The 62,601-nt window shown below is 37.0% G+C and overlaps 2 protein-coding genes across 2 annotated transcripts; one reads left to right on the plus strand and one right to left on the minus strand.

Annotated features, from left to right (window-relative positions):
- Positions 1–10,862: 10,862 nt before the first annotated feature.
- On the plus strand, positions 10,863–25,922 carry csf2rb (colony stimulating factor 2 receptor subunit beta). The gene is made up of 13 exons (XM_056266612.1): positions 10,863–10,962; positions 17,140–17,284; positions 17,509–17,681; positions 17,769–17,917; positions 20,091–20,238; positions 20,346–20,472; positions 20,575–20,726; positions 20,819–20,955; positions 21,052–21,232; positions 21,876–21,972; positions 23,751–23,820; positions 24,666–24,760; positions 25,410–25,922. The coding sequence occupies exons 1-13, from the start codon at positions 10,863–10,865 to the stop codon at positions 25,879–25,881; spliced, it is 2,046 nt and encodes a 681-aa protein (XP_056122587.1). The 3' UTR covers positions 25,882–25,922.
- A 13,658-nt stretch (positions 25,923–39,580) lies between these two features.
- pdgfbb (platelet-derived growth factor beta polypeptide b) lies at positions 39,581–49,484 on the minus strand (the record flags this gene model as incomplete). Its single annotated transcript, XM_056266613.1, has 5 exons — positions 49,009–49,484; positions 43,764–43,860; positions 43,013–43,075; positions 41,832–42,025; positions 39,581–40,393 (listed from the first exon to the last, which is right to left on the minus strand). Coding segments are annotated over exons 1-5 (1,236 nt in total), but the record flags the coding sequence as incomplete, so codon positions are not given.
- Positions 49,485–62,601: the final 13,117 nt, after the last annotated feature.

Here is a 62,601-nt window from a genome sequence, read left to right on the forward strand (position 1 = left end):
CAAACCCTGAGGAAAATTATGTTTTGAGGTAAAGATGAAACACAAGGATTAATAAACTGGAACATGCACAAAAACACCAAAAGCTGCTGAGTGGGGAAGAATGACTAGCAAAAACGAGGGATGAAATCCCAGGAGGGGTACAGATAGTGGCATGAGTCCAAATTAATAGAATGACCTAAAGGCACATACACAATTATTTTATGGGGGGGGGGGGGGGGGGGGGGGGGGGGGGAGCATGAACAAGAGGTTGAATAGTATAGCACTTCAGACAAAACAGAAATAAATATAATTTGTCTTCAAGCATGTATATTCAGCATCACAGAAACCCATCCGCCTGTTGCTGTCCCATCACAATCCTGGAAACATGCTCCAGTGAGCCATGTATCACTCCATCTGGTCATATCACTATGTGTGCCACAGCACCTCTGGTTTTTCTCTCATTTTTCACTCAGAGTGGCAGCGGCATCTGTGTTAAATGCAACCCAAAATGAAGCCATATGATACCTTTGTGTGGGGAACAGGCTGGAATATTTTCTGTTTAATTTAAAGTTGCGATGAAACAGAAGTAGCGATAGATTGTGTCTTGTACATCCGAGTGAAACGAATTATGGAAAAATAAAAATATATATATAGGTAGGAAACTTGGTTCTGTCCATTAGTTGTTAATTGGATGAAGGCAGATCCGAATGCAGTCGATTTTAAGAAACGTTATTGCATATATATGTTATTGCAGATGAAATGACTGGAGAAGTCTGTACGTCACCATAGAGAAATCAAGATATTTTGATTACAAATTATGAGGTCAAAACAATTAAACATATGCATGGATGGAAAACGTTTTGATCAATAACATGCATTTATAAAACAGGGTGGATTTCCATTTTATGGCGACTTTAATATCATTTGCACTTCTGTATCATTAACTCAGTCTGTCACAATTGCTTGTGAAAACACAACAATGCTGTTTGGCTTCACTGACATCAATCCTGATACAATGCACGACGCATTACGATGATTTTACATTTATTCCCTGAATAAAAAAGCAACATTTTCAAAACATATTCATTTATCCAAAGCAATTTGAATGTGTGTGAATGGTGAAAGGGAAAACCTTCAGCAAATATGGATATTTCGGGTTGGTACGTGACTTCAGAAGACTTGGAATACAACGATATACTTTGACATAATCAGTGACTTTGATTGTCAAGTGCCTCAACCAAACACACGCGACGTTTGCTTGTTTTCTTCAGCGTTTTAGGGCATGCAGAGATTTGAGCTGGGCTACTGGGTTTCTTTGCTGTATATAAAAAGAACGCTTTTAGGCTGACGGCCAACATAGCTCCCAGATCAGCTAAACGCTAATGACGTTCAATATCACATCAGGCAACATGCTGCTCTGTAATCAACCTTCAAGGGAAGCACTAAAACTAGCCACATTACAGAATTACTCAAACCAGGGTTAAAGTTGACCTCAGCTGTTTGGTAATTCACAGACTGATTCACTGTTTACACAAACTGGTTTGGCAATTAGTGCGCAAGCATATATTACTCAGCTAGGCTGAAAATGACAGGAAACAAACTCATCTGAAAACTTAATCTGGTGTAAAAAGTTTCATACTGTCTCTGTGTGAGGGATGCATGTACACCACTTTTCTCCATGTGACTGATCCAGTGTACACGGGAGAGAGTTGATAGATTTACCAGAATAACATACTTATGCTTTATGAATAACATACATGCTTTCTCCTTTCCTTTGTTTTCTTTGGGATCCAAAAGGGAATTTGTTAATTTAATGTGCAGTAAGCGGATCCTTAAATCCATTTAGACATGGAATAAAAGAGCAAATTATAATAAGCTCATCTTTTATCCAGTGCTTCACGAAAGACTAAACTGTCACTATAGGGCAGTTTAAAGCCTTCAAAACATACACACACACACACACACACACACACAATGATCACATTTACTGCATCCGGATAGAAATTGCAGGGAAACTGGCTTTCAGGGAACGATTATAAGGTCACAATGTAGATGATTTCTGCAACAATCTCAACTCATTTCAGTTGAGTTTTAAGCACAGTATGGGGTCAACTCTTTTGACTTCATTGAGCAAAGACTGGTTGCTAGGCAAGTCTGTGGTACTTATTCTCCATTTAATTACTTTTATTCTTTTTTTTTTGTGTGTGTGTGTGTGTCTCCAGCCCATCCAACAGCTTTTACCTGGGTGGTGGTAGAGCATGCTTAGTCGTACATGCTGTAGAGTGAGCCGCAGTCCTGGGATCAGCCTGAGGTTGAGGTCTGAAGAGAAACGAGACATCAAACTGAACTTGTGAAAACCCAACAAACCATAATTGTGGCAGGGAGTTTTCCACCTGCAACAACACACAAATGTTATAGAGATTCAGGATTATCAATCATGTTTCTGTACATTATTAAATCAATCTATTGGAATTTGATGGTCTTCAACCGGCTGACTGGGATGAATATTAAAGTATAGAGAGGATGCAGTATCCTGTGGACATCCCATGGGAATTGTAGTCCATTTAAGCCTGCTGAAGAGTAAATTGTGCAGCCCTAGCATGAAGGACAAAGGCTGCATAATTCCCTCTGGATTACACACACACTAACGCTGCAACATCACAGCCCATTGCTTAAGTTTCTGAAGAACATTAAAGGACACACTGCAAAACAATATTGCACCACATTAGACCTCCATCAGCATTAATCGCTGTGAAATGGCCCTGGAACCTCTTGTAAGTGCTGCATGACTTTACACAACTTTTCGGGTATAAGAAAAAAAAGTCCCATTAAAGACGGTTTCCCCATCCCAAATGAGAAAGCGTCTCTCCTTATCAGGACAATATGCTAATACTGTAATAAAGAAGTTTCCTGGTAATATGCCTCAGCTTGGCTTGAATTAAAAAAACAAAGAAGGAAATCTGTGCTTACAGGAAGTAGACTCATGTCTGAAGAGAACAGTATTACATCATATAGAAACTGCAACTTCTAAGGAACTTCTTTTAACCAAGGAACTTTTGGGAAACAACTGTGTGTGTGTCTGTGTGTGTGTGTTCATTTGCATTATTAGTAGTTATTTTAAAGAATAAGAGAAAGAAACACACACTTTCACACAAAACACCTTCATTGTGTAATCTGCTGTTAAAATATGAATGGATATGTCAAGAAAAGAACTCTAGGTGGCACTATGGGGGCAAAGTTTCATTTGATCACCTTCAAGTCACTTATCACCAAGGTGATACAATACAAGGTACAAGGCACAAGGCACAGGAACATACAATACAAGGAGAAAGCTAGCATTCCCATGCAACATATAAATAATATTTCTTTATCTTATTGTGGACATTTTACCAGTGCTTATTGTTTTATGAGCTCTCCTTGTTTGATACTGCAACACAGTTTACAAAGACCCCCTGTTGTGTAAATGCAGTTTTTAATGTTGTAAATATGTCTATGTGGTGTTATGTGGTGTTTTTAATATGCTTTACGACAAACCATGTGCACATTCATAAGTCAACACCATTGCTGAGTATTTTCTCTTTAAACTTCAGTGATCTAAAGACAGTCTCGAAATCACTGGTGTTTCTGACGTCACAGACTATTTTGTAACCAATCACGCCAAAATACTTTAGCAAATCATTAACTATGCTGTGAAGCAGGGGAGTCTCAAGAGAAGCCAGGTTATCCCGGTATATTTTTCTGTTGATATAAAAAATCGGCAATATTTAGAAATATTACAGGTGAATTATGTATCTGATGTTATGATTAACTATATGCCTTTCTCCGCTGACGTTCTGAGTTGTTCAAAGCATTGTTAAGGATGCTGATTGTTAGTAGGCAGCTGCCTGACTCTGAGATGGCGAACGGGAACATGGTTTGTGTAACATTAGCAACACATTATTAGGTGTTTGATAACACAGTCAAGCAAAAGGCTAATCATATTAATTACCGTTATGTGTCCAACATTGTAAAGTGCGATACCATTGTGCAGCATTTACCTCAGTTAAAGTGTTAGTTCACCCAAAAATGAAAATTATGTCATAAATGACTCACCCTCATGTCGTCCCAAGCCCGTAAGACCTCCGTTCATCTTCGGAACACAGTTTAAGATATTTTAGATTTAGTCCGAGAGATTTCTTTCCCTCCATTGAAAATGTATACACGATATATTGTCCTTGAAAGCAAATAAAGACATCATCAAAGTAGTCCATGTGACATTCAAGCTATGTTTTTCACACGAAAAAACTTTTAAATATGTAATTTTGGTGATCAAATATGAGTTTTAAGGGATACAATTCTTGACTACAGGGGGACTTTAATACTATTCGCATTCTCATCAGGTCTTCAGAATGTTAAGGAAGAGCTTTCTTCCGGTATTATACACCTCCAGCTCGATTTATCTGGCATATAATGCTTTACTGCGTGTTTTTTTTGTTTTTGTTTTTGTTCTTAGGTGGGGTGTCCACAGAAAACACACTAAAAAAATCACTCCAAAAGCTATTCCTGTAAAACACTGAAGTGAAAGTAGTTTTTGGCCACAAAACCTTCCTACCTGTTCATGAGTCACCGTCTGGTTTTAGAGTAGAACAACTCAAAATAAACTATATGAAAACCAAACTAAAGGTTTAACAGTGGAAAAAGAGGTCCTGAAAACAATGAAAATGAGGAAGTTCTAAACGTATTGTGGCTTTTAAAGTTCACACTGACACTTGTCATCAGGAAGTCTTGAGAACACAAAAACTTCTAGAGACTTGTTTGAGAGAATCAAGCGCATGGGTGAAAATAGTTACTCACAGGACAGAGTTTTACAGAGTGACCTTGGGGAAAAAAGGGAATGAAAGGCCAATAAGAGACATTTATACTCAAGAAGAGCATGTGACTTTTAAATATTTCCTTCTTGACTGAGTCACAGCTTCAAATGTCATGTAGTGTCAGCAGCTAAATGACTAACAAGTGTTATAAAAACCTGCATGGCAAGACCTTGTGAATGAAAGACTTATTGAACTTGCTAAAAAGTACACTCAAACGTTTGCATCTTACACATGCTCAAATACAGAGAATTTTTTTTCTGTCAAAACACACACGCACAAGCAACGAAAGCACAAAGGTGTGAAATTCAACTGAGTTGAACTAACATCAAATTAGAAATAGGGGAATCCAGATATCAGTCAAGCATGAATATGCAAACTTTCACATACACGATTCTGAGAAGATAAAACTACTCTGTAAATGAATACAATCCATCACAAAACACATAAAAAAAATCCAGATAGATGCACACGACCACCCTCCTGCATGTGGCTAATGCTAACATTAAGTTAATGTGCAGCTAACCATTCAAATCTTTATCTTATGGAAACATAACCCAAACCCACAAACCCCAATCTTGCTCAGAAGACACGTACAATACAATTAGTCGCAAAACAAAAAAGAAAACATATACATACACTTGAACATAAACAAAAAATAAATAAATTGTCAGTTCCTTCATTATCCACTGGATATACTGCACATTCACAATTCAACTATTCGTACTACACAGTTTACCAGATTGAAAATAGTATGCCCAGATGGCATCCTATTTTTTTCATAGATTTTTGAAGCATGCATCTGTGTATGCGTATATTGCTTGAACCTTTTTGGTCACAAAGTTTGCAATGCTCAGTGATGAATTTAGCTACAGTGCATGTTTTCGCATAAAATGATGGCCACAGAGCATCCACAGCTCGTGTGATGCATATTACATGGAAAAAATCAAGGGTTGGCTATAAATAGCCTGTTGAAATTTTCCATAAATTCAGGATGGCCAGGGCTTTTTATTGTAGTCTGATGGACACAAAAGGATATTTAAAAGGCACCAAATTCATATAAATGAGTGCTTGTCTGCACTTAAAAGCAAATTAACTAATTGTGCATGAGCAAAACTGTATATTCTGCTGTTTTCTTTCTGTTAACTATTCGGCACTCATTATTTTCCAGACAGACAGAAATTCTCCACATCAAGACAGTCTACACATGGTTTCGTTTTCCCTGTCTTTTATAAAAGAGCTCTGCATAGAGCCAAGAGCAGACAATAATAGTGTCATCAGTGTTTATTTGCCCTCAACGTCATATAAATCAACCCCTAAATGAAGGTATATAGTTGTGTAGAATATCCTGGCCTACTGTTTTACTGCAGTGCATACTGTGCTTATATCCTTATCACCAGTGCAGCACATACTCTTCATACTTAGAAATATGCTGATCGAGATCCACGCAGAGGTCTATTCTGCATATAAAATGGAAGACAACAACAGAAACACATTTTTTTTCTGATATTAATTAAATATCATAAAACATGTTTTCTCTCATAACAACATTGTGATATACAGAGGATTGTTTTGCTCATCTGAAAAAAAAAACAGTTTGTCCTTTCCGCTACAACATGTCATATCTTCACACGATCTCTCTTTATCTCTCTTTGTTTTCTTCTTTCATTTTTTTCTTTTTAACATGTGGTCTGACTGACAGTCACGCTCCTGAGAAGTATAGCTACAAACAAAGACAGACTATAATTTGTCAAGTAATCATAAATCCTTGTTCTTGTTATATTGATGGCATCTATCTATCTATATCTACTATTTCTATATCTTGCTCTCTCTCTATATATATATATATATGCTGCCCACCCTGCGATATCCACAGAAGGCTTGGAGACTGACAACGCACTTTACCAAAGAACCAATAAACCAAATAATCACTGATAAACCAAAAAATTCCCCAACAATTCTCAAAATAAGGCATTGAAAAGGCTCTGTTGAAATGCGCTGATTAAATGTCGGTATGGCGTTTATGTAGATGCAAATTCACAAAGGCTGCCAGTTGTCATCCAACCTGAGCTCAAGCGTTCGCACACAAACTATTTTTGTGGCAGAGAGATCAGTATCTCATTTACGTCCTGTCTCCTGTGGTCAGGAAATATCGCAGTTTCACATCACTTTAATCTGAACTGATAATTCATAGATCATGGCCAACCGCACACATTCAGACATCAAAAATGAAGAGAGCATAAAGCCCAAAACATATTAGGCCATGAAATAAAAGCCTTCAGCTTTTTTATGTGAATCTTTATAGCTTAAATTTCATTCCTACTTCCATGATGGAACTGAAGTTTTAGCCATGTTATGCAGTGTAAGTATTCTTACACAGTTTTGAAATTAAAATGACATTCTCTGTGGTCGTGGCCTGGTTAGTACAAGCATTGATATTGGTTACTGGTTAGTAATGCATTCACTGTGTCCGTAATCGAATACTGTAGGTACTACATTTGGTTTGAAGCTTCCTTTGCCACTGTTAAAAAACAATGTTCTATATATAGTGTGTGTAATATTAATGAAATTTGGAGGTACTATATTCGCCGTGACCTATGGCATCAATTGCGTTGCTTCACTGCCAATCACATATTCTCTCCCGTGGCCTCATGGGAAAGTAAAGTGTCCATTGGGTGCGCAGAACGTCGCCGGAAGTTGTAGGTCATCTGGGTACTTTCGCCTACTGGTTTACTATGAATTTGGACATATATGACTTGCTCACATACTGTTTTTCGCCAACTATTGTATGGAAATGCTACTGTGGGTATTGGGTATTGTAGTTCGAAGCTGGCACGCAACATTTCTCAATACTTTTCTTCTCACTCTAACTTCTCCCCTCTATACCGAAAATACAATCAGTGTCACCTTCTAATTGAACAGAATTACTAGTATGGCACATATTTAGTATTAGAGATTTGAATAACCCTTGTGCAGCAACTTTCGCAGGGACAAGCCCATCCAGTGACAAAAAGTGTATTTTTAGTCATCCTGTCTTTGTTTAGGAACACTTATGTTCATTCATAATTCAGAGACACAGCAAAGTTACCAAGGGATTGCTTGTTGTTACTGGAAATATAAGAGAAACCGACTGGATGTTTAAACATGTTTAAAAAGTCAAATGGCTACACTTGAACACCTATGACCACTATGACTTCAAATAGAAGAGCCGAGTAACTCGTGCGTGCACACACACACACTATGCACAGAGAAAAAGAGGAAGAGAAAGAGAAAGAGTTAGAAATGATACTTTCAGGATCTCCTGCCTGTTACTGGAAAGCTCTCACTTCTGTTTGAATCTGCAAATGTGAGTTCATGGGTATACCTCAACATATTAGCAATTGAATGTGGAAGTATGAGTGTGTGAATGTGTTTTTGGGTGTAAAAAATTCATTCTCCATAAGAAGGTGGCGTTCATGCTGTAAAGGTGAATACAGTCAATATATTGATTAAGATATCATTATTTAGTTCTTGGTTCATATTCAGCTGCAGCATGTTAACCCAGTTCATGTGAAAAGACTGGTTTGATGACCAAACAACTATTGTTTTTACCCAACTGAGAAAAAAGGAACTTTTGGTTTTGAGCTATAGTTCAAGTAAATGATCTAATGTGCATATGCACTTCAGTTATGAGAACACAGCCTCAAAAAAGTCGATTGCAACAGACCAAGATAAGCACTCTTTAATCCAAGCACTGATGAATGGGAAGTTTACTAGCCTGCTTTTGATGACAGAAATACAGGTAAGGATTTTTTTAACCACGAATATACTTTTAGATGAGTATGAAATTGTGTAATAAGCTTTCAGCTTTTGCAATTCACAGACATATATATTTTATATTAAAATTAGCCAAATTCAAAAATCACCAGTGACAGAAGTGGAAAATATAGGCTATTTATATTTATTTAAGATAATTTGGGTGAATTCATGAAATAAAGCACTACTGTTTGAAAAAAAATCAAATTTTTCTATTATATTGAACTTGCAAAGACTGAAACCGCATTGATAATACGATATGATATAGGGAAAAATATAATTGATAAGTTATCATGAAGTGGTAATTTAACAATTTTCAAAAACCAACTTTGTTATAAGCGTCTCTGAAGACTTCCGAAACAAAAATGACCTTTATCCTGATTTTTATATGGATTTAAAGATCATCTCAATATAGAATAGACAGATAATCAGAAACCAAAAAGACTAGAGATAATTATATTCTCAACACGTTTTTATCCCTGAGATTCTTTGAGAAATAACATTTAACCTAAAAAATAAACATGAAGTTTCGGAATATGTTTCAAGAAAATCTGAACTAAAATTGTTTTGCTATTAGGCCTAAGCATAAATAGCTATAGCTACATTTAGTGCATTTATGCTTAAAACAAGAAAAACATAACACAAAAAATTTATTAGATTTATGAAAACAAGTTACCCTCTCAAGTAAATTTGTCTTGTTGCAGTACGTGTTTTACACTGTTAAACCGTTTTTTGTTGCTGTTGTTGTTGTTTTTTGCTTTGCTTATTGGAGTGCATTCACACGTGAAGGCCACCAAGAGTTGTTGCGGTGAAAACACATTTTAAGTCAGTGTAGGAACAAGGAGTGATGTAAAACATGTTTTTGTTTCTTTTGCCCTTTCAGCTCTCACCTACGTTCGCTCCTGTAATTCACCGCAGCTAAACATAGCAGCCGTACGGCAAGCAACCTCTAAATGAAAGCGTAAACTTAAAATTGGCAGAAAAACATAAGAAACTAAACTAACTTTTACAAACTACACACATTTTAAAGTCAATTTCCGACTGAACGTGTTTAGTTTGACCACATCTCTTTCCCCCAACGCCCCTCACACAAGCCTTTTAAGCTCAGGGAAATCCCTTTCTTAGCAGTTTCCTGGCAGTTGCGAGAACGGTGACAGAGTGCTGCGTCTGTGCTTTACGCCGCGTCGCTCCATTAGTGGGTTAAGGGTAGAGGTAGATGGTCAGGTTTACCGCAGAATCTTAGTTTTATGTACAGTTATTGTACAAAACGTGTGCCATGAAGATCTAGAGCGATTATCAAGATTTGCACCTGTTCCTTGAGGTGCTCCATTAATTAAAAGATGGATTTTGAATTCTCAATTTAAAGATGGATTTGGAGGTCACCATGCTTTTGTCTCAAACAGTAAGCAATTTTATATATACAACTTTGTGCTTTAAAAAAAAAAAAAAAAAAAAAAGAATTGTGTGCATCCTTCATTTTTAGATGCTTTGTTACGTTTTCAAAATAACTTTTAAAGTTAAGTTTGTCAGTTTCTATGTTTTAAACACGTCTAACTGTAGACTCAACCATGAGTTTTACTCAGGACAATCCGACTGTGTTGCACAATCTGTTTGCCGGACCAATGGTAGACGGGAGTAGTGTTCAGGAAAACAATCTTTATTTTTTACAATTCTGTTTCATTTGGTGGCGCAGAAATGACTTTAAAAACCATTAAGCTTTAAAGTTTGCTGTGTGGATGCACAATTTTTTAATGACAGGAAAAATGTACTGTAAGAAAAATGAAATTCTGTACTTAAAAGCAATAAGTGTTTCCCAGAAGCATGTTTGTGGTGTGTTTTTGTGTTTGCTTTTATAACAGCATAATGTCATTCCCCTCAAATGAAAATTCTGAAATTACCTCACCCTCATGTTTTGTTCCAAACTGTAGGACTTTTTTCCTTCTGTGGAACCCAAAATAAGATATTTTGAAGATTGCCTTGTTTTTTTTGTTTTTTTTTTAAAGTCGGAGAGGTTCAATGTTGTTTGTACCCCAAAGTTCTTCAAAACAAACAACTGCAGGGTGAATAAACAATGACAGAACTTTCTTTTTTGGGGGTGAATTGTCCCTTTAAATTGAATGGTTCTAACCACCAACACTGGTTTGTAAATATTCAGATATCTTGGAAGTAACCAGAAGAATCACCTGCTGTAAAAAAAAAAAAACCCAACCGCCTGGCCTCTGATCGTGCATCTCAGCTACAATGTTCTCCACATGGATTCTGCATATGGTTTCATTCACTCTGCTGATCAGACGGGGCATTGGCAACCAGTGTCTTTATTATGAAGTCACGCCTGGGAAAGGTGAGAGAGAAAGATAACACCTACAGACATTATTGCATTCAATTCTCTTTTGTAAAACCTGTGTAGTTCAGGCCTGTGTCCATCAGATAGACCTTATCGGTGGTCTCTATAATCTTATTGTGGCCTCCGTCCTGGACTCATACATATAAATTGTATTATCCCATCAAAAATAAACCCTTATCTTGGACCTAGCTAGACAGTCAATAGAGATTTTCCTTTGTAGACACTTTTTGCAGATTTGCAGTTCCAAAGAATTTTAGAAATTCACTTCTAAGTAATCTTGAGAGCCTTGCTGAATCTAATAATAGTATATAAAACTCCCTTTAAATTTAGCAATCCAATAAATGGCATCATCCAGAGCTTTGTCAGAAGTTCCTGTCTGTGGTCACACACGTCTGTGAGAAAGCGATGCTCTTGGAAACAAAGTTTGTCTTGTAATGTGACATCCTAAAGGCACCAAGAACAGTAAATATAAAGATAACTATAACAATATCTATATTAGCAGGATGGATTCTGATTGGCTGTCATTGTTTTTTATCTTTTATCCCCTTATTCAAGTGTGCTATTAGTATACTACTTTTAAAGTCCCCCTGTGGTGTAAATGCAGTTTTTACTGTTGTTTAAATGTCTATGTGGTGTTTTTAATATGCTTTAAGGCAAACCATGTCAACATTCACCATTGCTGGGTATTTTCTCTTTAAAACTTCAGTGATCTAAAGACAGTCTTAAAAACTAAGTTTGAAATCACTGGTGTTTCTGACGTCACAGACTACCTTGTAACCAATCACGCCAAAATACGGGTGGGCTTTAGCATATCATTAACTATGCTGTGAAGCTGCTGGGGAGTCTTAAGAGAAGCCATGCAGGTTATCCCGGTATATTTTTCTGTTAATATGAAAAAATCGCGTAGATTTAGCAATATAGCGGCGGGTGTACGATGCATTATGATGTTATGATGAACTATATGCCTTTCTAAGCTCAAAGCATTTCTAAGGATACTGATTGTTAAGCTCAATTTGTACTTCTGCGTCAAACTCACTCCATCTAGGCCTATGTCGTAGGCTGTGTAGCGCGTATCCTTCGGTGTACCCTGACTTGCACCTCTCCAAAAATGTAACAACGCATCAATTCCACAAGCGCTGTGATTGTCTGCTTCAACCCATCCTCGGTTTCACATACTTCCTCTGCTTGTGTAATTGCACGTCAACGCGGAAAACACTGCAGAAGTATAAATAAGCTTTTTCGACTTGAACCGGCGCTGCACAAACCGATCGGTGAATGACATAAAAATACTGCGAGAGCCAGGGCCGTCGCTAGTGGGCTGAAAGGTGGTGACAATTATAGGGGCCCCCGCTGCCCAGGGGGCCCCACAAAATCCAGCAGTTATACTATTTAGGCCCCTGTAGTATGAATAATTCTAATATTTATATTAGTTGTATGCCTGAGATTTAAATGAAAACCACAAAAACGTGCAATTTGGGTAAATATTTTTCCAAATATCTGCTTCTCTTACCTCCATAAAAATGGTTTAGTCCGACCTAAAGTATTTATTAATTATTCAGTCAGAGTCAGTGACAAACATCAGATGGACCCAATAAAATTGTAAGTCCCACCCCAGCTCGTGAACAGAACCAATCAGAGTTGAGGCGGCAGCCTGAAGTTAACGATGAACTTGGTGGAAGAGCAGGAGACTAACTGACTGAAAAATGTCGGGGAAAAGAAAACATAAATCAGGGAACCAGAAATGCCAGGAAAAGACGGAGAGGAAGGCAAGGAGAGTGGTTGTATCCCAGTCGATCAAGACGTTCTTAAAGACCGGTTATATATTGTTATTTCGCTGGGAATTAGAAAACTTCCGTCTACAGTCTGCCGTGTACAGTCATTTTTTATTATCGGTGCGCGCCACAATCGACCGAATGATTACGTGGTGTAAATTCCTGTCTTTTTACACTATTGTAAATAGAGTTTTAAAAAAATTCCACGAGTCACGACGCATTGCATAATGCATCTGACCTGCCGGCTGATGATATTTAAAACATCGAGAAAACACAAATACAACACACTGCACTTGGATGAATAAATGTATTCGCTTTATTTAATAATATTACCAGTTCCATATTATCTTTATTAAAAAATAAGACAATGAATGGTTTTATTTTTTTAATTAGACTGCATTCTTGTCAATTTCTAAATGTTTACTTTTTGATTTATGAATTATAACAGACTGATGGGGGGAAAAAATTATTACTTTTTAAAAATTGGTTTTATTATTATTTAACAATTTCTTGCTTTATTGTTAGCTTTTATTAGTTGTAATTTTTATATAAATATTTAACTTTTAAAATAAAGGTTTTACAACAACATCACCATCTTCTGTTATGTGGGCCTCCATGTTCATCTATTGTACAGTATATGATATTGGTGGAGGGTGGTGGGGGCCCACATCAATATTTTTTCAGGGGCCCCGAATCCTCTAGCTACGGCCCTGGCGAGAGCAGACGGCTCTGTGTGCTTTTCAATCGCTCTCGTGGTACTTTGATGTCATAAACCGATCGGTCTGTGCAGTGCCGGTTCAAGTCGGACAGGCCTAGTGAAAACCGACGCATAGCCTCACGCAGAAATAAATCAGCGTTTAGAAGGCAGCTGACTCTGAGATGGTGAAGGGGAACATTGTTTGTGTAGCCTAACATTAGCAACACAACTGTTTGATAACGTAGTCAAGCTAATCATATTACAGTTTTTCTCGATTGCTTAAACACATTTCTTGAAACTATGCCTCGTATTATCAAAACAGTAAACACAAACCCATAACGTCTCACCCAATTCCCCAAACATCCTATTTTCAGGTCAAAATGAAGCTCTACACTCAAAACCAGTCACTCTTGCTGAAAAACCAAACGTTGCCCTCAGACGGGACACACAAGCCCTCAAAAATACACACACTACAACATAGTCTTACACACTGGTGCTATAAATTCAAAACAACATTTCCAAAACTGGTAAGTCATGTTGCTTGCTTTTTTACTCTCTCCTACTCTTACGTAAGATGTGTGTGAGCATCATATGACAGTAAAAGAGCACACACAAACCTTATTCAAATATGGAATTGTATTGGAATGGTAAAGAGTGTTGGTACATGCCTCCACTCAAGGATACAATATGATGAACAAGTCTAAGAATGTTCCACATATGGTTGAAATACCATCATTGGCCTAGAAAGATAACATTCTGGGAGTCAAGACTATAAAGGAGAAAGGATGCCCTCCCTTCACTGTCACACTCTGCAGCCACTCTGTGTGACTGTACGACTGCTGGCCTTTTCTTGCAAGAACATAAACCTCATCAAAGACAATTGGAAATGTTTGTCTCTTATTCAGTGATAGAAATGTGTTTGCCACCACACCTTTCTGAAGGTTCTGATGATGGAGGCGACGGGGAAGCGACTCAAATTTGGCTGTACTCTTTGCCCAGCCTCCCTCATAGTCATACCATGGACAAGGACATGGCCAACCAAAGTGGCTTGAATTTCATCAGAGACTGCTTGTCTTCTTGCCCTTGCCCTTCCTCCTCCTCCTCCTTCTTCTTCTCCTCCTCCTCCTCCTCCTCTTCCTATTCCTCCTCCTCTTCCTCTAACTCCTCCTCCTCCTCATCCTCCTCGACCTATTGCTTAATTTCTCTGTGGATCCATTGTTCCAAAACTCAGTAAACTAATTTTTATCTTTTATAAAAGATTGTATAAGCTTTTATCTATCTATTGAAGGATTTGACTGATGTGTGTTCAATTTTGACTCTTAGTGTTTTCACCTGGGTAATTGTGTGCTAACTGAGCTGAAGCTGTGCTGACTTGAGTGAACAATTTTGAATGCTAGTGCTTTCTAAATGACCATGTGGTGTAGGCAATGAGAAATGAAGGGATTTGTGTGTAGAGTTTTGCTGTGACAGTTCAACAAATCTGACTAATGTGTCAAAACAGGGGAATAGTGTTCATAGTTCAGTGAAATGGGTGTGCTTTTTGATAAATGGCATTATGGTTTTGAAATTTTAGTTAAAAAGCCTGGTTATAGTGTTTAAGCAATCGAGAAAAACTGTAATTACTGTTATGTGTCCGACGTTGTAAAGAGCGATACTATTGTGCAGCGTTTACTTCAGTCCAGCGTTCCAGTCAACTTTTAGACACGCACTTGCGAACTTCCCTAAGCACTTCCCCTCGGGGGAATCCCTGCCACCATTTTGAAGTGCGTTCCACTTCGTGAAGTGGACGAGGGAAGTTTATGGACAGATAAATCCCTCGATTTTGACTGAGGGAGCGAGTCTCCTTCATATGTACACTTCAGGCAGCTCCATATACCACAATGTAACTCGATTGTGAATTTGTGACGTCACCGAAGATCTCGTCTAATCACCACCACCACAAACAACTCTGATATATTAATTATTTTATATTTTTTTAATTTACAACCCAAAAACACCTATGTACAATCATGCTGCATTAAGCAAATTCTTAAAGGGAAATAAAATAAATATAAAAAATCAACTCCATAGCTGATTCCAAGTGACGTTCCAATTAAATTTTAAGGGGGACTTTAAACTAAAAATAAGAAAGTATACTTTCAGTCTATATACTTTTTCATGTAGGCTACTTCTCAGAAATATAGGGGAGAGCGAGGCACAACCTAACAATAGTTGACTTTCTTAGTTTGTGTAAACCTATTTAGGGTTCAGAGTATTATTTTTTACCCGCATTAATTTCACACGTTTAGTACAATTATGTGGTTTTGTTCATTAATACAGTGTATACTTTTTTCTTTATTTACCCCAAAAGAATGGAATTGAAATGTGACAACATGCCCCATTGGTGGGGTACATTGTAACATATGAGGGACACAATGTAACATGTACATATAACAGCTTAAAATGTTATCTGATCTAATAAAAAAATATACAAGACAAACTAAAATATTTTCTCAATAAAATGGCCTACAATTATTAACTTTTTCATATAAAATCATGGCAACATGGCAATAAAAGTAGTTTGTCAACAAGCACACTGCAAAACAGAGCTATACAGCATAGTTCAAAACATAATAATAATAATAAATTAATAATTAATCATTTCTGAACATTAAATCTCAATATTTATTCACCTTTTTCTCATGGTATCTCAATAGAATCCATAAAAGTATGGAAGGCATAGTTCTAATAGGAGCACATTGTAACGCAGTGTTACAACATTCCCCGCCTGCGCAACTGGGATTTAAACCCTGCTAGTGTCTTCTCCTGGTTAGATCAGCATTAAAGAACTATCTCAACTGTTAAATAACAGATATAGGATTAAAATAATATCAGATTTGTCTAATTTTAAATAAACACAAAAACAGAGATGAAAAATAAATGTTCCAAAGATTTTTGAATTTTGCTGCAATTTTTTGGCAACTATTAAATACACAGTTTTGTCATGCTGGCATGTATTGAAACTTTTAAACCATGTGTGTTACAACCAGCCCTCTCAACCCTATACTTAAAATTGTACTTTTTGGCCTATATTTGCTCTAAAATTTTACTTTTTGGCCTATACTTGTATTCAGTCTTTTGATTGAGGATATACTTAAAATTATAATTAAGTATTCTAAGTATACTTGGCTTGTTTCCACCCCGGAATAAAAAAAATAAAAAAAACGTAAAAGATATAAACTCACAATTCTGACCTTTTTTCCCCCCAGAATTATGAGTTTAAATTTGCAATTCTGATCAAAAGTCGCCATTGCCTTTTTTATTTTTTAATCAGTGATGGAAACAAGCTTCCATAATTTAAAATGTGAACTAGAAAAACTTGGGGAAAAATAACTACTGACTGCAAAAAGTGTTTAAAAACTTAAAGACAGTTATAGCACCTGAAATATACATTTTATAAAAAATACAAATTGCAATTAAACATCTTGAGTTGATGTTGATAAACATTGATGGAAATTGTATGGGTCTCTTACCTATAAAAAGGATATCTGTGCCACTGTAATCAAATTAAGCCTGTTTTAAGTATTATTTGTCTGAAACCAAGAACATGTATTTGGCATGCTTTGGTGACCCTTATGTTGTAGCGTCTATTAAAATGTGCAACTCAGACATGAACTGATGTTACTGACTTTACCTTTAATATTTACCTCTGATCTCTTGATTTAGAATCTCCATTGATGGATTCCTTGCAGTGCTACAATGACTTCATGACACATGTACAATGCAGATGGGAGGTCGATCCGCATGTTCTTCCTCAGGCTACAGCAAACAAATCCATCTTTGAACTTCACTACTGGGACAAGAGTTTCAAGTAGGTAAAAGAAGGAAAGAAAGAAAGAAAGAAAGAACGAAAGAAAGAAAGAAAGAAAGAAAGAAAGAAAGAAAGAAAGAAAGAAAGAAAGAAAGAAAGAAAGAAAGAAAGAAAGAAAGACTACAATGGGGAAATTTTACTTTATCTCTCTATCTCTCTCTCTCTCTCTCTCTCTCTCTCTCTCTCTCTCTCTCTCTCTCTCTCTCTCTCTCTCTCCTTCTCAGTAGAGAAAAACGTTGTGACCCGCTCAGAACCAGTGTGCTTTTACCCAATGGGAAGATCTTTCACGAGTGTCGCTTTAACACTAGAAGGTTTTCTAGTAACACAAATCACATTCTATATTTCAAAGTACCCTGTAAGTACCCCGGAGCCACAACCCTCAAAGTTGCTCAGCATGGTGAGTGTGTGTTTTGTACATGCATTATATCCTTCTAAAGCAACTCTGGTGTGGAAAGGCATTTCACCATTATGTGTGTGATTTTAGGAAAAGTTAAGGCCCCTATTGACTTGAAGGAGATGGTGGCTGATGGCGGAGGTCATCTGCTGTCCTGGAAAAGCCCATATCCTGCATCCTCAAATATCACAAGAACTCTTACGTACCAGCTTCAGTATAGCGGTATGCAAGACTGGACTGTGAGTACACACTACAGTACATTGTCAGAAAAATATTTGCAAATACTTTCCTCTATCTACCCCTAAGGGGATTTTTAATTTAAGATAAGGTACTTAACATACTCCCTTAGGATTAGATTCAATAAACATGAAAAAAAAAAAAAATATATATATATTTATATGTGTGTGTGTGTGTGTGTGTGTGTGTGTGTGTGTGTGTGTGTGTGTGTGTGTGTGTGTGTGTGTGTGTGTGTGTGTGTGTTTGTAATAAATTGTCTTCAATACGTATATTTTTCTACAGTAAGAACACATTAAATTTATGAAAAATGACAATACATTTATAATGTTCCAAAAAAGATTTTGATTTCAAATAAATGCTGTTTTTTTTACTTTCTATAAATAAAAGAATGCTAAAAAAAGTAGCATGCTTGCTTTCCACCTAAATATTTATTAAATAAATATTAAAATATTCATCACAACTGTTTTCAACATTGATCTAATGAGCAGCAAATCATGACATTAGAATGATTTCTGAAGGATCATGTGACACTGAAGACTGGAGTAATGAAGCTGAAAATTCAGCTTTGATCACAGGAATAAATTACATTTGAAAATATATTCAAATAGAAAACAGTTATTTTAAACAGTAATAATATTTCACAGTATTACCTTTTTATTGAATTTTTGATCGAATAAATGCTACTTGGTGGCCCTTCTTTAAAAAGCATTCAAAACCTTTCTGACTCCAAACTTCTGAGAGATACTGTATCCTATATGAAATGAAATAAATCGTCTTAAATAAGGAAAAGGCATCAAAGTATAAACACCAAACCCTAAATGGCATTAAATCGCTCACATATTCAAAACATTATCTGATAGCAACATTATACCTTGTGGATATCCTGTCTACAACAATGTCTGTGCTGCAGCAGCTTTGTTTCACTGTAGGCAACTATCAAACAACACAATCTGACACTGTAAGGAAATGTCATAATAACCTCAAACTTTCCCACCTAAGATAAAGCCTCCACATGAAAGAGTGATACTAGCGGTTGAAACTGGAGATAGATCCACTGTCAAGATTGGGATATGTACATGGGTGAATGCTGAGTGCATTTATTTGTGTATTTATGCGATTGGTTAGCCTGACATGCACATGCACAGTGTGTTACTTATGTAATCAGTATATGCCAGTTGTGGAAAAATAAATGGTTATGTAGTTTCGCATGCTGCCAAAATACTTGTGTACTGTATACTGCATAAATATTACAACTTATATTTCCAGTGAATTAAGTAATGGATTATGTATATCCAGCCGGTTGCTATCCGCTTTGCGTTGGGGTCCTGATCCCTCTGTCCAGTTACCCGGATGTGTTATCAGTTTTTACCGGACGTTATCAGGAAATAACATACCGCTGGATGGTGCAATTGACCAATTAGAATTAGAAAGTATTCCACAGAGCCGTGTAATAATTATATATAACATAGGCTACAGCATGATTGCAAGTGTGAATATGTTTTACACAACAGTTCAATAAACAATGTGTTACTATTGAGTAACTTACACTTTAGACACAATACTGACAGTTGTTTGCTCCGCCAAGGACAATATTTCCAAAAGAAGCCACAGAACAACCGACTATTGCTTGTCTCTGTGAAACACACAGTGGTGTTTACTTCCTGAATTAATCAGTATATTTAAAAAAAAAAATCAGTTCAGTAAATGTCGAACACACTCTCAAACGCACTTGTTTCGTTCATGAATGAATCAGGGATTTTTTAGGCAAATCGGTTCAGTGAATGATTCAGTGACGCACTAACAAAGATTTTATTTACATTTTTAGATGCAAACGGCATAATCGAATTAAAAAAAAAACTAATTTGAAAATATGTATCTGTAATTATATATATACATATATATAGCTCACCACCCTTTTGGTTAAGTTTGTGTACAGCATTATGGGTAATGTAGCTTTTCATCATGAATTGAACTGATAAATGCTTTACTTTTGAATTTAAAAATAAGTAAAACAATAATAAAGCAGATGGCTTCAACAGGCATATACAATCAATTAACAGTCTCAGAACTCACAGTAGGTCTGTCTTTAAAGTTATTCATGATGTCAGATTTTATTGGTTGCATGTTATTGAAACATTACCTTTGCTAAGTTCTTATTCTGTTTTACTGGAACAGATTGTGGATAACATTAATGCGTCTGAGTATATGATTGACAAGGAGTCACTGTTGCCCGGCAACCATTATCAAGCCAGAGTGAGGGCGCGGGGTCCTGTAGGACTCTGGAGTGACTGGAGCCCCCTGGTGTCCTGGAATACTCACAATGGTGTTATTTTTGTTTATTTATTTATTTATGTTTGCTAACTATCTAATATATATTATCCTTATTATACTGCAAATACATGTTTTAATGAAGTTCATGGCCTCTTGCAGATGGAGTCTTTAACCTGCAGTGTGTGATTGTGGGAGAAAAAACTGTGACGTGTACCTGGCAAATGAAGACAGACCATTTTGAGTTGATGTCTTATCATCTCTGGTGCAGTGACAGTGATAACAATGAGTGAGTTCTCCATCCATCCCAAACTCATGTGATGTCCCTAATAATTGATCTACAGTGTGATGTCACATCCTGTACATTGACAACCCTTTCTCTATCCCCCAGATCCTCTGTTTGTTGTAAATATCCTCAGCTGCAGTCCCAGGACGTTGAGCTATCTGAGTTTATGTGTTCTGTGAATGTCTCTGACCCTTACCTGTTAACAGTGGAGCTAAAACCAGTGCTATACAGTAGGACGTTCAGAACTGGAGAACACAGTAAGTCTCTGTTGTTTAGTGGAGTCTTGAGTGCCAGTGCTGCCATCTGGAGTTTAGGAAGAACATTCATGTTTGTTCTTCTTCTCTTCAAGTTAAACTTTCACAACCTGACCAGATTCAGGTGATGGAAGAAGATGGCACCTACAACTTTAACTGGTCTGCAGCAGTTGTTCCATCAAAGGTGGAGATGCAGTACTCCACCCAGCTAAAAATCTCGACCAACATCTCGGTGCGTTAGCTACTTTCGGTATCCGTGATGCATTGACTAAATGATTCATTGTAGCTGTGACTGATCACATGCCTGGTTTTACTTTCTTTTTTGTAGGACTCAATGATCATTACCCTTCAAGATGGGGTCAACAATTTTGAGTTTCCTTCTGGGAATCTAAATGCTTCAACTATTTACCAGGCCCAGATCAGATTACTGCCTGTAAATGTACAAGACAACAAGTTTAAAGTTCAGCCATCTGATTGGTCGCAGCCAGCAGAGTTCACCACTAAGCCAGGTAACACTCTGCACTTCTGATCATACAACCCTATTTTATAATGTTGATATATTTCTTTCCTAATTTAATTTTAGACAAATTTGGATAATGTGTCAGTGCCCAGTTAACAATTGAGATGTGCTCACTTTTAAAGTGGTTTAAAATAATGAATTGCTGATTTCTTCCTTGTAAATTCAATGAAACGCAAAACAGAAACTACACACTAAATCATTTAATAAATAATGTTTGAAAAAAGTAAATGATTAATATTGACATATGCGTTGAATTTGGGTAGATTGGGTGAATTTTGAGATTACTATTAAAAAAGTGGCACAGAGCATTTAAAATCACCCTGCTGCATGTTTGTTTATGTATGCATTTATTTGTTTGTTCATTTATTCATTCAGGTATACTTATTGATTGTGTTGTATACTCTGTACTCTTGTATACTCTGTCCTGTGTGTGCATATGTGCTTTTGTGTTTTTTGCATTAAAAAAAAAATCAACTTTATACATGTGTACTTAATTCATAGAGAGATTCTTTTAAAATAACAAAGATGTAAGAAGTTCTGGGAACGTCTTTGTAAAATTATTTAAGCTTATAGGACAACATGAATTGATACCCACAAGACATATCTCAATACATGATGCTTTTTGTGTGTAGTTGTATTGCCCACCAGCTCTGTCATCTACATTTTGGTTCCTGTGTTTGTGGCGGTGCTTTTCGTCATCTTGTACAATGCCCTTCCTGCCTGTCACAGGTAAAACACACCACACTGTGGCATTTATGGATTTATGCATCTATCCAACATTTGATCAATTCATGCATTACCTGGAAATAAAACTCATTACACTGGTATTGCTAGCCCATGGTGAACATTTAAACAAAATTATAAACGCAACACTTTTGTTTTTACCCCCATTTTTCATGAGCTGAACTCAAAGATCTAAGACTTTTTCTATGTACACAAAAGGGCTATTTCTCTCAAATATTGTTCACAAATCTGTCTAAATCTGTCTTAGTGAGCACTTCTCCTTTGCCGAGATAATCCATCCACCTCACAGGTTTGGCATCAAGATGCTGATTAGACAGCATGATTATTGCACAGGTGTGCCTTAGGCTGTCCACAATTAAAGGCCACTCTAAAATGTGGAGTTTTACTGTATTAGGGGAGTCTGAAAACCAGTCAGTATCTGGTGTGACCACCATTTTCCTCACGCAGTGCAACACATCTCCTACGCATAGAGTTGATCAGGTTGTTGATTGTGGCCTGTGGAATGTTGGTCCACTTCTCTTCAATGGCTGTGCGAAGTTGCTGGATATTGGCAGGACCTGGAACACGCTGTCGTATATGCCGATCCAGAGCTTCCCAAACATGCTCAATGGGTGACATGTCCGGTGAGTATGCTGGCCATGCAAGAACTGGGATGTTTTCAGCTTCCAGGAATTGTGTACAGATCCTTGCAACATGGGCCCGTGCATTATCATGCTGCAACATGAGGTGATGGTCGTGGATAAATGGCACAACAATGGGCCTCGGGATCTCATCACGGTCTCTCTGTGCATTCAAAATGCCATCAATAAAATGCACCTGTGTTCGTTGTCCATAACATACGCCTGCCCATACCATAACCCCACCGCCACCATGGGCCACTCGATCCACAACGTTGACATCAAAAAACCGTTAACCCACACGACGCCATACACGCTGTCTGCCATCTGCCCTGTACAGTGAAAACCGGGATTCATCCTCTTCAAAGTGCCAGACGCCATCGAATCTGAGCATTTGCCCTCTCAAGTCGGTTACGACGACGAACTGCAGTCAGGTCGAGACCCCGATGAGGACGACGAGCATGCAGATGAGCTTCCCTGAGACGGTTTCTGACAGTTTGTGCAGAAATTGTTTGGTTATGCAAACCGATTGTTGCAGCAGCTGTCCGGGTGGCTGGTCTCAGATGATCTTGGAGGTGAAGATGCCGGATGTGGAGGTCCTGGGCTGGTGTGGTTACACGTGGTCTGCGGTTGTGAGGCCGGTTGGATGTACTGCCAAATTCTCTGAAAAGCCTTTGGAGACGGCTTATGGTAGAGAAATAAACATTCAATTCATGGGCAACAGCTCCGGTGGACATTCCTGCAGTCAGCATGCCAATTGCACACTCCCTCAAAACTTGCAACATCTGTGGCATTGTGCTGTGTGATAAAACTGCACATTTTAGAGTGGCCTTTTATTGTGGACAGCCTAAGGCACACCTGTGCAATAATCATGTCTAATCAGCATCTTGATATCCCACACCTGTGAGGTGGATGGGTTATCTCGGCAAAGGAGAAGTGCTCACTGACACAGATTTAGACAGATTTGTGAATAATATTTGAGAGAAAAAGACCTTTTGTGTACATGGAAAAAGTCTTATATCTTTTGAGTTCAGCTCATGAAAAATGGGGATAAAAACAAAATTGTAGCGTTTATAATTTTGTTCAGTGCATGTAGATGTTTTTGTTTGTGTGTTTATTTATTCATGCGTGTAATTCTATTAACAGAAGGATGAAGTTATGGAATGGTTCGGTTCCATCGCCCATAAAGAGCAAAGTGTTGGAGGGGATGATCAAGGTGAGTCTTTACTGACTGATTATTTAAAAAAAAAAAAAAAAAAAAAAAATCCTTAATTTCTCCACCCCCAAAATGCACAAACACACAATGCAAAAGTCATAGCTGAAGCGAAGCAAAATAATGCTTCGCGGAAAATAATGCAAAGATGACAAACGAATGACAAAGAAGAAAAAAAAATGAACACACAGCACACAAGACAAGAGCATATGCAAGCAAGAGTTGGTTGTTAGTCGCCAGCAGAACAGCAGCTCCAGACAAACAATGCCAATCAAAACTGTCCTTTTACTAGAGCTAACATTACAACAACTGCATATCTTGGTTCTGTGAAACATAGCAAAACCTGTGTAGCGCACATATGGAGCAGAAACAACGCAACCTCTGCGTCTGTTTTCAGGCCTTACAGCTTAGGTCTCTCCAGCGCTGGAAAGCTTTATTAACGCGGTTCCTAAAGTTCTTGCCTGATCAAAACCCTTCATCTCCCAGTGATATTCCTCTGACCTTTTCTCTTTTGTAATGTCTCTCACCCATCTATCTGGCTGCATCTGAAATCACATACTTATATAGTAGCTGAAAAACATATGTGACAAAAGAAGTAGCTATGTCCGAATTCACAGTACTCATATAGGCAAAAAGTACCCAGATGACCTTCTACTTCCGAAATTCTGAAGTGCGCATATAAGTTCAGGGACTGTGTATTTTGCAACACAACAGCTAAAATGATGGCAAACATGGCTTTTTGTCTATCAGTTTTGTCTTTATTAAGTTTATTCTAAGTAGCTAACTAGTAATCTGGTTATGGTGTAACTAAATTACATATTTGCTTTTTCTATCTCTCTCTCTTTCAGAAGTCTCCCACCGGATGGCCGCATATCATTGAGAAAGAGGCGACCTCTATTTGTGTTCTGCTGGCAACAGACAATCTCAGTATCTGCAAAAGCAGGTAAGCTCTCACTCAAATGAAAACATTTCACAATAAAACAGTTCTAAATTTGGCATGAAATGAATGTGTTGTGTACTTGTGATGTACAGTATATGTACGTATATTTGCATGATCATGGTCTTTTGTGTAGGAATTACAGTATGGTCTCTGCAACAGTAATATTTTAGTATAATTTATATACTAATATCGTATTTATAAAATTTTCTAATTAGCTTTTATTTTCATGGTTTCAGTTTTTTTTTTTTTTTTTTCAATTTTTGTAAATGTTGTACTTTTGCAATTTTTATTACTTTTTGTTTTTTTAATATTTTTATTTAGCTGTAATTTTTATATCAGTTTTACTAATTTTAGTAATTATATAAAGCGCTGTATAAATAAAGGAGACTTGACTTCAGCTTTGTTTCAATTACCTAACTTTTTTTTTAATAGTTTTATTTTTTGTTTTAGATTGTTAATAATACCGTAGCAACACTGCTGTGAAATGTCTTTGCATCCAGCTAATGCCACCAGTTCCACTTTTCTTTGCAAACCCTAAAAAATATGTTGCATTATGGTGTGGGTTGCGTATTGTAATTCATGTCGACTTTAAAGTGCATCTTAAATCTCTATGTCTGACATTATTTTACTTTTATCCATAATTTTGTTACAGTATCACCTGGGAGCCGCTTTTGTTACACACTGAAGATGTGAGTTTAAATGCTGGTAAAATGGGACAGTCATGTGGATCAAACCACTTGTGCACCTACGTGGGGGAAGGCATGTGCAAAGACAAATCAGGCATGAACTTCAGTGGGCCTTATATTCTGTGCTGTGAGGATTCCTGCACTCAGGACAAAGTATTGGACGGGTCTACAGACAGAGATCAGACATCTGTGTTAGGAAAGTCTGAGAGTTTTGCTCCAATAAATGGAGGCTACGTTGTAACTCCTCCCACCGCCATGCCAGCCATTCAAAGCCCCGCCCCCATTGACACTCCGAACAATAACCCATCAGATGAACCTCCAGCCTACACCCCCAGCCCAGATCAGGGCTGTACGGTCCTCCCTCATCCATCCGGATACTTCACGATGCCATGTGTTACCATGAAACAGTCAGAGCCGAGTGGATCGTCTGGAACATAATTATCAAGGACTCCATGTTACTTTGGTGCATTTCTAAAAATAAAATAAATAAAAAATGTAAGTACTCAAAAGATGGATCCAGAGATGCAAGCAAGGGCCATGGCTAAAATGTGCATGATATTGAGCACAATAAAAGCAGATCAAATCTTTGCTTTATTTAAAATGTCACTTTAAAGGGATGGTTCACCAAAAAAATGCCATTACGTATTCCAAACCTGTATGAGTTTCTTTCGTCTGTTGAACTAAAAAAAAAAAAAAAAGATATTATGAAGAATGTTGGTAACCAGACAGTTGACGGCACCCATTGACTTCCATAGTAGGAAAATAAATACAGGAAGTCAATGGGTGCCGTCAACTGTCTGGTTACCAACATTCTTCATAATATCTTCCTTTGTGTTCAACAAAAGAAAGAAACTCGTACAGGTTTGGAACAACTTGAGGGTAAGTAAATGATGACACAATTTTGTGGGGTGAACTATCACTTGAAGAGCTGTCTTATACAGTCTAGCTGCACAGATGAATGTTTCAGATGTAGCCTACATAATGAAAGCTGGTAAAAAAAAACCTCGTTGGAGCTTCAGTAGGACTTGTTAAAGCTGCTGTGCTATGACAGTCTCACCAACAGATGGCAGTAATGTTTTAAATGAATGTAAGAAAAGTCTTATTTTGTTTTCTCTTTTCCACAGTGCACACTGTGGAAAGCAAGGAAAGCAAACAACGCATTAGTCGAAAATGAATGTTTTTGCCTGTGCCTAGCTCACACAGGCGATCGCTGCATTGAATGTATTCTGCTTCGTTGTTAATTCAATTTGAAACGCTTGACATAAAAACACCAAACGTTTTCACGCAGAAATCACAATTGTATCAATAATGCGTTTCAATACCCAACTGAAACCACACACGCAAAACAAGTGAGTAAATAAATCACTTATACTATCGGGGGCCTTAGAAGCAAGTCATATAGGCTATTATTAGAAATGGAAAACCTAGGCCAAATGAGTCTTCAAAGCTGAACTAAATTTAATTTTGGGTAAAAATAAATTACAAAAATTACATTTCTGCGAGTTTGCGTGTAGGCTACTGTTGGCATAAACGGTTTGTTGTATTCTAACATGGTTTGGAGAATGTCACTTTATTCTCAACAAGAGTGAACAGGTTGCACAGAAAGCAACGTGTATGGAATTATTTGTAAATGAGACTGGTAAATGAGTGCTTTTAGTAGTGTTGGCTGTTTTCACCAAATGACATAACATATAGCTATATAACTTAAAGATAAAAAAACGGTGTTGTTTTCCTTACAGCTGAAGTGTCATTCCTATTGTCTTCCATTAGTCGTCCAAATAGACATACCCGCGCCAAACTCACATCATTGATCCAAAGGCTTACGATGTGTCGGAAATTGCATACTGTCTGAGAAGATACTGCATTTGAACTTTGAATTTCCTTTGCGACCGTTTAAAAAGAATGTTCTAAATGAATATAGATATGAATGTAATCCGTACCATAGATATCCATAATAAAGGCTAGATGTCTTATGGCGGAGTCTCTACCGTCATCACCGGCGGCCATCTTGTCACAGGCAAGCTTTCTGGCGGGCTCTGTGGTGCCTGATGTAAGATGAGTGATCAGCACGAACACATATACTCTTATCTCGTTGAAATCTTGGCGGATTTACAAACGGTTTGGTTTCTTACAAACGTTATTAATGTGGCTATAATTCTGGATGATTATTTATTTATTCACTTATTATTCATAAGTATGCAGTGTCATAACTACATCTCTGACGTTTATAACAAACCAAACCGTTTGAAAATCGGTAGAAAATTTAGCAAGTTATGGTTATTTAAAAAGTACATGCACCATTAAAACACAATGTCACAATGACAAGATGGCCGCCAGGTGCGGACGTCGACCTCCATTGGCCAGCAGCGCGGACGAGACATCTAACATTTATGGATATCTATGATCCGTACTACATCTGCCATGTTGTTACTGTCACGTGACCTACCAGCGTCAGTTGCGTCGCTTCACTCCCATTCACAAATCCTCTACCGAGCAGGCCTCATGGGAAGTGTCCATTGTATGCACACTTCAAAATCTCACCGGAAGTAGTATGTCATCCGAGCACTATTCGGAAATACATACTATGCTGGCGTACTGTTTTTCGGGAAGTATTCGATTTCGGACACAGTGACAGTTTCAGATTGGTCAAGATGCTCCAATAAAACACTAATGTTTTGATAGAGCCACGCAGAGACAATCAAGGCTGTGAATGGCTTACATATAATTGTCTCTGGTTAAGGAGAAAGTATTCAAAGTGTTTATTTTCTTACGCTGGTGTGATCGCAAACTATCTGTACTCAAGCACAATGTATTAAAGATTTTTCTAAAGCTCAAGAGTGCCTCTTCTTCCACACATACTTAATTTTAGTGTGTTTATGTGTGTTTATCTCCGTCTCTCTCAGTGTTTCATATGTGTGTTTTTTGGCAGACTGGAGTTTATGGAATATGTCTGTATCATCGGTTTCACACAGAGCAGATGTGATTTATCGCAGACTAATCTAATCCACTCTGCACCTCATATTAGCTGTGTGTGTGTGTGTGTGTGTGCGTGTGTGTGTGTGTGTGTGTGTGTGAGTGACAATGTTTTAATTATGCCACCATAAGTCACTGAAAAAAGAGTTTCACACATGTACACGCACAATGTTTTTTCCCAAAACATTCCAGATAAATTCTGATCTTGCTCCTGAAAGCAGATACATACCACACAAAGACTTTAAGATCCATTGTTTAAGAATGAATGAGAGAGAGAGAGAGAGAGAGAGAGAGAGAGAGAGAGAGAGAGAGAGAGAGAGAGAGAGAGAGAGAGAGAGAGAGAGAGCAAAACCAAGAGGGAGAGGTGAAATGTTCTTGCTAGACAACATGTCCCCTTTGCTTTGTTGTAAATAAACAGGAAAGCCTTCAAGGCGTTTGGAATCTATGGCGAAATGAGACCATTATGCAATCACAGGGTCTTCCATATGAGTAGCAATAATGCAATTTCAAATACCTTTACTAGTCAATAATATCAGTACCTGAAGAACAAATAAGTTTCAGGCCTACCAGGAGAATATTTAATGTAAAATAAGAAAAAAACCCAAACAGAACGATTACAATTTTGGACACAGCCACAACCAAATTCATGTTTTAAATTTTAATAAAGTCATCCGTGTAAACATTAATGACAAAGATTGATGGAACTGTCTTAAAAATGGTCTTACCCTTACATAAAATACGTTTATTTCAGTTTTCTATTAATGCTATTACACATCTTCCAAAGGAGTACTGAATCTCCCCGGTAGTAGAACACAGCAGACGAAGAAGCAGAAACAACCATTCCTTACATGTATGTATCTGACGTGATCATCATTCATTAAACAGCAGATAATCAAAACTGCCTGACGTTATACCGAATTAAATGTCGACCCAGGACAAGGTAGGACTTTGAAGCTTCGGGGGTGTTGATGGACACGATCTCCTACGATTTTTTGTTACATTAAAGGGGTCATATAATGCCATTTTTGTACAAGCTCATATGATTCTTTAGGGTCTAAATTAAAAGTGTGTAATATACTTTAATTAAAAATTCTCATTAGTATTGTAAGAAAACACTTATTTTACCTGGTCAAAAACAGCTCTGTTTTCAGCACGCCGTTTCAGTGCATATGACTTTAAATGATAATGAGCTTTGCTCACCCCGCCTCTCTGTTCTGCGCATACACCGTTTGTAACACAATAACACAATACCATAACGCGTTGTTCATTATAAACGTGGGATTATGAATTATATTGAGAACGTTGTACATAGAAAACATGCTGTAATGTACCCTGAGTGTAAACCGAGTGTAAACCATCGTGAAGCGTGCAGCTGGCGATTTGCAAAGATTAATATAAATATTAATATAAAGATTAATAAAACGTTACACTCACTTTAGTTCTTCTGAAGGTTCAGCAGGAAGACGAATAGGTTCCGATCCTTTATTCTGGTGCAGCTTCTCAGCAAAACCAGCTTTACACTGATCCTCGTTTATAAAGCAGTCCACTGAGAAATGATTCGGCAAACATGAAAGCATTGACGTTGCTCGTGGGGAATATTCCCTTCGAAAACAAACTCAGCCACTGCGTCTTCAGCGGTTCGGATTTAGGAACATTAAAATGACTGCTGTGTTCGTTATTGCACCCAAGAACAGAACACCACAATCGCTTAGACGCCATTCTGCTCATAGACAGTGCTCCAGCATATCAACAATGACCGCGCCGATCCGCGCGGACTATGATTGACAGGACGAGCGAGGGCGGGTCTGTGTTGAATCGCTGCTGTCAATCAACAATCGCGGGAGGGGCGTCCGTTTTATTGACGTCACAAAAACGAACGGCTCAATTTGAGGCAGGGGAAAACATATAAGGAGATTAAAACAAAAACACTGGATGGATTTTTATCATTATATGATGGTTGTGCACAGACACTGCCAACACACATTTCAGTACAATCAACTTGTAAAAGTGCATGTACCATTATATGACCCCTTTAATGTGAGTGAAAAGGCTTCTCGAACAAGAAAAAAATGTAGGGCGGGACTTGATTTTGATCCGCCCTCGCGTCAATAAACACATCATCAGAGAAGAGAAGATGCTGCAAGAGGGAGGGGAAGTTACTTTGATTAAAGCTTATGAGGATTTAAAATAATAATAATGAAAGGAAAGGAAAAAAAAAAAAAAAGATTTGTACATTTTGATTTTATGCTGACTTTAAATATATTCTAGTCAGATCATGCAGATATCTTAACAAATGTTAAATTAGTAACACAATAATTCTTATTACTTACAGTACGTTCTTGTATTACACTTACCATGACGTGGGAAAATATCTTGTAAATTAAAAATACATAAACCGTTGTGCCACACAGTTTTACATAGATAGACCTCAACAATTAGCACACAAACCTAAATGGTGGTAGTCAACACAATATATATATATATATATATAAATTGATATAATATATATAAATTGATATAAATATATAATTGTATTCATGCCGCAATGCATGCTGGGATCACACAAATCAGCAACATATGAAATTGTTTCACTTTTCTTAGAATGTGCAACTCAAATGTTCCATAATGTACATAAAATATTGCGTTTTGTACAGTATTGATAAAAAAAAGCTGTTGTCCATTCTCTATCAAACTCTTTAAATGTATTTATAAAAAATACTTTTATTTCACTTTAAACATAGTTTAGGCTGTCCAAACACTAGCTGGGGAGACGCCACTCTTTAAGAAGTGACGAGGTCAAAGGTCATAAAGAAGTTAAACTGGTCTGGTAAGTATTTAGTTAAAGGGACTAAAACAAGTCACATTTAGCATTTAAAAAGCATTGGGGAAAAAATTAAATTTTTATTTTTATTTTATCCAACTTGGGATTCTACCTCATACCCCAAAGGACACAAAAATATTAATTACACACCACTCATGCATAATCAAAAGGCCAGTTGTCCAATAGCTTTCTATAAAAATAAATATATCTAGCTAATCTGTTTAGCTCAGTAATCCTGCCTCTTGATCTGACCTCTGACCTTTAGTGAAGCGCTCATGGAAGACTGATTCTCGAGCAGCACTGATGTGGACTAGTGAGTCAGAACAAAACTCGCCCACGCAAAAGAAGTCCCTGAATTCTGATGTAAATGTACAGGGGAATTTAGCATATTTTATAACATTGCAGAAATGTTCTTATGTGGTTAGCATGACTTCATACATAATTCTTTAATGATATATTTTATTTTTCAGGGTATTTTTAATCCTCCTTTTTAATATAGTTTAATAGGTCTCCCACACTTTAATGTTATAAAAAAAAAAAAACTTACTTATAGAAGGCTTAAAACCTAAAAACAACACTTGCAAATGTTTATATATATATATATATATATATATATATATATATATATATATATATATATAATAAACATACATTGCATATACCAGGTCTTTTCACAACAATTCTAGATCATTTTATTTCAGTTAGAAAATTAAGAGATATTTTCAATTAAATAAAATGTATGTTTATTTAGAGCTCTTTTCCCAATATATGAATGCAAGCTTAAATATTATAATCAAAATGCCAGAAGTGACGGTCAAGGTAAACTAAAATATATTGCTATAAATTGCAACTGAAATATAGGCGACCATTTGTGTTACTAACATAAAACTTTGTAGGGCAATATACATCACTTGCGACCAAAATATAATGTTGAGAAAACGTTTGCACTTGCTGATCATGAAAGTGATGGACAGCAGAATGTCAGTTGAGATGCACATCGGGGTAACAGCTGTACAGTCTGTGACTGTATGCGTCAGTCTCAGAAGGTCTGGGGGGCAGGAGGTTATTTGGGGCTCAGTGTCACACAAATATGCACAGAGATAAACATACACACGCTCACAAACATCTGCGGAAGAGCGCACATATTCACACACCCAAACCATACACGAGCTCACACACAATAGATCAGATCTTTATCTGTACCGGCAGCACACACCGTCTTCCTGTTATCTTATTTAAGGCCCTGTGGCTTGTGCTTGTGCTTGTGCGTAAGACACTATTTGTACATGCTTGAGCTGTGACTGACTGTACGTGTCTAGTCTTTAGATGTCTTTCAACCACATCTCAAAAAAGTTTAACAACCAGTGTAAACAACATAATTTGTGTCACAATTTAATCAGTGTTATTTTTTTTATAATATTGCAGTGTTTTTTATAAACTTTTTTTTTTTTTTTTTTTTTTATGTGCCGCCTTAATATTTATTCAAAATAACTTCCTCTTTCTCTTGCAGCATCTTCTCTTCTCTGATGATGTGTTTACTGGCACGAGGGCGGGGCAACCTGTCACTCACATGACATCAAAGCAATAGCAAATCACAACCATCTAATCAATTCCCTATGGGCAATATTAAGTCTCGCCCTACATTTTTTCTTGTTTGTGAAGACAAACAGTCTGCCGTTTCACTCACATATACGTAACAATAGGGAAGAAAAGACTATCACAACTTTTGTTGCATGCCAACTTTAAATTTCAAAAGTATCTCGTTTGCTTCTTTCACTTTCAAACATTAAGGATGACAGAGTTTATCTACACTGAGAAATGGGATGTTGCCTGAGATTTGTTCCAGTTCCTCTAAATTAGTCTAATGTATGTTTTTAATCTAAAAAATCATTGTCATCCTCCTATAAGAAGCACCATATGACTCTACTTTATATTTCATGTCTTATGAAGCCATATGATTGCTTGAACATACCTAAAGTTTCAATTTACGATAATGTTTTATAATTAAAATATAAGTCATCATAATATGCACGTAAACTGCATGTGTGTTTGGATGATTTTTGGTACAAGTTTTGCATCATGGATGGACTTCAACATTTTGTTTTCAACATCTTTTAGCATGGTTTTCTTTAGTTCTATTCATCAATTCATTGAATTTCACACTCATTTTTAACATCAACAGGCTTGGAAAGAGCATGACAATATCCAGACGATATCTTACAGCCATTGAAAAGTGCGGTGGGTTTGTGGACAATCTATGTGTGTCTGTTTATATGTGTGTTATGCTAGCAGGCTAATGGAGGCTAAATCATGGAAAGGGAGGGTGCAAACTCTTCTCTCTGTTAGCATACGTGAGATTTATCTGCTCTTAGTGCTTTAACTCTTGCAAACATGAACGCTGAGTGCCTGTACATCATGCTTTAGCAGCAATAATAATAACAAACTTTATAGCACCTATGCTTAAGTGTGCTTAAAGTAAAATGTGAGTACTAGCAGAGAGAAATACCTTCTCATCCTCACTGTCTCAGGGGTATCTTTCAGTATGTGACCTTCTATGGTTGCCAAGTATTCAAGTGATTTTATTTGTAAATATCTTTGCTTTGGCTTCAGTTATAATTTCTAACGTAATACTGAAGCACATGATATTTCAGCGATTGTTTTGCTCTGTTGGAAAAAATATATCTTCCTTTTGGAGCAATAAAAATGCATGAATGAAATTGTAGGAATTAAGAGAGTAAATGGTTTAAATAATGTATCATTTATATTTTCTTAAGCAACAAATGTAAAATACAATTGAATTTAGTTTAAGTAGACGCCATACACTTTTAAAAAAGCTAAAGAAAATGCTTCTATTTTCTGCTAAAAGACATTTTCCATTAAGTTTACAGACATTATCTTTAACTCTAAAACACAACACAACTGCCAACAAAACAAAGCAAAAACATACTTCCACAGTTTTCCAGCATTGTTATTTTTAACTAAAAGACTACTAAAAATGCAGATGTAAATAGCAAGAATGAGATAAAGTGCATAAACATATAAACATTAAAAAAATGAAGTGAGGTACTTAACAGAACTGTATAACTGTGTTTAACTGCCACTGAGAATTTAGTTTATTGAGTTGAATCTCCGTGCATCAAAATGTCAAGCTCATCTAAGGTCATGATGTACAATGCCAACTCTGAGCTGATACACTTTACTGGGCCTTACTGTCTCTCTCCTCCCACAGGAATGTAGGGGTGCATAATTAATTGAATTAATTCAGCACATAAATTCCAGTTATCAAGGGAGCGAGTCAGATATGAAGTGAGGGAGTGCATCCATCTGTCCGGGTGGGCTGCAGCAGAGCAGGGCACCCTCACAACCATTCACACACAGACCAAACAAAAACAAACTGCATGATAGATCGTAAATGATGGTCAAGCACATGTAATGCTACAAACATTAATGATTATTTATTATAGCTAGAGGTCAGGGGTCTGAAAAAATCCAGTATTGTTGTTTTTAAAGCAGACCTTTAAAGATCCACCGTTTGGTTCCAGAAAACTCAGCCGAAGAGTGTAGATCTGTCAGTGCCCTTGAGAACGAGCCTCTTGGCCACTCTATGCTTAGCGAAGAGGGGAATTTTAATCAGGATGCTTTAGTCCAGGAACATATTTGTCACCTTCCCAAAAACAAATACAAACAACACGACTCCCTTGAGTAACAACGCAATAAACTTTCCTCCCATTTCAGGAACACCAAAGACCTCCAACTGTCAGTGGAACTTCATGCGGTGTTAGGGCATAAATGGACTTCTGGGACATTTACAGGGTCGTGGGATTGAATCAGGCTGGCCTGAGTTTCGTGATATAGTTTATTGTGTTCACTACAGTTCAAAGTTTGGGGTCGGTTTTTGAAAGAAGTCTTTAGTCTTTATTCAAAAATACAGTAAAACAGTAATATTGTGAAATATTACCATTTAAAAACATAGCTGCACAAAAAAGGCATGATGAGTTATGCAAGCATGGCTGGGAGCATCAGACCAACTGCAACAATGAGTAATTAAAGACATTGTTTTGGATTCTTTTATGTAAAATTGCTGAAAAAGCAAATACAATCACTAGTGATACGATTTAATTGCTTAGCACTTTTGACCAATAGGTGGCACATAAAAAGTTTGGTGTCAATATGCCAAAGCAGGGCAGAGTTACAGCTTCAGAATCAGCTTGGCATCATGACAAGAAGTTCTTTAATGCATTATTTGAGAATGGTTTGGTGGTCTATCAAAAAGGTTTTAATAGAAGCCAATTTTGGTAAAAAAAAAAATCAGACCAACATTCTAGGAGGAATCGACTCAAGCTTAAGGAATCTTTCAAGACCAGTTTCATAAAAATATGCTAAATTAATCAAAAGCTATTCGCATTCTTTGAATTTCCATTATAAATTTAGTTCCAAAACTTTTTCAGCACATTCAGGGCATGGTGCCAATGACACACCAAGTTTTGTAATGATATGCAAATGCATTTGTAAAATACAGTATTTTACAACAAAATCCAAAATGTCCTAAACCAAAAATGGGAAAATTTGGGCCGATATGCGGGGAAAATTGCTAATCGACTCGTTATGATGCAATGAGTCGAAAGAAAGCCTACCAGTTTTATTATTTTGGCCAAATCGTAAAAAAGTAACAAAGCCATATTTCATATCTCCTGAAGAGTAGCACATGCTGAAATGCTGCACATAGCCTCAGGTTATGATGACATGTACCAAGATTCGTCTATATCTCCGCAGTACATTAAAGTGTTTCAGCGATATAGCCATTTTGATGTGCTCTTTGTCAAATTTGTTCACACATTATTCGAGAACGGTTTGGTTTATCAAAAAGGTTTTAATAACTTTTTGCCAACATGGTCTGAAGATGATGTGAGACAATTTTGGTGAAATCGGACAAACTATCTAGGACGAGTTATAAAAAGTAGTTTTTTTGGAAAGTTCAAAATGTCTGGAAAATTTTCCATGATGGAAAATGACGTTGCATTTGAAATCGTCTTGAGCCAAGGAATCAGAGGAAAAAATACATTTGGGCAGTTGGTGAAACTCCAAAAATGCTGTGGTTAATGTTCAGACTGTCCTTTATCTGTGTGCCAAATTTCATCATTTTCCCTCAAGAGCAGAAAAGAAGAAGAAAACGAGTGGATACAATAGGTGCCTTCGCGCCTTTGCTTGGCCCCTAAAAACAGTTTTCTGTTTTATTATATTTAAAAAGTTGATTTATTTATGTGATGGCAAAGTTGAATATTTAGGATCATTACTCCAGTCTTCAGTGTCACACGACCCTTCAGAAATCATTCTAATATGATGATTTGCTGCTCAAAAAACATTTATTATTATTATCAATGTTGAAGCATTTTTTGGAAAGCATGATACTTTTTTGATAAATAGAAAATCTATTTGAAATAGACATATTTTGTAACATTATAAATGTATTTGTCACTTTTCATCAATTTGATGGGTCCTTGCTGAATAATAATAATAATAAAAACTTAGAGACACACTTTTGATTGGTAGTGTAAGTGTGTAAAATGTGCTAATGGGATCAAAACCCTCTGCCATATCCAATCATAAATAAGCCAAAATAAAAATGAAATGCTGTCGGCAGACACTGTAAGTACAGAAGTGAAGTTTTCTGGGCAAATGGGGTGGGACTAAACCAGTTTTTATCAGGACGACAGAAGAAAAACTCACCATTATTAATGCACTGTGTTGAAAACAAGTGTATGTAGCTCAACTGCTATGGCGCTAGCAACCCCAAGCTCATGGCTTAGATTCCCAGGAAACTCACTGTAAGACGCTTTGAATAAAAGTGTCTCCCAAATGAGTTAAAGGCTGTGCGCAACAAATGAAGTGCATGTGAGGACCTAAATAGGTTTGTATTTGTTTCTTAACTGAATTTAGAACTTAAAACATTAGAACGTATTAAAATTACACAACAAATGTAAAAACCTTAATAAGACCATGTATTACACCTTAATGGTTAGTGTTTAAATTTTATTCTTAATATAAAAAGAGTGCAAATTCTGCACAATCTGCAAGGTTTAGTAAAGATCCAAAACAGACCATCTGTACATGAACATACTAAAAAATAATCCACATTTTGGGTTTCTGGTGTTGTAAGACTATGATGAAACACTGGGCCTGCTGCAGATTTACAAAAAGAATAAATAATATTAATGAATAAAACTCTTACTGCTTTGTGTTATAATGTAGCACCTTTACACTCTTAGAGGTATGAGGAATTAATTGAGACAGAAATGCATTCCCTTGCTTTATCGTGTGTGAATTTCCAGTGTTAAGAATCGCTTAAATAATAACAAATGATACTGCAAACAACTTGACTGGTAATATATTAAAATACAAAGTTGTCTCTGTATGTTTTAGGTAAAAGCACTTAGTTTGAAATATGGCATACAATAACATGCTTTGAGTGCATCCCTGGAAATAATGTGCTGTTTTATTTATTTTTATTATTGATAATACTGGACCAGTTTATCAGCTGCTTCATCCAAGCCTCAATTTCAGCACTGATTCCACAGCATAGCAGAAAATGGCAACCACTTTTTTTTTTGGTGATTCAAAAAGAAAGGTGATATGTAGCACTGGTTTTTCTCTTAAGGTAAGTGATCATGGGAAATATAGCCTTTTCAAGCCATTCTCTTCCACCTTCTACAAGTTCTGTGTTTACCACTGCATACTGACCCAGTATCATACTATTACTCAGTTTCTCTGACCAATGTTCAAAAGATGTTTCATGCTTCTGATGTTCTGAACTTCCTGATTTACACGGTTCTCAAGTCCCACTTCTAGAATTTTTGGAGCTAGAAGGCTGAATGTCCAGCAGGTGCAAGAGAACCTACAACGATCCTGCGAGCCTCTTTTTTGTCAGGATTGTCCCTTTCCACATGACTTTGAGCAGAGAAGGAGAACAGTAGGTTGTGAGAGGTGATTAGTGCCGCAACTCTTAATGTCCCGGGACACACATAAATAAGAATTCATATGGGTGAAATTGCATCCATCTGAACATGTATCTGTGAGAGAGCGAACAAAAAAAGACAGTCAAGATACTGCATTAAATACTGTTACCATTCTAAACATTATTACTATGTATTAAACGTGATATTTCATTTAGTATTTTGCAAATCTGAGCAGCTCACCTGTGTATGTTTGTGTCACATGAGAAGAGCTCTCATGGCAGATTTGCTGATACGATTACGTTGTTTTCTCCTCCTTTTCGGGGGGTGAGGAGGTGGCCTGTTAGGTTTGTGTGGAGGGAGATGTTGCAGAGGAGGGGATGTGGTTCCTGTTTGCAACAAAAGATAAAATCAATCTACCAGTACGTATATTCTATTCTGATTTTGCAGTGTTGTTCAGTATTGTTGTGTTGTATTGAATCCAACCACATTAGCCGTATTATTCTGCACAATAATATGCAATCCATATGGCACTGAACAAATTTATGTAGGCGTATACATGTGTTACTTTCTTTTCCTGATGTGTAGGTGTCTGGTCGAATATAAGTCAACTGAGATATATGTATAGGCATTGGCTGGCAGAAGATTTAAACTGAACATGGTCCAAATATGTCTTTGCTCTTAAACGCCATCTCTCTAGTTTTCATCTCACATACAAACTGCAACCCTGTAAATTGTTTCTGTGGAACATCTGCCAAGCCAGATCTGTTTATTTATTGATTTGAGTTTATATATTTATTTGACAAATACAGCTAAAAAATATTTGCAATAGCATAAATGACTAAATAAAGTGAACCTGGGGCGCTTTTGTTTTTTTAATGCAAGTTTAAGAAAAACCTTACCATGGTACAGAGATCAAATTTTAATTTAGAGGGCCATTCACATAGAAGACAAAATTCTTCTACTTCAACAACGTCTATTGATTTCTACCAGACAATGATAAAACAGGAATGAATGGAAAAACCTCATTATCTGTTCATTTGTGTATTTTACCGAGATGGTCCTCACTGCAGAACATGAAATCCACGGGGAGGAGTCGGATCCAGATCCAACTCCTCCCACCTTACATATACCTAAACCTACCCATCTCCGCCCCCTTATCCCTAAACCCTCCCCTAATCCTACCCATCTCCACCCCTTGGATCTTGATCCGACTCCTCCCCGTGGATCTCATGTACTGCATTGAGGTGCTACTGATTTTACCTGTCCGCTGTGTGGTTGTATAAGTGTGTTGTTGTTTATGATGGAGTTGCTGTAGTTTCTCGTCCGGCTGTATATTCGTCTGTTGTACTTTGAGGTGATGTTTGTGTTTCTGCTCATCTAGGAGTTTGTGCTGAAGCAGCAAGTCTTCCACCACCACCACCTCCTCCCCCTCCTTGGCCTTTCTGTCCATTTGTCTCTGCTCTCGCTCCACCTCCTTCGCCTCTACGTCTGTAGTCTCACCTCTCACGTTCGGACCATTCTCCTCTACATCTCCCAGATTCTGACTGGCTGTTCCTGTGGCATTGAAAGCAAGTTGGTCTGTCCGATTGGTTGTTCGCAATTGTTCTATTTCTTGCGTGAGGTTTGACTGGTGCTTAAAAGTCTGATTGGTTAATGGCCCCATATTATATTCAGATGTCTGATTGGTTGTACTTTGGTTGGCATTACTCTGTGATTCAAATTGCGTAGCGTTGTGCAGTGACGAATCAGTTTCTTCCTGCTCGGTATGATTCGGCAGTGGAGCCGTTGTTCCCTCTGCTGATGATGTGCCATTCGTGTTGCCGTGTCTCCTTCCGTCCGCAGGGTGACGGTGATTACTTTTACCCCCTCCATACTGCGTCTCGTTCCGAGCCCAGCCGTCACGGCCGAAATGGAAAGTGTCTGGTGCTCCCGATTCAGAGAACCTCTCTTTGGGCAGCCAACTGTGGCTGAGCAGGTCCTCCAGGCTTAACCTCTGGTTATGTTTGAGTTCATCACTGCGATGGAGCTCATCTTTGGGTCGAGTTTTTCCCAAACGATCCCGTGCATCCTGTTTTTGGCCGGATGATTTCCGCCGCTGGGCAGGCCGAGGAGCCGGCTGACAGCGGCACTCTACATGGTCGAGGACGGAGACGACGGCCTTATCGTAGAGCGGCCGCTTGTTCACGTACTGTATCTTCATCACCTGAGGATAAAGAGGAGAGGAAAGTGAAAGTGGTACATATGCACCCACAGAAAAAAGGTACAAAAGCTGTCACAGGGTTATTACCCTTTTAAAATGTACACCTTCATACCATGTTTACCGCTTAAATGGTGCATATTTGTATCTTAAAGGGGTCATATAATGGTACATGCACTTTTTCAAGTTGATTGTACTGAAATGTGTGTTGGCAGTGCCTGTACACAACCATCATATAATGATAAAAATCCATCCAGTGTTTTTGTTTTAATCTCCTTATATGTTTTCCCCTGCCTCAAATCGAGCCGTTCGACGTCACACGGACGGACGCCCCTCCCGCGATTGTTGATTGACAGAGCGTTTCAACACAGACCCGCCCTCGCTCGTGAGCCAGCTGTCAATCATAGTCTGCGCGGACCGGCGCGGTCATTGTTGATATGCTGGAGCACTGTCTATGAGCAGAATGGCGTCTAAGCGATTGTGGTGTTCTGTTCTTGGGTGTAATAACGAACACAGCAGTCATTTTAATGTTCCTAAATCCGAACCGCTGAAGACGCAGTGGCTGTGTTTGTTTTCGAAGGGAATATTCCACACGTGCAACGTCAATGCTTTCATGTTTGCGCGAATCATTTCTCACCAGACTGCTTTATAAACGAGGATCAGTATAAAGCGGGTTTTGCTAAGGTGCTGCTCATGAAAAAAGGATCGGTACCAGCTATCGTGTTCCTGCTGAACCTCTAGAACAACTGAAGTGAGTGTACCGTTTTATTAACCTTTATATTAATATTTATATCTTTGCAAATTGCCAGCTGCACGCTTCACAATGAATGCGTCTAAGGTTTACACTCAGGGTACATTACGGCATGTTTTCTATGTACGACGTTCTCAATATAATTCATAATCCAACGTTTATACTGAACAACGCGTTATGGTTATTGTGTTATAAACGTGTACGCACAGAACAGAGAGGCGGGGTGAGCAAAGCTCATGATCATTTAAAGGCATATCCACTGAAACGGCGTGCTGAAAACAGAGCTGTTTTTGACCAGGTAAAATAACTGTTTTCTTAGAATACTAATGAGAATTTTTAATTAAAGTATATTACAAACTTTTAATTTAGACCCTAAAGAATCATATTAGCTTGTACAAAAATGGCAGTATATGACCCCTTTAAAGGTACATAGCACTTAAAGTGTAGTAGGACCTAAATGGTACATATTAGTACACTTTGAAAGGTTACCGCCCCAGTGACAGCTTTTGTACCTTTTTTTCTGAGATTGTATGACAAGTACTAGGGCTGTAACAATATATTGTGTCAACATTATATCACAATACAGAAATGCAACAGTATGTGGATAGCGACTATTGTGACATGAATGTATTGTTACACCCCTAGTTAGTACGCAGTTGAAAAGTGTGTGTGTGTGTGTGTGTGTGTGTGTACCTGTAGGTATCGTGTGTGTGTAAGTACAGGAACACATTGCAGGCTCTTGGTGTTACAGCAGCCCGAGCACCTCTGCACCTCCACGCACGGAGGCCACAACAGGAAATTTGCATTGCTACGGTCCAACATGGAGCGTGTGACCTCGATGACCTCGGTCCTGACCTTACAGATGGCTTGCTGAGCGGGCTGAGCATCTGCAGACAAACACGGAAACACACAGACACAAATGAACTACGTGGAAAAACATATAGCAATCAGGTACTTGCTCACGGGCCCGGCGTCAAGGGTCTTTTGATTTCCCCCTATCGCAAAGATCTCAAGCCCCTCCATAACAATAGCAAAAGCCACCCATAGCAATTTCAACTGATCTTATTTTCCAATCTTATTTTAATAATAGAAGCTTTTCTGTTAGTATTTGTGAATTCACTTCGGGTGCAGCTTCTATTACTTGTGGTGTTCCTCAAGGCTCTTTTCTTGTTCCGATTTGATTCCCTTTGTATGCTTCCTTTGGGGTCAATTTCTAAGAAACACTGTCCATCTGCCCCTGGGATCTAACAAGAGGGGTTCGGATACTCTGTTGGCTTGTCTAGCTGACGTAAAGGTCTGGATGCCCTTACATTTTCTTCACCTCAATGCAGGCAAAACTGTGATTATAGTTTTTTAATCTTTAGAAGCTGTTAGCGCACCTTGTTTAAACTTTGGCCATTTGTTAACCCATTAGTGAGGAATTTGGGTGTGCTCTTAAATTTGACAAACAGATTAGTTCTGTGGTCAAAACCAGTTTGTTTTTTTACATTCGAGACCTAATAGCTAAGGTAAAATCATTTCTTTCTTTTAAGTACTTTGAAAGGGTGATCCATGCATTTATTGATTCACGAGATCACATTAGGCCTACCCTGGTTTGGCTTTCATTTCAAAACAATATTGATTGGCCCTGTCTGGTGGTGATAATGATGACTAATATGATGATAATGATGAAAATAACGAATGTTATTAATATTAAAACTAATGTTTTAGGGGGAATTAACTTACAAATGGCATATTTAGTAGTTTCTGCATATTAAGCAAGGATAGAAACGGTATTTAACACTGAAAAGAAATACATAACAAATAATAAAAATAAGAATAAAACAGATAATGCAGCAACAAGCCAGAAAAGAGAAGAAGAACAAAGAACTAACCCAGAAGACTGCGTGGCAGACGGTTGCTGGTGTCGTTTTCATGGTGACTGTCTGGCTCAACCTCTGAAGAACAAAATAACAGCAGCTTTCAAACATCATCAGGTAGCAAAAAAGTGGTGATGGCAGACCCTTGTAAGAAATTGCAACTTGTTTCTATTTTCTAGGGATGAAAGTAACAAGAGAACTGGCACATCACACCACACATTGGTTAAGGTTTTTTCTTTTGGTTTTGGAAGGGCTCTTTGCACAGTACATTTTGTCACATGAAGCTAAAGCACCTAAGTAACTCTGCATAAGAGTGTCTACTTAATGTCTTAATCTAAATGAGGACAACATACAGTTCAAAGTCAAAGACAAAAAGTTGCTTTGTAATAAGCATTCAATATGCATTCTATATTAAGTGTGTGATACTGGGGTTTTGTTGCCCAGTCATAATTAACATTTTTAATAAAGGACAATAATTGCCTCCAGGAATGTCAGAAGTATTTTGAGACTTTATAAAAAAAAAACAATTAAAATTAGTTTAAATTTGATTTGACAGCTACAGCACAGGTCACTTCAGTCACTAAAGCCATAAATTAGGCCTAGAAAAGAGTAAAAAAAGAAGATAACAGAAAACAGAGGAACTTTATATCCACACACATTGAATGTCTGTCTGTGTGCCAAAGAAGAATGACTCATGAGTCATGCATGAGACGTGCGTCTCTGTGAGATTTCCAGTACGTGAGCAATTTAAAGAGAGACGATTTACCTATGGATTCAGAAAACAGTAGAAACTGCAAGTCCTGAATAGAAGACACAGATCCACCCTTCACCAACTCAACCACAGCAGCCGGGAGAGGATCGGCCTGGAAGAGAGAAGAAAAGGGAACTAAAGCGTTAGAAATAAATATTCCATATTTAATATTCAATGTTTTTTGTTTTATTAATTCTTTCATTCAGCAAAAGTTCCATTAAACTGATCAAAAGGGAGAGAAAAGACTTTTAAATCATCAAAAAGTTCTATTTGCTGTTTCTTTTGAACTTTCTATTCATCAAAGAATCTTAAAAAAAAATGTATCACGGTTTCCACAAAAACATTAAGCAGCACAACTGTTTTCAACATTGATAATAATCAAAAATGTTTCTTGAGCATCAAATCGTCATATTAGAATGATTTCTGAAGGATCGTGTGACACTAAAGATTGGAGTAATGATGCTGAAAATTCAGCTTTGATTACAGGAATAAATTACATTGTAAAACAAATTGTATTTAAATAGAAAAGTTATTTTAAATTGTTTCACAATTGTACTGCTTTTGCTGTATTTTTACAGACTTATTTTATTAGATTTGAGCTGTAGTGTATGTAAAAATAATAACAATAATAATAATGATGTACCATCAATCAGTCAAGATTGCAGTTAACCCAGAGAGTGTCATAATGACCTATTGATTTATTTTGTTATCCTCCTTATATACACAAAATAAATAAATGGATATGCAACACTGAATTAATAATAATTAATAATAACACATTGGCTGATGCTAAACTTATCTCTAAATATGTTACAATTTAAAAGTAAATCCATTGTTCTGAAGGCGGGCATCTTTCCCCCATGTTTAACAACATTTGAGCACAGAATTCTGAATGACCAATCAGAATAGAGCGCATTTATAAACGAATGTGAATGTGGTGTGTGTTTGAGTGTGTGACAGTGAGACAGGGCGTTATGGATGCTGGTTTGTCTCAGGGTGTCAATGCAGGTCTTGGGGACACAATAGCCCTGTTCATACAGCATGTCCAGACAGGGGCCACTGACCCTCGTCTCCTCCGTCTCATCTGGCAGCATTTATGCAGGACACAGGAAAGAGGGCAGAGAGGAAGTGGGGGATGGAGAGATGGAGAAAAGGTGAGTTTGAGGAGAATAAAGAGAGAGATGGATGAGGGAGGCTATACCGGAAGGATGGAGTATTTCAGTAATCGGCGTGATAAGAGAAATCAGTCACATTACTGGCTGGTGATTCAGACAGTTTCGCATGGGCAGAACAAATGCAGGAATACAAGTGTGCCAGAAGTTAAGAAGCATCCTAAATGTACCGCACCTCTTGCGGTATGCACTTATAATTCAACAGAAATAGATGCATGGTGAATCACTGGTGTATTTTACACTCGTGGGAGCTCTGAGAAGCACAGTGATCCTGTTTTGTCCAAATGCATAAATCTCGTGAATCATCAGTTTTCCATTTTTAATTTCTTCATTACATTCTCAAGCGCTCTATCATCCGGCTGTGCATGCATGAACTTCTGCCAATACCACAGCATGATTTCAGTTCAGATCTATAGTGCACACCAGGGCATAAATAAGCAGGTAAACATTGTTTGGTCGTTGATGAAATGTTGTCATAGTGATTTCTTGATACCGAGCTCATCACAGTACAGACTGGTACAATGAAAACACAACATACACTACCGCTCACCAAGGCTGCATTTATTTCATCAAAAATATAGTAAAAACAGAAATATTGTCAAATAACTGTAACTGTAATTTATTCCTGTGATCAAATCTGAATTTTCAGCATCATTACTCCAATCTTCAGTGTCACATGATCCTTCAGAAATCATTATAATATTCTGATTTGATGCTCAAGAAATATTTCTTATTATTATTAATGTCGAAAACAGTTGTGCTGCTTAATATTTTTGTGGAAACCGTGATACATTTATTCAGGATTCTGTGATGAAAAGAAAGGCCAAATGAAAACATTATGCATTAATGCATTAATTTGAAACTGAGAATCTTTTGTAGCGCTGTAAAAGTCTTTACTGTGAATTTTGATTAATGTGTTCCCAAACTTTTGAATATGGCTACCCAATGTAAATATAAAGCATCACACAACAACAACAACAACACACACACACACACACGCAGACAACAGATGGCGTACAAAAAGTCCAAACACACAGATAGAAGAGAAGAGAAGAGAAGAGAAGAGAAGAGAAGAGAAGAGAAGAGAAGAGAAGAGAAGAGAAGAGAAGAGAAGAGAAGAGAAGAGAAGAGAAGAGAAGAGAAGAGAAGAGAAGAGAAGAGAATAGAATAGAATAGAAGAGAAGAGAAGAGAAGAGAAGAGAAGAGAAGAGAAGAGAAGAGAAGAGAAGAGAAGAGAAGAGAAGAGAAGAGAAGAGAAGAGAATAGAATAGAATAGAATAGAATAGAATAGAATAGACCAAGAGGAAATTTACATTCTCAGAGGTTGCCGTTTCAAAGCTCAGGAGATTTAATGTTGCTCTCATTTATGTATCATCTTCATCTCAGACATTTGTACTAAACAAATGAGGCCGTTTTTGACATACAGTGTACAGAAAAGTTGAGATCATTTAGCAAATTTTGGTAAATGTTTGAGTTCATATTCAGATTTCTGACTTTAGTTTGACTTTGGTGACTTAGAAAATCTGACAAAAGTTTGAGACATTTTTTTAGATCTCTCCAGAAAGGAAAGACATGTGATCTCTGATTGCATCTGAGACATTAAAGGATGGAAAATCCTTTTCCTAATGGAAAAGACTCGACTGATTCCAACTATAAAAATTAAATTAAAGTTGCAGATTTCATTAAAATAATGCAAGCAATTGAAATATTTAAAACTAATCAATTTAATTATATTTATTATATTATAAATAAAATAAAATTATTACTTTTATTACACAAAAAGCCAATTAACTGACACTTGCAGTCTGCCTCATCCAAACAAACCAATGGATTGGTGTGGGAGGGTGGAGTGTGTCTCTGTTGATCACCAGAGCTGAACGACACAACCCCTGGGCCCTGCTGCTATATCATCCGAGAGTGAAGGACAGGCCCAGAGCATTCTGGGATTGTGGAGGAGTGGTGGAATGCACAGGCAATGTTGGGGAGTAATGATACATAATTGCACATCTGCTGACAATGCTCTCTCTCTCACACACACACACACACACATGCCCATATCATCTACTAACATGTAAATGTGCACGACCATCAGTTTGTGTAGTTGCAAGAAATAATAATGCATGTCTGTTTTGATTTTTATCTGTAAATGAAAACATATAATCAAGTGAATGTGTCGTACTTGTCTAATTTGAACCTATAGTGAGATTTTCCCATCCAAATCACACATCATAAAGAGATGAAAAATGATGTTCTTACATGGGGAACTCCCAAAAAAAAAAACATCTTAAAGTTGAGAGAGATCATAATCACAGCTTTTAAATAAGTTTTGATCTTGCATTTCCATTCGAACAAGGAATTACATTTTCAGATTTTTTTTTTAAACATCCTTCCATGCAGTGAAAAAGGTACGTGATTTAGAGATGTCATGTCTTAAATTAACATTAATTCAATCTCTTATGATATGAATCTTATGATATGATATCTCTACTTCTATGGTTTTTTTGGGGGGAGGGGGGTCACAGAAATGTCATATTTTGATTGAGTGCCTGATGCAACACAACTGTGATGGTCAACGGAAGGGCAAACACATTAAAACCTGCAGATCTCGGGTGCTAAATGTCAACAATCCTTGGAGCACCGATGAGGATTGCAAGCTCCTGGAGCCTTCGGGAATCAGATCACTGATTCATTTAATAGAATCCGCCACATACAGCAGAGAATAGACTGCATGGGCACACGACTGTTACGTGTGACTTGCTTTACGTTAAAAAGAGTTATTAAGCGCATTAATCAAAACATCTCAATGTGACTCAATGAAATCTGATGTGTATCAATAGGATCCGTGCATTAAAGTGACAGCAGCCTAATACAGTAGACCCTACCTGCATACTGTCTGTCAAACAACAACAAAAAAGAGAAAATCACTCACTGCTCTTAACTGAACAACTTTTGTAGCTTTAATATGAATCAGTGTATATTCAATTCATGGAGTTGTTGGTATTTCATTTTTGTCTTTCTAAAACAATACCATTCACTTTCAGAAGTTGTAGCGATGCTTTCTTTTGAATGTGAAACATATGTTGGTTATATAATTTTCAGTTTTTAATATATTTAAATATAATTTAAATTGATTTACACACTTAAAGCATATCATATTGCATATCAAATATCACATTATTTCCATACAGGACATCTGTCAAACTACAAAGAGTACAAAAAAAAAACGTAATAAGTACTCCGTAAGACTCTTGTGTAATATTCTGAAGCCATTCAGATTGAAATTTAAAGATTCTCTAGAAATTGTTCCCTTTGGAAAAAGCTCTGAAATCTCATTTGCCTTTATTTTAAATAAATGCGACAGGTTTTGTCAGGTTTGATGTCATTGACAATGTCAATTTCTATTGGTCAATGAGTCATAACAAACTATGCAACAATTCTAATATCTGAAATCTAGAATGAGATTTAAAAGTTGCAATTGAGGGAATATTTTCAACATTTAGGTTAAAACATGTAGTCGCATCTTGCCTGTTTTAATAACATTTAAACAAATTGTTGCTTCTGAAGAGGGTTGCTATAAACCTGACTCACCAGTTCAAATATTTGAAATTGAAAATGCAAGAGAGCTACAGCAGAGGGGAAAATACTTTAATTTTGGCTTGTTTCCCAACCCAGACAGCATAGTGTCGGCCCAGATCCGGCCCACATCTGGTACGTGTTGATTTCACATGTACCAGATGTGGCCCGGATCTGGGCCGACACTACTGTCTGGGAAACAAATCTATCATGTGGCTCCAAGAATATGTGTCATATAAAACACGTTTGCCTGCTTTTGTCCTTTTGGAGGCTTGACATGTGGTCACCACTAACTCTTAAGAGGAACAAAAAAAAATTGTTTGGAAAAACATCAGGGTGAGTAAATAATGACAGATTATTTATTTGGGATGTATATCCCCATCAAACAAGTCATAAATTAAAAAAAAAAACGTACTACTGTGTATTGTTAAAGAATCATAAGAATGCATCAGGAACCAATGAACTCTCACATAGGAAATTGAGATTCATTAGAATGTCCATTGAGACGCTCTTACCTCCGCACTGCCAAACCGCAGACACGCCGCCGCAAGTACCGCGAGAAGTAGCGGGATCCGCGATCTCATCTTGCTGCCGTGCCGCTGCGGGGCTCCACGGGACAGCGCGCATTTAGAGAGACGCTCACGAGACGATCAGCACTGGGCTCCGACTCGCGAGCAAATATCGGGTTAATTAAGCAGCAGTTTGAGTCCCTCAGCGGCTCTGCAGGCTCGACATTCCTCTCAGTGCGCAAACATTCAAATTGCCCTCCACGGCAGAATGAGTCTCTTTTCTGAGGAGCAAGTGGCCCATTTGAAGTCCTTTGAAATGCAGTTTGCGGATTAAAGTGAAGAGGGGTTTTTTTTCCACCAAAATCCCGGATTCCTCAGCTGGCGGTTATTTAATCATTCATTTACATGGTCCATTCCAATAACAGCTCTTATTATTATCTGAGAAAACTGTCATCTAAAATATCTGCTCAGTCATGGAAATAAAAAAAAAAAAAAAAAAAAAGTTATATAAATGTTTTAGCAGTCAAACAGGATTTTTTTTTAATTAAACAAAAACGTATTTTATAATATAAAGTGCGCGTGCGGTCCCTTTGTTTGGTTCAAAATTACCACAATTAACACCGTTGATTAAGTAGCCTATAAAAAAAAGTTATATATAAAAAAGGTTTTCAAATCCAAGATGTTCCATGTGTAATTCACGAGGGTCCCTTCGTCTTCGCATTGCCCCTAATGAAAGCGACATTAATGGAAGTTAAATTAAAACTCTTGGTCTTGCAGTTTTCTTATCAATGTCTAGCGCGTGCACGGCCCCGCGCGAGCTGTCTGTGCGGTGTTGATTATGGGACTGTGGCTCTGAGGAGGATTTCAGGGGTCTGTATGTGGACTCTTATCTTACCCTCCCCTTAAAGGCAGGGCTGCACTCACTGAGAAGGAGAGAGAGAGAGAGAGAGAGAGAGAGAGAGAGAGAGAGAGAGGATGGGAGGTGAGTGAGGAGCTCAGACGAGGTGCTGAAGTCTTGTTACTTCAGTGGATGAACACGTTTTAATGGTAGAAACATCATTTAGATGTACATATGCATGAGAACCAAAAGAACATTTTATTATGTTTATTATGTTTTCTTATGTTTTCCATTTATACCACTGAAAATATAATATATATGTACTCACTCAAGTTTTGCTTGCTTTTTTGAAAAACTTTTGCAAAATATTCATGCTGATGCTGTTCTTATAAGCATTCAGCTACCCCATGACACATTCACTATATTCCAAGAAGGCCTTCAATAGACCTATATTTTATGTCATACACTAAAAATCTAGCTCACAAATGGCATTTGCATATTTACAGTATATTCAAACGTGCACTGCCAATGTCATCAATAGCAATGCCATTACTTATTGCATGTCAGAATTCACTTCATACAGACATAAAAGTTATTTTTACTTGAGATGTTCTTTTATAAATTTGCATGATAATGCAAGAAACATTCAATTCGCATCTTTGAAAAAAATAAATGTATAAAGAATGACATAAGCATCATATGAATGTGATGGTGGCTGACATATTCTCTCCAGCCAGTGCACTTTTAAATGTTTTCACAGCATTGCCCATGGTGATGGAATCAAAAGGTGCGTCTAAATACCAAAACTTTTATGACCTTAAATACCAAAACTCTAAATCTTATGACCTTTCAGATTTGCACAATGGGTGTCCGAGTTATGAAACCAAAAGGGTCGGCAGCCTAAAACGAAGGTGACAGGAACAGCTCTGTTATACATAATGTAAATCTTCATGCATAAGTAAGATTTATTTATTTTTCCCACTACAAAGAACCGGTTGTAACGGATGTTAAAGGTTTTTTATGGAAATGTAAATACCAATGCAGAATCTTTATTATGAGAGTGTGATGCGAATATCTTGAGGTGAGGATCTTGAAGTGCTGTTGCTTCAGCATGAAGGCCTGAAACACTTTTTAAATGAGAATTTTAATGTGAAAATGACTCAGAACAAACAAATCTCTTGTATTAAGATCCAGATTTAAGAAAAGATGCATGGTTTATGCTCATACGTGATCAAAATCATGTTGCACCAACTCATTTAAAATATATAAATTAAATGATAGTTTTCTAACAAAGTTCATATATTTGTCTAATACATTAATAACAAGCCTTTAAGCATAAACCTTTTGAATGGTCTACAAAAAAAAAAAATCCTGATGTTTAAAGGAAAAAATACAGAAAAAGCAGGAGAAAAAAGTTGCTGCCTTACATTTTTAAGTACAGTCATCTTGGATGCTTAAGTCAATTCAACTTAAATTACATTAAATTGACTAAACTATTTTTTTTAATCTTGTAACAAAAAAATTAGAAAATTGTTTAACTTATTTTGATGAGTTAAAGCAATGTAAAAAAAAAAAAACTTTAAAAACCAAAATAGCACTTTAATCAACTGACCTCAAATTGTGTATTTAAAAAAAATTGCACTTAAAACCAAAAGATGTTAATGAACCACGTTTATGAGCAAAGTACTAGAAAAATGTGTGGGCAGCTGCCAATGGCCTCAAACAAAAGAGCACTGTGGTCAGACAGAGCGATGAGACCCATCACTGACACGCGTGTGTGAGCAGATATCATCTGTCTTATTAGGAAAAGGACAGGTCAAGAGGTCAAGTGTGAACAAGGCTGGCTGGACAACCTCTCGCAACTAATCCAATCTCTCATTCATCTCTCTGCTCCCGTTCTGTTCTTCTCTTTTCCACAGAATTGTGCAGCGTTCATCTTTTTATTCACTATTCATCTCACGCTGTAACTCCCACACTCCCTCTTTCTCCTTCCATTTCTTTGTCTCCCGCTTCCTCTCTCCTTCTCCACCTCCTCCCTGCCCCCCTATCATCCTTTCATCCTTTTGATATTGCACTATTCCTTGGTTTCTTTCATCTGTAATATGTACCCATTTGTTCAAGTCTGTTCATGATTATGTACTTCTCTTTCCGTCTCTCTGTACATGCCAAGCTTTAAACAAGTATTTCTCTGTCAGAAAGGCTTTTGGAACGCAGTCAAACAATTATATGTTTACTCATTTAGATCATTTTATTTCACATATAGTGCTGTAGAAATTGCACACTTAAACAGGACATTTAAATAGTTCCTAAAGTGTTCTGAGTGGCTTTAAGTGCGTTGCTATAAGACTGTCAACAGTTTTAGTGAAAGAAAGAACAATCCCATAATTGCTAATCAAATTAAAAACTATTGAGAAATATAAAACTATTTAAAATGTTGATTTTATATACAGTATATGTATATATAAACAATGTAAGTTTATTGCAAAATATGCATATACATTTAAACACTGAGAGAGAGATAGACTCAATTACGACATTCTCAGTGCTTCATGGGAGCTGAAGAGATCTTTTGGTGCGTTTTGCTTGTTTCGACTCTGATTGGTGAAATTTTCTGTACAGCATCATGGGCAATGTTAGCCTGGTTAAAACCAGACCATTCTCAGTTGTAACTGAGTTATGGTCAGGCAAAGCGTCATAGACAAATCATTTCCAGAGGGGCGTCACCAACGGACGTCGCGGATAGACCTAAAACCAATCAGAGCGATGAAGGAGATGACGTATGCAGAGCGGCGGAGAAACATCTCAGAGTGTTGTTCTTTGCTCGGTTTTTAACAAAAAGGAAACGTTCAAATCGCTTAAAACAGACGCGATAGCTGATTCGAACGAGTGATGTTCGACGGCGGCATCCATCTTTGTAATGTAGGCTAAAATCTGCTTCAAAATCCCAGCGCTGTCGTCATCGTGTAAAGCCCGCCCCAACGTTTCTGATTGGTGCCGCTATTTCGACGGATTGGAAATGGGCTTGAATGAGCTCTTTGCCAGACTAACTTTCAGAGCAAATCTAAATTTGCCGGAAGTTGTCTGGGTTTTCCCAGGCTAGGGCAATGTAGTTTTTCACCACAAATTCACTGTAAAAAATTATATGATCAATAAGTTGTGACAACATATGTTTTTACATTGCTTTAACTCATCAAAATAAGTTAAGCAATTTTCAACTTTTTTTTATAAGTTAAACAAGATTTAGCTAATTTAAGTCAATTTAATGTAGGCCTAATTCAAGTTGAAATGACTTAAATATCCAAGTTGATTGTGCTTAAAAATTTAAGCAACTTTTTCTTTACAGTGAATACTATGGATTAACAACCTTGTTGCTCACAGTGAGGCTGTCTTTAATGGTTGTACGTTATCATTAAAAATCAATTCCCCAATGGAGAAAATGAAAGGAGTTCTTACTTATGGAACCCGACGGATCTCCGTTCAGGAGAAGTTCGCCCTGGCTGGTAAACACCTTCGAACTACCATTGGTTAATCCAAATTACGTAATAGGTAGGTGTGGCTCTGAGACTCCGCCTTCTTTAATGTGGAAATATCATCTGACCCTCGAGGTCGAACACAAGTACATATATGAACTCACTGGAGAGCTGTATTATAGCTGAAACTTTGTTGTAATTCTAATTGAAATCAACAGTGACACTATTTTTTAATGTTAAATACTGTAAAGCTGCTTGAATTAAAGCAATAAAGTGCTGTATAAATAAATGTGACATGACTGGAGATTGTGCAAACATATCCACATCGCTATACGATCAGATGCTTTCTTAACTGCTGTTTTCACACTGCTTTTGTGTTTTGGTTATTGAAAGGAAACCGCAGCATATATTTAGCCTACATATTTTTCTAAATGCGAAAAAATTAAAAAGAACATGGCTGTGTTTATATAGAACCTTATATAGGCCTTACTAGCATGGCTCCACGAATAATTGTTCAATCAAAGCTTAATTCACGAGAAATTATGCTGATTATTTACCATCATAATCATTGTGATTGGTGCGCTGTCTTGCTGTGATGTCATCATGACCATCTTAGCTCCGGGACAGGATGCTGTACACGAGTAACAGCGGGGCTCAATGAACCGGATAAAGACCGGAGAGGAACACTATTGTTCAGAACTGCAGAGCCATTACAGCACAAAGCCAGCTGTTGGGACTCATGGGTGTGTTCACTCACAGTCCGAGTGTGGCAGATCGATTATAAACGCCGTTCAGAACTCTATCTAGTCCAGTGAACATGGTCATGCACAGAAGTCTAGATCAGTGTTTCCCCGCAGCCCCCTCATAAAGCTTCAGCAACACCAAACCAGAAATATACTCCTTTTAACTTAAATATTATACTAGATATAGATATAACTTTACCACGGATATTATTCAAATAGATATTTTTATAATAATTCAAAAATATTATACTAGATATTTAACTTCTCCACAAATGTTATTAAAATAGATCTTTTTTTTTTTTATAATTCCAACAAAGCAATCGATACTGAAGTTTGAGAAACAGACTCACACAGTAGATTTAAATTAAAGATGTTTAAAAATCCTTAAAAGATAACTTAATGTTAGGATTTTCATTGTAAAATAAATAAATAAATACCGTACACAAGATTGAGAAAAACTGGAAAAACTATGAAGAACAGTTATAAAACCAAAACAGCAATTTGTCCTACACTATTGTGCATTACATTCTGGCTGCATTTATTAGATCAGAAATACTGTAAAAACTGTAATATTGTAACTGTTTTCTATTTTCCTATATTTTAAAATATATTTTATTCCTGTGTTGTCAAAGTTTAATTTTCAGCATAATTACTCCAGTCTTCAGTGTCACATGATCTTTCAGAAATCATTATGATTTGCTGTTTAAGAAACATTTCTTATTATTAATGTTGAAAACAGTTGCGCTGCTTAATATTTCAGAAACTTTTTTTTCAGGATTTTTGAATGAATAGTTCAAAATAACAACATGTATTTGATTCATCAAAAAAAAATTAACAATGTAAAAGTCTTTACTGTGACTTTTAATCACTTTACAGTTTTTCTCAATTGCTAAAACACTAAAACCCATTGGCTGAACAAAGTTCTCAGTTGCCTGAACTCATTTAGCTAATTGTGCATTCTGTTGTCAATACCTTAAACTATTTCACATGGCAAAACACAATTTGCAGATCTTACTTAGACTTTTCAGCAAAACGCTAAACACATTCTCATTCTCAAAACATATTCTGCACTGTAATGCACACGTCATCCATACTGGTAAACACAAGTGGCAATGATCAAATACAAATAGAGAACAAATGTCATTGATTGAACACAACCACTCAAAATTGATTTAACCTGTTTCAAATGATGCCCAAAGACAAGAAGAAGCACACTGATCACGTTTACTCCTTTGATTTTGGTCCCTTTTAGTATTGTATACTGTAGTACAGTGCATTGTAGGCTGTATACTGTACAATGAACACATTATATGGTCCCGAACATCGTTACTGTAACAGTACCATTTGTTACAGTACTGAATGCTCAATAGATTTTACTGGTTGCACTTGCAGGTTCATATCAACAAAGAACAAGAATTACAGTATCAAACAATAGAACTGACAAAGGAGAAGTTTGTGAGATGCAGGGCACTGTACTGTAAAAATAGGGGTACAAGGAGGAGGAAGAACAAATAAAATTGCAAAGAGCAAAGCAGAGTAGTAATTTCTGATCAATTTTGCGCTACTATGATGTTTTCATTCATCAAAAGACAATGACGGACAAATATGAAATTTGTTTTAAGATTAAAAATGTACTTCTCCCTGAAATTTTGATGGTACAGTAATGTGTCACGGGTAAGTCTACAAACAGAATAGCCGTCCGTAGATATCTTTCGAGAACTGTATGTTTTGAACAATGTGTTTTCTATTTTTTGGTGTATTGTTTACTGACTGCTTGATAGTGTATATCATTTTGATCACTTTGTCTATGATTTGAGAGCAGTGTTTGATTTTGAACACAAGTAAAACTGTTTTGAGGCGAAAGTTTCATTTTGCAAGAAGAGTCAGAGGTTTTGTAAATAGTGCTTGAAGATGAGGTTTTGTGTTTAATGTTTTCAGAAAAAGGAGCAAGGATTCAGAAATTGTGTTTTAGCAATTGAGAAAAACTGTAATACATTCTTCCTGAATAAAACTATGAATTTCTTTAAAACAAATTGCTGCCACCAAACTTTGAAAAGCCCTATCATATTTAAATTCATAATTTCTAAAAAGTTTCCTAGATATAAAAAAGCAGAACTGCACACCACAAGAGAAAAAAAGCTATAAAATGATAGAACTGAGATGGAAAAAGAGACAGAGAGAGAGAGAGAGAGAGAGAGAGAGAGAGAGAGAGAGAGAGAGAGAGAGAGAGAGAGAGAGAGAGAGAGAGAGAGAGAGAGAGAGAGAGAGAGAGAGAGAGACAGAGAGATCAAATAATAAGTCATATTATTCACTGATAGCATGATGAAGTAATGAGTTTTGACAAATGGTCACTCCTCTGCACTGGACCTTTCGCTCCAGAGCATTTTGTATGGGCCAATTGTCATCATCTCTGCTTTGATGAAGAGGCTCTTATTATGCCTTTTGGTTTATATTCATTGATTTGTTCTCATCAAACAACATGTTATTGTTGTCCGCTCTTCCGGCCAAACTGGTGACTTTGTTCCGAGTGAGTGTACATCTCCTCTCAAACCAAACTAGCTCTGACAAAAGGGAGTTTTCCATTGCCTAACCTGAACAGCACTTCCTCAACACACACAATGCTGAAGTGTCACTGGAATCTTTCCACATTTCAAAGGAGGTGTTCACCCAGAAGAATACACACTCCTAACAACCCGTCTAAAATAATAAAACATTAGGTTTTCTACTACTTAACAGACAATGTGCATCCCCAAATACATTTGTGGTTCAGAACAGAAGACTTGACTCGCAACTGATTCCAATGGTTAACAATGTTGCAAAGCTAATGATGCAACAACACTCTGTAACCATACAAAAACACAAGCGAGTGAAATAATGAATTTCTAATTATAATCATAAATGCTCTCAAATTCTGTGTTAGCATTTTAGAATGTATTTGTAAATTTTGTAAAGTATTTGTAAACTATAATGTATACACTTGTGCTCAAAAGTTTGGAATAATATATTTATTAATGCTCACCAAGGCTGCATTTATTTGATAAAAAGTTGTATAATTTTCATTTTAAATAACTGTTTTCATTTTGAATATATTTTCAAATGTAATTTATTCCTGTGATCAAAGCTGAATTTTCAGCATCATTACTCGTCTTCAGTGTCACATGATCCTTCAGAAATCATTCTAATATAGAGACTTAAAATATATATAAAACAATTGAGTTGCTGTTCATAACCGATTTTATTTCTATATTGTGACATATTTCAGAGTGAATTTGAAAGGCAGAAAGGCAACTTTAATCCACCAGCCACATGAGAATTAAGTGACTCCAATTGAATATGAAAATCATTTCAGAGCAAGGGCAATTCTCTGAATTTTGATTCAAATTAAACTAGTAAATGAGGCCAATATCAATTTAATGTTGACTACAAATGAAATATTGGCCACAAGAATCACATCTAAATCACCTCCCTAGTTCAAGGTTCATGGGACTTTTCTTCTCCCCCTTCGTTCCTCTTCTGTTGCTTCTTAATTCCCCTTTTTTTTCTCTTCTTCCTTCTCTCCTGCTTTGCTGATCCCCCTGTACACACACAGAGGGGAAAGAAACATCAACAACCCAAACTTGGCTTTATTTCTGGATTATGATTTTTAAAAGCACCACCACAAAGAAATAATATTCCATAAAATCTTCGGTTTGCATTTTTTTTATATCTAAATTACACACAGATATTTTGTTTGTGGCTGGATGTTTTTCACGGATGTTTTTAGATTCTGTTGGGAACAGTGTTGAAAAGTGACTCACTCGTGCCATAGCAAGTTAGAGCCAAAAAACCTTTGACCTCTTCTGAGTCTCTTAAAAGATCTCAAATATTTTAGCGAGCGCAGTTAACATTCAGCCACAGATAAAGCTTTCTCTATCTCGAAGAGCAAGATCATCAAGACACACTGTATGAAACAGCACAAACTGTACAAATGTGTATTCACCTAGTATGTGCTAACTAACACTGCATAGTTTTAATTTAACATGTGATACTGTGGCCATGAATTAAGAATTCATTCCCACGACTTAATTTGTGGCCACGTTTGATAAATTCATCCCCTCATTTTTAATGTAGTAAAATCCAGTCAATCGTGGGAACAAATTCTTAATTCGTGGCCTCAATATCATGTGCGAGGCTCCGTACATATGCAATGCCTATCTTTTTGTAGGTAAATCGGTCTCAGGAATGTCTTTTCATTTAGTGTTTGAAGATTTTTATGGCTAGAAAAAACATATTTTTTATAGCTGCATCGCTCGCACAGTGGTGTTCTAAAACGAGTCCTTGCTAAAACGAGTCCTCGCTGCATTTTATGTATTTTTATCCAGTGTAAATTCATGTTCCAGTTACACTTACTGTTGACACATTTTTAAATAAATAAACACTAAAGAAATAATAGTTATTCTATTTTGTATTTATACATGAACAAAGTAATGTTCTAAGGACAGCATAAAACGGAAGTTCCAGTCGACTTTTATTCCCTATTGTTACGTATATGTGAGTGAAACAGCTTCTCGAACAAGAAAAAATGTAGGGCGGGACTTAATTGTGTCCTTTAGGAATTGATTGGATGGTTGTGGTTTGCTATTGCTGTGATGTGCATGTGAGTGACAGGTTGCCCCGCCCTCACGTCAATAAACACATCATCAGAGAAAAGAAGATGCTGCAAGAGGGAGGGAAGTTATTTTGAAAGCTTATGAGGGCACATGGATTAAAAAAAATTATGTGCACATATACATTTATAATAAGTATAAGTATTTCATAAAAAACAAGAATGCCCATTTTGATTTAATGGTGTCTTCACAACTAAATTTCTCATCAAGTTAGTGCCTTTTAAGCATGTTTACATTTATACAAAATAATAACTTTAATAATGCAAATTTCAGATCTGTTTTATTTGTGAACTGATGTTCAGCTTTTCTTTTAAATAATCAAATAATTTTCGGATCATCAGTCATCAAAGCCCGGTAAACAATGCAGATTAATTTCACCAAGCTCACTAAAAAAAAAAAAACATACAGATTGTGTTTTCCATGTGTTAATGTGACATGACAAAGCGGTGATATCCAAGTAGGTGAGTTGTTTCCTTACTTTTTAATTAGTCCTTCCATTTACACCAATATTTGCTCATTCAGGTAGGCTACGTTTACACGGCATGTTTTTCCTTTGCGTTTTTCGCGTACAGATGGCAACATTGTCAAAACGATCCCCATTCACACTGATCCGAGAAAACGACTAAAACGCTGTATTATTCATGCCAGGCCAGTAGTTGGCGATGTCAATTTATAAAGAAACACTACGCGCCTTAACACTGAATATGGCAGCTGTCACAGTAGGAGACATTTCACAGGAGGCAATTGATGATTTTTGGAGACAGAAAGATTATATATCATCTCGAAGTCACCAAAAGGGCCTTAACTATTCATTGGAGGGTTATATTAATAATTGTATTGTTGAGAAGTTCGATGAAAAGCTTCAGCTCCAGGTAAAAACTTTACAGGTCACAGTGTAAACGTGATAAACCGCATCTCGTTGCCATCACCATCTCAGACAATAAGATAGAGGATCAGCATTGTTCATGCACTGCATTATTTACATGAATCATTCAGCACAACATTGCTAACATTTGTTATCTCGGTTATTTAAAGATACGTTAATAAAGCTAAGTGACATGATGTACAACGCAGCTAGAATCTGAAGCTAGAACGTTAGCCTAACGTTACGTTAGAGATGTTAAAGATAACGTTCAAATACTATGTTGACTTAGAACAGATGTAGACATCCTTGTTTAATTCTTGTTTAATTTATCCACGTTTAGTGTTGTGGTCTACCGCATAACTTTAACCAGAGCAGACACTTATCTCGGTTGAGATGTGGCTTGGGAAAGGGTAAAAAATACACACCGTCGCCCTGCCTCACGGGATATCTAGTGTCGGAGTTGCATGTACCCCATGCACACCGTTTGACCATTTTAAACTTAAAATGACAAGAAAAAACATATAAAAACGAATGAAAACTGACTAACTGCAATGCATTTCAATGGACGTGGAAGCAGAGAATGTCCGAGTGTATTGGGTTAGCTATGCGCACTGTGATTGGCTCATCGCGTTTGGGGGTGTGGCTTAGCCATAGGTGAATAGAGAGCCTAAGTCCCTCCCCTTCCGGTCGACCACCATGGGGCCTTGTTTCGGAAAAATATTATATGGTAGTCAATGGCGAGAGACAACAAATATTTTGACCTCGTTTGAATTGTGCCCTGAATTACACATGATGTTTGTCAATTTAAAAGATACATTTTAAAGTCAAGAAAGTCGCAGTTTGATGTTAAACTGTTGAGGTATAAGACTGTGAAAATACGTAATTACAAAGACTACAAACCCCAAAGGCGCACATTTTCTCTCAATGAATGAAGCTTACTTTACTGAAGCTAACGTCTGTCATTTCGTCTATAGTCTTACGTTATAATCGTAACGTTACGCCGTCATGCCTGAGTGTTTTGTACCAGACTGCACACATACGAGCAGCGGATCTTGCTCGTTGTTTCGCTTCCCGGGAGATGTAGTTCATTGAGTGATTTTCACATAAAACTAAATGTTACTCTTCTGTTTTATGACAAACTGCGACTTTCTTGACTTTTAGAATTATATTTTAAATTGACAAACATCATGTGTAATTCAGGGCACAGTTCAGACGGAATAAAAAGATAAGTTGTCTCTCGCCATTGACTACCATACATATTTTTTCCGAAATAAGGTCCCATGAGCCGGAAGCGGAGGGGAGGGACTTAGGCTCTCTATACACATGCGATGCGTATGACATCACTGTTTTCACAAATTCACATGTTTGTAGTTTACACAGAGACGATAACGGTATTGTTTAAAAAAAAAAAAAACTTCCGCTTTAAGGCCCCTAAAAGCCTCTGTTGTGTAAATGAACAGCCAAAACGCATTAAAAGTCTTGCAAGAGGCGGGACTTATCGCACGAACAGCCAATCATAGCGCGATGGAGGCACTGCCTCCTCTCATGTGATTTTTTCCCCCATTCATCCTGATTTACACTCTTTTTAAAGTTCTATTTCATATTATTTGCATTGTTTTATTTAAGTACTTTATTTTCACATCCATTTTTTTTTTTGAGGTGGCACTACACACATACATATATTGTGCATGGTCGATTGCCAACCATGAACAACACAAATCTGTGCAATGTGTGATTTTGTCAAAAGTTTCTCTTGATCATAAAGCTGTCACAAGAAACGTTATGATTGATGGCAGCAGGTTTTTGATGAGATTGCAGGTGTCTCACTGGAACGACTGTACGATTGAGACCTTCTGTTTGATTTCAGGCATGTGTGTGTTTCGCTGGGAAAATCCCCAGCAACAAAACCCCTCCCCCGGTGTTCCTCCCACCATGCCAGCCAAACAGAGACAAAAATGCACAACATTCTCACACACAAACATACCAAAACTAACTTTAGCTGGATTCACACAGCTCCTAAATTGACAATCATGCGTCTTTTGACAATCATGCGTAGCCTACTTAAGTATTATTTTGGGGAATCTGTAGGCTATTAAAACCAAATAGGCTACTTCTACATTTACAAGGAAAAATTATACTTTACTCCATTGCAATTTCATTAAAAGTACATATGAGTTAATGGTTTCTCAATTATTTCAAAATAAAAAGTTTTTTTTTTTATCTTAATGTGACGAATGTCAGTAGGACAGAATGTTGATTAGCTAGACTTGATTATTAGTTTATCTAAAATCATCTGCTGAAAGTTTTAGCTGAAAATATTCAGGTAACAGGTTTCAGGATATTGGTTTACTTTAACGTCTGCTGTGAGTTTCAAATAGTCAGAACAGTGAGAAAAGAGTGATTTTGATAGGTTTAGGTTTCTTTTGTTGTTTAATCAAAAATACTAAAATGAGAAAATCTCTACTTTCTTACAGAATTCAATTTATAGCTTAGAAAGGTGTTTACCTTTTACTTAAATGTAGATACTTTTGTTTACTTTTACTCAAGCATTTTTTGGGTGGTATGTTCTAGTACTTATAATAAAGAAGGAATTTGAGTATCTGTATTTTAACTCAAACACAGTTTATCGGTACTTTTTACAGCCGTGATGCACAACGCTATAGCTACATAGATTTTGTTCACACACTGGCCCTCATTTATCATTCTTGCGTAGAAACGGGCGTATATGTTGGCGTAAGATTATGCTTACACTCCTCTCACCGCCTGATTTATGAAGCTGTGCGTACCTTTGAAATCCAGGTGTACGCAATACCTGCCCTTGATAAATCCCGCGGCTGAAAACGATCGTCATTAGAATAACACGCCCCTATATATTCAAGTCTCCGCTTCCCACACGCCCTCATTTTACGCCATGGACACACGGAAGACGGCAAAGAAGAGAACTTCTCTGACGTGGAGCCGAAATGACCTATCACAATGCAATATTTTACAGCACGTCTTTTGAATTAGCATTCAATTTCGAATCACGTTACATGTA

Source organism: Rhinichthys klamathensis, unplaced genomic scaffold (genome assembly GCF_029890125.1).
Source record: "Rhinichthys klamathensis goyatoka isolate OS25496 unplaced genomic scaffold, OSU_Roscu_1.1 h1tg000251l_1, whole genome shotgun sequence".
NCBI classification, from domain to species: Eukaryota; Metazoa; Chordata; class Actinopteri; order Cypriniformes; family Leuciscidae; genus Rhinichthys; species Rhinichthys klamathensis.

Excerpts from the sequence above, each read along its gene's own strand:
- csf2rb (XM_056266612.1), top strand. The coding sequence starts at position 10,863 with ATGTTCTCCACATGGATTCTGCATATGGTTTCATTCACTCTGCTGATC. Across the intron at positions 20,239-20,345 it reads GTCCTGGAATACTCACAATG|ATGGAGTCTTTAACCTGCAG; the intron begins GTGTTATTTTTG and ends GGCCTCTTGCAG. Across the intron at positions 21,973-23,750 it reads GCCCTTCCTGCCTGTCACAG|AAGGATGAAGTTATGGAATG; the intron begins GTAAAACACACC and ends TTCTATTAACAG.